Source organism: Coffea arabica, chromosome 3c (assembly GCF_036785885.1).
Source record: "Coffea arabica cultivar ET-39 chromosome 3c, Coffea Arabica ET-39 HiFi, whole genome shotgun sequence".
In the NCBI taxonomy this organism is placed as follows: Eukaryota; Viridiplantae; Streptophyta; class Magnoliopsida; order Gentianales; family Rubiaceae; genus Coffea; species Coffea arabica.
In genome coordinates, this window is record NC_092314.1 from 12,135,814 (window position 1) to 12,207,707 (window position 71,894).

The following is a 71,894-nucleotide window of genomic DNA, read 5'->3' on the forward strand; positions in this document are numbered from 1 at the left end:
CAGCTCTCATCTTGTCTGTGTCAGGAGCCAGAGGCAAAAAGCCTTTGAAGTAGCCTGAATATTTCTCTGTTAGCCTTAGCAGTAAACTGTTGAATGCCTTCGTATTGTACCCATCAAGGCATTAACCGAAGAGTCAATGTCCATTTGTGCCAAAAATTAAATAAAGGGTCAGTGTTTATTGGACATTCATTAAAAGATATATTTTATGTATTAAATTTTTAAAAAATGTAAGACTAATTGAGAAAAATGTGTAAATATAAGGGAGATTAATAATTTTTTGTATGCTTGTATACACTAGTTCGGATGGAATTTAGGCGAGTTGCATGTTGATTAGAAAAACCCTTAAATAAATACACATTGAGTCAAGATTAAACGACTAAGAAAAAAAAGAAAAGAAAAAGAAAGGAGGGGCAAAGCACAATACTTGCGATCCTCGATGACATGTTTTCTATGTCAATTCAATGACACCTATAACATTGTATTAAGAATCCTGTTATCATTTACACTTTAATTTTTTAATAATTCAACTTGATTTAATTTAAAACAAATTTTCTCTGCCTCTAAAACTTTGAATCAAAATTAACTAATCGGTCTAATTCATATACCAATAGCTTTTGCGTGGCAGATTATTAAGCACAAAGCATTCACACTAAAGTGACTTCACGGTCGACAGCAGTCTATTTTTCTCTGGAAGTAGTGGGAATCAGGTGGCCTTTGTTCTACCTCAAAAACTTTAGTGTTTGCTAGCTAGTGAACTCTTTTCAACTGCCAATTTCCAACGTCCAACAATTTCTCACACACTCACACACATAACGCGCATTCACACACACAATGGCCGGCACAAGTTCTTCCGCATTTATCACGTCCAAGCTAGAATTTCCAGTTCCCTATTTTCACGGACTTACAAAGAGACTTCCACCTTTGACCCCTTTTAATAACAGAAGCCATGACTGCTTTTGCAATCATAATAAGTTCTTGATTTCTCCCATAACTTCAGAATTTAGAATTTCAAAATCTAGTGGGCTGGTTTTATGTTCACTTGTGGATGTGGACTCGTCAATAGATGACGCAGCTAAAGCGATTACTCCTCAAGTTGAAGTTAAGACCAGGTAACTTTTATATAATCTACAGATTCTGCTCTTCTACTTCTTGAGACTTAATTGTTTCTTATTAAAAGAAGCTTAAAATATTGTTGGATGTTCATATGATTTTTTTGGTACCTCTAAACATCTATCAGCTTTTGGCATGGTGAAGATTTTGCAATGTCCAGGGCTGGACTGCTGCTAGTTGTACCTTATCCAAGAGCACATTGGCTAGTTTCAATCTTTAATCATCTTGCAAAAATAGTGCAACAAATAATGGGATAAACGACATTGGCTATTGGATAAGGGTATTTGTGCTGCAGAAAAGTAAAAGGAATTTTAATTTGATGAGAAAGCAAAAAAGTTGAAGGTGATTGGCTGCTAGACTGTATGTGAAACATGACAGCTGATGCAACTTTAGGTAATGAAGTTATATAAAAATCTGCTGGTTGTGGTACATATTCTTGCCTTGCAATTAACTGTTTATAATAATTTTGCAAAACCAAATACTATGACCCATTCTATTTAGGAGAATAGACAAATTTTTAGGCAAAGCTGAGAATGAAGTAGAACATTCAGTTTAAGGCAAGGAATACTTGTTAAGTATGTTATTTGTGTTATTTTGAAAGCTATGACCTGTTATGTTAATTGGAGTAAATCTATCGTTTTGTGGATTCTGTTTGTTTGATACTTTTGCTCTTGCCTTGTAGTATATGGAACTGGAGAGGTTATTCTATTCGCTACCAATATGCTGGAAGCAGTGGACCGGCACTTGTTTTAGTTCATGGTTTTGGAGCAAACAGGTCTACATCGATCAAATTTTTGCTTCTCGTCAACTATTTGATATAGGTATTAACTGCAAAAACAGGTCTACATCGATCACATTTTTCCTTCCCATCAACTATTTGATATAGGTTTTAACTGCAAAACTGCATATCAACCAGGACAATTTCTGCATTTTCCCTGGGTTTGTTTATCGAAATTTATAGTATACTCTATTAACTCTTTAGAGGTTTTAGGATATAGGTCTCTTTTTGCCATTAACTTGAGGAAATCTTTAATCGATGCAAAGCTGCACCTATACATGAAGTTTAGAAAAGATATTGGAGTGATCCTGTGGTTCTTTTATTCACTTTTTGGTTTAAGGTGAGAAATCTGGGTAAATAACTTAAGGGGCAAAAAGAAAGGAACTTCTTGATTTTCAGCATAATGCAAGATATATTAATGGACCAAGTAATTGATTACCATGGGAATTTTGTCCAGAAACTGAAGTCTGAGTTTTAGCTAAGAGTAACTTGGATATACTGAACTGGCAGAATGGTTCTTCTAGATTTTCTTTTAGAAACTGTTATGGAAATTTTCAACATACTGTTTGGAGTTGAAAACCAGTGCACAAGGCTCCTATTGCTGGAGGGGGTGGAAAGGTCCAGGTGCATGCATATTTAGTCTTACAACCAAAGGGCTTTCTTTTTGTGTATTAGATCTTTGACCTTCTCAAGCACTTTTAAGAAGGCTAATGTGGTCGGCGTTTTAGAAGGGGCCAGTAAAATGTAAAAAACTTTGGAACAAAGTGCTTGTAATACCAGTAAAAAGTGCTTGTAACTACTAGGGGGCAATATATTCTCAAAGATCTACTATAGAATCAAAATGCTGTTACCAAGCAACCAGGAATAACAGAACATACCAGAAAATATAATAAGAGGAAAAGTGAAAACAGAAAAATCTTATGTTCATTTAAGATAAGTCACATCAAAATCTTTTACAAAATGCACCGATTTGAAAACTGCAGTCTTCTTCTCTAATGTACTGATGTCTCCTCCTTATCTCACCAATGAGATTACAAAAATTAAAATTTGTTCTCCGGTAAAAGCAATCTGGTACCGCCATCTTCATCAGGGAAATTTTTGTAAAACAGTCCATTTCATTGACCGTATAAAGAGAACTACAGCTCATTTTCTTCTACATGACACTTGTTATGTCTTATGGAGATAAAGTATCCAATGCCTTGTGGCTATTACTTTGCACCAGTAGAGATAATCTGTTCCTGTTGTCTTTAAGGTTTTTTAATAACACTTGCAGACAATTTGGAACAGCCTGAGTTTTAAGAATAAAATTGGGAACTAATTGCAGCTTAACTTTAAAGTTTAATCCACCTTCAATTCTTTCATTTTGTCTAAACTCTTTGTCGATCATTGAAAAATTACCACCTGATCTGGGTACTGTACCACCATTTTTCCTTAACAGTGACCATTGGAGGAAAAATTTGCCAGTTCTTGCACAGTCACACAGGGTATTTTCTGTTGATCTCATTGGTTATGGTTATTCAGACAAACCAAACCCATGTGAACTTCAGGAGCATAATTTTTATACATTCGAGACTTGGGGGAGCCAGCTAAATGACTTCTGTATTGATGTTGTCAAGGATGAAGCGTTCTTCATCTGCAATTCAATTGGAGGTGATACTTCAACAAGTTATTTTCTTTCAAAAGTTAATGCCTGCATGTTTTCATTGCTACAAAATGTGAATCCACTATCTATTACTGCAATACAGAGAAGCTGTAATATTCTGAAGATGTTCAGCTTTAGGCAGTGTGCTGTAACATCTTCATTGCTTTGTTCTTTAAGTGAACTCTATCTTTAGTACAGTAGTAGTTTCTAAAGCCAAATTGCATTTATAGTAGTGCAGAAAACATATGATTATCTAAATATAGCACCAATATTAATCTGTTGGTTGCCAGTAATTGTCAAATGTAAATTTTGAGAAGAGGCATTTTTAAACATATAAAGTTGTCAGCTCACTGACTTTTGAACTCCAATGTTTGAATCTTCTTCTTGTGCAATAGTAGTCATAGTAGTATATCTCACCTAGGAATTTGTAGTTATGATAAAATGGTTTGAAGTCTTTAAGCCCTGCAATGACCTATAAGGTATTGCAGGATATTTGATTTACACCCATGAAAAAATGAACTATTGAACGATATCATATTAAAGCTTTATTTTGTAAAGAAGGCTCTCTTACAGTGATATGGGTAGGAACTTCTCGGCCTAGTTCTTATACTTCCTTCTAAACAGATAGCAAAACAGTCTGAATGTTATAGCTGCTCAACTTCTTAAGTAGAAAGTGAGATGATGACATTTCTGTTCTTCTAATAGACAAGAAATTCTGGCATCTCTCCATAAAATTCATGCTGGGGTAGAGGGTCCAAGAATTAAAAGAACATATCTTAGGTGGTCATAATATGGTCTTAGACACGCAAACAATTTTGTTTGATAATATTATGGTTGAGTAATTCAACTTGTCTTATTCAAGAATGTTTAAACTGAAATTTCTGGCCATTGATGATCCTGCTCCTGTACTTTCGAGCAGAACTGATGTGCCTTTCTAAAATTAATGTTCCATTGTGGGGAGCCCTGGACTCTTTTAAGTCAGTTATGTTGAAAGTGATCTGATGCATTTATTGTGTAGGAGTTGTTGGACTTCAGGCTGCAGTTACTCAGCCACAACTCTGCAGAGGGATTGTTCTTTTAAACATATCACTCAGGATGCTTCACATAAAGAAGCAGCCTTGGTATGGAAAGCCTCTAATCAAGTCATTTCAGAATTTGCTGAGGTAACCTCTATGAACTTATCTTGTAAACTTTTCCTTTATCGGTTCTACATATTTATTTTGACATTTAACTATTACAATTGTTCATTCGTCATTTTCAGAAACACTGCTCTTGGAAAGTTCTTTTTCAAATCTGTTGCCACATCTGAGGCAGTGAAAAGTATACTTTGCCAGGTAAATAAGTTAAAGATGCATCCTGTTCATCATCATCTATTGGTCTATAGGAGCTGGAAGAAAAAGAAGAAAAATCTACACAAAGCAAAAAGCCCATTGAATGAAATTTATAATAGTTTTCATCTTTAGTTTATGAGAGTGGCTGATGTTTGCGGGAAACCTCATGGTAAATTCCAAGGGACCATTACAATATTGGATGAAATTATCCAAACTTTCTAGGATTAGATGTATTGGTTGAAATTGATTCTCTGTACTCTATAACCAAGAAAACCTGCAGGCTGTAGGTCCTCATTCCAGTTCTTATTGCAACTGTGAGTTTTAGAAATTTTATAATTATATGAGAGACAGAAGCCAATATTTTCAACATTGCTTGGCTTATTTGATGCTTAACACTACAGCAACTGGTTTAATGATTTTAGAACTTAATCAGTTGCTGATCTATGTAAGTAGAAATGAAAAAGTTCCATAAATCGCATCAAAATACTATTTTGACATATAATGTACATGGAATTCTTGGAATCTGGTTTTGCACGTCTGCTAATCCATGACTCATGCACATAAATATAATGTCAAACTGTTAATTGTAGTATTTGCAATGATGCAGTTATTAAACGTGTTGACAAAACTTGAGGAGGATATATTGTTAATGTTGGTTATCTTTGCACTTTGCATGGCTCAGAGGCATCAACAAATTAAGGCTTCAGATGGGTTGAAATATTATTTATTTGCATCTTCTTTTCCATTTGACTGAGATAGATCATTGGTTCAAGGAAAATTGCATAGGTCATTACATATCATATAGTCAGTGTACTTGGACAACTGTGTCCTTATTACTAATTCTGCATTTTATGAATTACGAGTTATGCTCTTTTTCTTTCTCCTTCTTGTATGAAGAGAAGTTCTCATGATGACATAAGGATCTCTCAATTCCACAAATTTGTTTGTTTGGTGTAGTTTTAATTTGTCTCACTTGTCATGACAAGTTGGAAAAGGATTTCTGATCTTTATGTGCTTCGAGCCATTGATTCTAATGGGAAGCCATGTTTTCATCTGTTCTATGTACTTTCACATGTCAGCCTGTCTCTGTAGTTAAAGAGAAAAAAGGCGACAAGGATCCCCAAAGTTATACTTTTTATATTTAGATGAATGATTGGCAGTGAAATTCAAACTTTGACATCAAAACATAAAATGTTTGAAGTGTACTTTGAAAAGTGTAGGGATTCAAACCATTATTGAGGAAAGCTCTACAGAAATGGCTGCAGTTGTAAAATTTTCACCTTCTGAAAATTTCTTAGGGAATTAGCAGGTTCCTTCTAGTTGCTTCGAGTCATCAGTGTTTGAAGCTAAAGTTTCATGTTCTTTCAATTTTCAGCTGTATTTGATATATAAAGGGCTAATAACTTAATTCTAATACCTTACTATGGTTATGAGCTCATAAGAAATTATTTGACATGATTAAGTCAAGAATCACATCATTATACAGTGCAACTAATGTTCTTTGTATCAGTGTTATCATGATACATCACAGGTAACAGATGAATTAGTAGACATCATCCTTCGCCCAGGGCTTGAACCAGGTGCTGCTGATGTGTTTCTCGAGTTCATTTGTTATTCTGGAGGGCCACTTCCTGAGGAACTACTCCCCCAAGTGAAGGTAAAGACAATGAATTCTTTACCAATCAATTTTTGCTATTTGTTTGCTTCTGTTTACTGACATCCAATGCTCCGCATGGCTTCCTTATAGTGTCCTGTATTGGTAGCATGGGGTGACAAGGATCCATGGGAACCACTTGAGCTTGGACGAGCCTATGAAAAATTTGACTCTGTGGAAGATTTTGTTGTTCTGCCTGATGTTGGCCACTGTCCTCAAGATGAGGCTCCCCACCTTGTCAACCCCCTCATTGAGTCGTTTGTTGCTCGTCATTCAGTGCCTAAAGGTAACATTTCCCTTGAGGCTTCCTGATGTACTGGAAGGTCTATTCTCAAAACCTTGGTGCCACTAAAGGTTCTGCTGATGCTCCAAGCCATTTTCCATTCAATATATTATGCCATGAACATTCTTTGAATTAATTCATGTGAGATTCTTTCAACAATTAGTGGTGAAATCTAGATATTTACTTGCAAACAAAAACCAAAAAATTCACCACCAGTCTGTTACAGATTAACAGTAGCTTAATGAAACTAAGCAAAACTTGTAAAAAACTTTTCCTTGATTACCATCAAAGATTGCATTGTAATTCATCTGAAACAAAAAGATTAGCTTTAAAGAGGAATTGACCAGAGGGAGATGTTTTGGTCCTGATGTTTCCAAAGTTTGTGATTTTAAGCAGATTAAAACAATTATAAAAAATGGAACAATGACTAATATAGTCAATGTCAAATTGCAGTTAGTCAACAAGTTTGACTTTGCGCTTTTGGTCTCTAATATTTTGATTTTGAATCATTATATTTTTTAACTTTTAAATAATGATATTAAGAGTTTTAGCATGAATTGAGAAATAAATTAGAATGAAATAGTATTAAATGGGTAATAAGAACTCTAATTAAACATCTTTTTCTTCTTTTCTTTTATTTTTATTGCATTTATTTATGCTAATAATATATCATATGTGTCTTTCTTTTGCATAGTTAGTCTCATATTTAATATGGTATACATATGTTATTGTTTCTCATTATTAGTTAAAACACTTTATATTGGCACAACATGATCATAGCCTAAATATCATACCTAAATATCATATCTTTGCAAGATGAGTTATAATTGGATAATAATATACCAATAATAAATAAAACATAGACTAGTACAAGAAAAGGGGAATTCTAGTTTTATAATCTAAATTTATTATAGTTACTACAAAAATTGTTGCACATCTTGTGTATGAAAGTTTCAAATTCTTGTAGTTAGCCATTGTACTTATAAAAACTAGTGAATGGAAGTATCAATTTGAAGTAATTGTAGGAATTCTTAAAAGAAAAACTATCTTTTACTTTTTGTTATCTTTCCTACCAATTGAAAATTAACGTTCCAATATTATAGTCTTAAAACATTTATTTTAATATCTGTGTGCCTTTATAATCATTTAATGGTTCATATGATGTGTATGAAATGCCAACTTCATTTCAAATACAATTTATAACCTATTAAAATGCCAAAGAATGATCAACTTAATTTACAAAAAGTATATATATTCCTTATATTTTAAAGGGATATTAATTAAGTTTTTTAATTATCATTAAAAATAAAAATAGTAAAAATCATTGTCAATTAATTATTTGAGACTAACTATGCAAAAGAAAAGAAACATATGATATATTATTAGCATGAATAAATGAAATAAAAATAAAAAGAGAAAAAGAAGTTTAATTATAATTATTACTATTCATTTAATACTATTTCATTCTAATTTACCTCTTAATTCACGCTAAAATCCTTAATATCACTATTTAAAAATTAGAAAAATATAATGATTCAAAATCAAAGCATTGGGAACTAAAAATACAAAGCCAAAATTGTTGACTAACGGCAATTTGATGTTGACTATTAGTCATTGTTCCATTTTTGTTAATTGTCCTAAATCTGCTTAAACTTTGGAGACTAGATTTATTTTGGCCAAAATATTGGGGACCAATCACAAACTTTGGGGACTAGTTTATTTTAATTGAAATATTGGAGACCAATTTAGCACACAGACCAAATATTAGCTATTCAAACTACAATTTCTCCCATTAACTCGATGAACAAGTTGCAAATACAGTCGCATCACACTCTCACCCAGAGGAATTTGGTCGGTTAAAACCAGTCTGTCAGTCCCTGGTCCTCAGGAACTGCTTCTTTACAAAGAAAAGTAGCGTGCTTTTCTCTTCTTCCCATTGTTCTTATAGACAAAAGTAGGATTCATCATGTAGAATACACAGATAAGCTAACAGCTCTACGACACAAGACAATAAGTCACCACCATCTCTTCAATATATATACACACGGAAGAACTAGGGTTCCTGAGAGAAGTCTAACAGCGCAAACTTTACATGCAAACCAATTTTACCACCTTCAGTCACCAGCTTAGCAGCTGTCACCAACCAATGCCCTGGAAAATCATAAGGGCCCCGTGCAACCTCCGACGTGTCTACAAATTTGAGCAACTTTGTAGAGCGGACGGGCACAGGAGGACCATCAGGATATACACCTGAGTTCAGAACAGCTGGAAGCTGTTTTGGTGCATCGTTCGCCGCCCGCTGTGTAAATGTAAAAGTCGTGCTCAGATTTGTGAGAAAATTCGACTTTCGAGAAGCTTCTGGTGCAACTGCCCACTCTGTCTTTCGGATAAAGCAGTTCGGTATGTGAGTGTAAAGCAAGCGAAGGTGAAGAACAGTTCTTGGCCAATTTCCTTTGCTGATAAGTTGTGCACCTGTTACTATAAAAACACCACTTGATTCTCCATTTATCCATCCTGGATCATGCTTTACAACAGAGGAGCACACATTTGAAAACCTCTTCCATCTGACTGGTTCTAAGAATTGCAGACTAGATTCATAGTCATCCGAACCTCGCCACTGACAAGGCTTGGTTATGCTAGCGTCAGCTGAAGCAGATGCCATAATGTTGGGGAGACTTGAAAGATGCTGCACATGTATTGCCAATCGGTTGCATTGTTTACCTTCTAGATAAAGCCGCAAGCCAATAACTGGTTTTTTACTGCTGGAAACCTGGAGATCCAAAGGAGCAAAACATCAGTGACTTCACTTTACGAAGTCCAAAGAGGTATGCTTAGCACAATAAGATGGCTAAATGTTGTATACATGTAATCAAAATTGCAAGACATAACTGATTCAAATGACAGCAAAGCTTCACTTAATTAGATAAATTCTGGTGACGTCCTTACATGTTCTTTGTGACCCACAAGAAAAGCTGGAAACTGGTAAGACCTGAGTTCTTGTTAAGAAAATGACAAATACTGTGCAGCTAACTGCAAATTCTTGAGACTATTTAGTTGTCTCTCTAAAGGTAAAATACTCCTCCAACCTCATTTATGCTAAATAAGGGTTTTAACAGTCTGCTAATCGTCACAGACAAAATATTATCTGGGCATTAAACTTTTAAACCGTGGACCAATAAATTCCTAGAGTTCACTTCTTCTTTGATCCCCATTGTCAAGCATGTATGTCCTCAAATTTCTCTGAAATGCAAACAATAATCAGATCAACAAACACTGCACCTCAAAATAAGCTAATAGCTAAGAAAAGCTTAAGCTAAACTTCTAGACATTAGCAGTGTGAAGGCTGATAATCGATAAAGAACCTCACTCGTATAGGGCATGGGCATCACCTTTGCACTTTATCCATGATCATCAATATTTGTAACACTTTTCTACAACATAGAAGTGACCTAGTGATACTCATGCTTTAGTTGGTCATAAAGGCCTCCCTTCCAGTACTAATGTATACTGTGTCAGTAATCCAACAGGCAACATGAAATGAATGTTCAAACAATTCCTTGGCCCATCACAGTAAAAAATCGACCAAACATATCAAACTTCAAACCGCAAACTTGAAGTTCTGGACAGTAAAGAACCGCGAGCTACCAGAATTCAAACAAAAAAATTGACATAAACCTTCTTTATGAAGATAGCCTGTGTACTTTGTCCAAATTCAACATTATACAATCTGTATCTCCCTCAGGAGTAGGTTTGATGGCTTTTTGGTTATGAGTCTCAGGCCCTCTCATGCTAAGTAATCCAACCTCATGTTGACATCGACCCTGATTACAGAGTCTAGCACTTTAAGACCTGTAATGCTTTAACTGTGTATTTGCCATCTCTTCAAGTGACAATGATTTTATTCTCAATTTTTTTTTTCATTTTCTTTTGGACCTAGAACAAAAGGGTTGCTGGGGTGTTTTGGATGTATAGCCAATCAAGAGAGTACTAGCAGGATCAGGGCCATAAGTAAAACTCTTATTAGTAAGTTTATAGTAATGTATTATTCCCCCACTCCCTAGAGATTTAAATATGTCAAAGACAACTTCTCCACTGACTCATCCTGAGATGGGTTGACAATCCATTTCTTCTACCAACTTCTTTTCTCCCATTGCAAGTATATTTAGTTTGATCATATCCTTCTAATTGACATGGGTTGCAATAGCACAGCGCAAAAAAATCCAAAAATTAAACCCTAAATTGAGATTTAAATCATAAAAATCAGACGCCTTCAATTTTAGTTAACAAGTACACCAGACAGAGACCTTTGGACATTAGATGATGGTTCTGACCTACTTGCCACGTTATGCACTAACAAGAAAACAAGCTCTTATACATCATTAGCTAGTAGCTACTGAAAAAATCCTCTTGTAACATGAAATAAGATTCATTTTGCTCTTTCCTATTGTGGCTACTCTTAACTATGAGAGAGAGAGAGAGAGAGAGCTGGTACCTGACTGGAGCTAACATGAAGCTTCGGACCTAAGAAACTAAACTGCAATTTTGGGCAAGAAGCTTTTCGTATCTGATGTCTCAAAGGAAGCTCACAGTAAAGAGGTGACCACTGCCTGGGAACTTGAAATTCCAAGAAGTATTGTAGATCGTCCAAAGCAGGCTTGTCTGGAATGTGAAATTTCCAGTTTGAAACTTCAAGAAACAGTCAAATTTATCACCAAAAACCAAGAAGTAAATCAAACCACAGACACTTACATCGTAGATACAAATTTATCGCATGACTAAGATAGCCACTTCCTGGAATTCCAGTAAGTAAAGAAGTAATAGGCACAAGTTTGAAAAGTGTGGCCTCTGGGTTGATGGCCACCGTCTGAAGCCACTTGGAGTGGCTTTGGGCAAACACATCTCCTCCCCTTTTTGACCATATAAGTGTGAGCCCCTGTTCAACACTACTATGTGAAAATCAGAGTGACAGAAATGATTGAGAATTACATTTTCATGTAGCTTACATCCTTGCTTGACGCTTCGGTAATGCTTGTAAATTGCATGGTATGTGACTGCAACATGCGGTTAAATACCTCAGGGATCTGCAAAACCAACAAGGTGGGTCAAATTGCAATGTTAACTCAATGTCAGAAGACAAATCAAGGGATGGATTTACAAACTTACCTTCTTTTTCCCATCCTTTGTCTTCCGCTCCTGTAGAGGATTCATTCCATCAGAAAACAGTATATCTCCGAGATCCTCCAAACACCCTTTAAGTTCAGAAGGAGGAATGGTTGAGGATGGTTTCTGCTTTACACAAATTACATCCTGGCCTCCAACAGCCATCCCTACCACTATATGCGTTCCATAAGTTTGAATGAACCTGCCTAAGGAAACATCATTAGAATCTCCAAGTAATATTAACATTACATCACAATGTAGAAACAAGTCCATATTTTGATATGAACAGCAAGAAGTATTCCATAAACAGAGAAGAAGTTAAAAAAAAAAGGAGAGAGAGAGAGACAGGGAGAGACAGAAAAAACCAAAGCCCAAAAACAAACAAGAAAGGGAAGACTCCACATCTCACTAACAACCTAAATTTCCGCAAGCCAGCTGAACGAACACAGTTTCTATATATCAAAAAAGACATCAAACACTGAAGGAATAAATTTTACCCATCAAATAAAGCATCTGAAACCAACAAAACAATAGGATGACCAAAGCGCATAGCCTCTTTTGTCAACCTGCTTTAATCTTGCATTAATGAACATGTACAGAGACTTCCAGAGGAGAATGCGTAATATCATACTAGTTCATCGAACAAGATTTGGGATATGGGCTTTCTTGATTATATGCTTTTTAATCTTATAACACAGAAAGGCAACATAATGAGTTAAAAATATACCTAGAGAGTTTGGCAGGATCCCAATGAGATGGCACAGCTTTTTTTACTTTCTCCTGGAGCACCAATGGAGATGCTGTGAGGTGAAGATAGTACAATGAGATGAAATAACCATCAAAAGCAAGATGTTTAACATCTGCAGCATCATTCATCCATGCTCCACTTAAATCAAATAATGCATTCAAATATCCTGATGGAACTTTCCCCTGTACGGATGACTTCTGATTCAGCAACTCCGACATCTGCAACAATAATAGCAATTACACCATGCTAAGCTAGTGATTCCCAAACTCACATAATTTTTTAGGATTAATATTTCATCGGCATAATTTGTTAGGATTAATATTCTTATTCTGTCAGGAACATTGTCTTATACCAACAGGTCTAGTACACGCTACATATGCAAAAGAAAAAATAAAATAAAATAAAATTTGAATAGAGTTTATGTATCATTATTTTACACTCTAGGAAACATTAATCCGATCAATTAACACAAGTATTACAAAATTAACAACCGAATTTCCTATTATACTGTCAATATAATTACAAAATTTCTTATATCATGAGTAACATTTTCTTATGGTTACTGAATTTGTAATTAATAACGGAATTACAAAATTTCTTGTAACGTCAGTGCCATTTTCTTTTACTAGCAGATCTGAATACAAAAATTCTTATGTATCTTTAACTGAATTACAAAATTTCTTATATAGTTAGTAATATTTCCTTACATTAGTAGGTTTTGATACAGGTGAAAAATAAAATAAAACTTCAATACAGTTTCCGTATCATTAACTAAATTGCAAAATTACTTATACTGCCAGTAACATTTTCTTATATTAGCAGGTTTGGATGCACAAGAAAAAAAAAATTAAAATTTGTTAATCCTATAGTTACAAAACTAATATCTGAATTTAATATTTCACCTGATTAAATTCGAGGACGTCGGACTTAAATCGAGTATGCTCTCCTTTATCACATCTTATACTCTCGGACACATTCGGAACCACCACGCCGGCGCCGTTACTTCCGCTGCCGCCGCCGCCACTGACCGGAATTACCATATCCCGTTTATTCTTCTCATCCAGAACAACCAATCTACTATCAGGACACCTTTTCACATACTTGAGTCTGGAATCACTGGCGAAATCGAACCCGCAACCTAAGGCTTCAATGGCTCTTATTTCAATAGGCTTCCACTCGTAGTCTCCGCTGACCTCGAACATTCTTGCTGAAGTTCCGGCAGGCACTACGACGCCGTTTTCAATGCCAAAACGACGTAGTTTTCCCGGGTATGAACTGACGGCTAAATCCTGACAAGGTATGACTGAAATAGTGAAATGGGAAGGGAATCGAAAAGGAATTAGTACTAATAATGAAGGACGGTTGACTTTTGACCCGTACTGACTTGTCAATCAAACCACCCAGCTTGGTCAGATAGATCATAGGCGTGTTTTTTTGAGTTGAAAATTTCGAACCTTGTAATCTTTTTTTCAACCTTAAAATTAGAGCAAATTGTCCGGATTGCCTCTAAACTCTTGAAATCATTGAGTTTTGATCACGGAACTATTAAAAATTTGATTTTGGCCAATAAACTATTTAAATTTTAGATTTCGGATCATTCTATTAGATTCAATAGTAAATTATGCCAAATCTGAGTACCTATGCGATTTACGAGACAAAAGAAATGGATAGTTTAGGAAGTTCAGAAGAGTGTTTGTACCACTTCTTTCTTCTCGTATGTATCAATTTCTTCGTCTTTTCTAAAGCAAAACACTTTCTTCGTAAACCCAAACATCAAACGTCTGACAAATCAAGAAAAATGAAACAACGAAATGTATGGAGGGATTGAGCATCAGCAAAAGCTTGTAATGAACAGGATTTTGAATGGAAGGATTTTTGCAAATTTCAGCTTCAAGTGACTTCATTTTGGCCTCCAATTTTGTAACTTTTGCCTTCCACTTTCTTGTAGATTTTTCTAATTCAACCATCCATTCAGTTTATCCTTCTTAAAAGACTCGGTATAATCAGAACAGATTGAGCGCACATCTCATCATCTAGCCAACCCTAATGTCCACATCCATCCTTCAAAAACAAACAATTTCATTATGTTCCTTACATAATAACAATTTAAATATCTAGGAAGATGGTACAAACCTCCCCTAATATGCATTTGGCAAACCTTCTTATCGAATTTTTGTGCAGTCCATGATGTTATTATTGTTGTCTTTATAATACAAACACAAGTAAGTAGATGAGACATGGATGTAGGCAGCATGGATCTTGTTGGCACTGCTCTTGGTGGTGTTGATCTTGTTCGTACTTCCTTCAACCCAAACTGGGTTTCTTCTATTCCTTCTCCTTCTTTCTAGTAGCAAATTTTGGATTTCTTCCACCAAGATGGCGTTAAATCTTACTACCTTTTGGGTTTAAAGAATAAGAATAAGAAGATGCATATGAACTTCCTAAATTGCCCCTTTATTTTATTTCATGAATCGTGTGCAGGCACTCAAATCTAGCATAGTTAACAATTAAATATGACAGAATAGCTCGAAATCTAAACTTTAAATAGTTCAATAGCCAAAATCAGATTTTTAATAGTTTAGTAGCCAAGGTCAACGATTTCAAAAGTTTAGTGGCTATTCGAATACTCATATGAATCAATATATGATACTCATATGAACTTGTTTTCAAATGAAAATTATGATTTATGAACTGTTAATTCTTACGATTACTTCCTCCATCTGTCCATTAAAAGTGTCATACTTTTTATTTTGAAATATTCCAAACCACTTTTAGTCTTTCTTTCCAATATTGTCACTCATTTTAATCATGTGCATATTACTATTCAAATTCAAATTTTAAATTTGTGAAGGTAAGATTGGAAAGAGAAATACAAACATTATAATCAAACTACTATTTTTAAAAAGTTTAGATTCCTAAAACATAACAAAATAATTAGGATTAAGGAGTATTATTTTTTAGTTTTTATATTTGAAATTCACAATTATTGACAGTTTAAAACGGATATAAATCATTTCATTTTGTCTTATTGGGATAATTTTAGAAACTTCTCTCATGATTTTTTATAGTTTCACTGTCCTCCCATGAGGTTACAAAAGTATTATTAATTTCCCTTAAAACCAATTTTCTTGTAATAATTCAGCCCAATTAAAAAAAAGTAACAATAAAAAAATAATTTTGGGTGTGAGAAGATTTATATATGCCAAAAGTGCCCCTGAACTCTTATACTAGTTAAATTAAATATTTGATCTAACTTGTTAATTTACTTATAAAGCCATTACTACATATGGTCAACAAAAAATTTCCATCATCCATAACAAAAATTAACAACTTTCAAAATGTAACATAATAATTTTTTTCCCATACCTTAAGATTCTTGCTATCACCACAATTATAAGAAAAAATAACACAATTGAAATCTCTTTATATTTGATTCCTTTTATTTATCAAGTACATAAACTGAAAAAGGGATGCATGGTATTGGATCCCTTTTTAGATGCCAAATTAGATTTTTTTTAGTTTCCAATTATGATTAGTTTAGTTTGTAAATGCTTAATTATTTCTCATATCTAAATCCTTTAATTAATCAACTACATTAGGTCTAATTTCTTTTATTTGTCAAGTATATAAAAATTAAAAAAGATCCACTTGATATTGGCTTTATTTTTAGATGGCAAATTAATTAACTTTTTACAATTCAAATTATAGTTAATATAGTTAGCAAATGTGTAACTCTTTTCCTTCGCATATGTGTTTAATTATCCTAATAAGGGTTACAAAGTCATTTAGCCATTAGTGATGTAAGCATTGGGTCCAAAATGACTAACAAGGGAGGTAAGTAAAATTTTGAAAACCTCAGGAGAGGACAATGAAATTGTTAGAAACCTCCCGTCTTATTTATATAAATATGTCAATTGAAAAGTTTTAGGGTTAATTACTATTTGCACCCCTCGACAATTTGTTTATCAAACATTATACCCCAAACTTTCAATTTTAGCAATCTAGTACTTTCAACTTTTAATTTTTAGCACGATTAATAAATCAAGCTAAACCTAATCATGATAAGGATGATTGTACTACTTTACCCGTGATTTCCTACAAAACATCCAAAAAATGCCCATTTCATTTTCATCTTAATGAAGTCAAATAAATCCCTAGGAGAACCTTTTAACACCCAAAAAATAAGAAATCAAAGCACAACCCATGTCCATATTTCACCACTATCAGCTCGTGAACTACCACCATAACCTCTTCACATACCACCGTAATCTCTTCACCAATTTCGTACCGCTATCTCCATCTTATCGTATCAAATAGATAAATACCAAAAAAAAAAAAATTGGACAAGGAAAAAATAACTTTCTTGTCAAACCAAACAAATTAACACCAAAAAAAGTCAAAGAAAAAAAGTAAGAAAAAATTCTATATCCAAATCTCATCATCGTAAACATTTGCATCACCATCACCATTACCATCAACGCCACCATAACCTCTCAACTTTACCACTATCATAACCTCTTATAACTTGCACGATGAATTAATCCTAAAAAATCATTAGACCAAAAGGAAAACCAACAGCAAAATATCTCATATCCAAATCTTGCCATAACAGGCACACCTCCACCAGCACTATTACCATAACCTCTTGAATCTAGCAGTATGGTCATCTTCTTTTGATCAAAAGCCAAACTTTTTTTTTAACCTTTTTGACCAACACCCTTTTTTCAATTCCAATCCTTCAATAGCAGATGATTTTAACTCCTTTAAGCTCGAAAAAAATGCATGCCACCCTTGTTTTGCTCCTTGTCAGTAAGATGGACAGCATTAAGCCCTTCCCTAGGACAAGAGACTGGAAGTGTAAGGGGGTGGAGATGGAAGAGGCAGCAGTGTTGCTGCTTCTTCTCTGGAATTGGGACGAACGAGTAGGGGGCAGCAGGTGGAGGTTTTGGGTATGTCTTTTGAGATAATTCTTAGGATGGTTTTTGTGGGACTCTGGTGATTGAATTCGGAAGGTAGATTATTTTTTTTCATTTGAAATCATTTATTTATTAGCTAATTACTTGTGCAAAATTTCTGTAACTGTTAGTATATGCATAGAAAAGGGTAATTTTGGAACAAAGGATGATAATGGTCTTTTTAATTGCCAAATTTTAGTGGATTGTAGTGGATTGCAAAAAATTAAAAGTTGAAAGTAGTTGATTGCTAAAATTAAAAATTTAAGGCATCAAGTTCAATTGCTGAATAGTTTAGGGTGCAAACGGCAATTAACCCAAATTTTTATTTGTAAATTTTTCAAAATTTTAAACTTATGATTTAAAACTCACCATAAGAGATGGCCAAATCTGAGTTGTAAATTATCTTATATTTGGTTCCATCCACCTAAACTCGTGCAGACTGTTGCTGGGAAGGTCGGCCGGGAATTAGTAGTACATTTAATGATGATAGCGATACTTAACAATTTTTGATGATACAAATAGGCTGGATTTTTTTTTCTTTTGTGTCTTAAGTTTGGTTTTCTGAGTTTTTCGCTAGGTAGAATTCCTTATCATCTCATTTTGGATTGCAAGTTTTTGAAGTTTTTAAAAAATATATTATAATGATGTGATATATGTAAGGTAAAAAGATGCTGAGTGAATATTTCAAAATTTTTCTGAAAAAAATCACAATACCGTTTGGATTGCATTTTTTTATCATTTTTTGTGGAAAAATTACTGTAGCGATTTGATGCATGTGAGGGAAAAATGTAATAAGAAAATGTGATCATAGAAAACGACGCAATTTTCTGGCAGAAAATAGCAATCCAAACAGGGCCGCTTTTCAATTTTTTCATATAACAGAGATTTTGTTAATAGTCTGCAGGCTTTTTGTTCAAGTATAATATAGTCCTTGCAATAATATGTTGGCCAATTTAGTCATCTGGCCAAAGTTTCATGACAAAATATATTTCGTTTTTCCAAACACGAACGAAAGAACAGTTTTAGAAAGCATCATATTCCATATTTTCAGCTATTTGTTAAACCCATATGTTTACACATGCATATATTGATGTGAACATCAGTAGTAAAAATGTGCACATATACAAATTGAAATGTAAACCAGGCCAACGAAAAGTACACAAATTTTTCAATATTAAGGTGTACATCTAGTTTTTCCACTATTATAAGTTGCACAAATACTCAATGGGGTGTGAACGCGTACACATAACTAATCGAGATACAATAGAGGGAAGTCGCGTGGGAATTGATGCCTATGATGTGATTAAATAACTTGGCTGTGTTGGATAATTTGATATCAAGTGGAACACATTTACATGTTACTTAATTTTTGTTGTCATAATCAGCATCATACTTTTCTGGTGCTTGGCTGGAACTAGAGGTGGTAAATCAATCCACTTAACTAAATTTATCCTTCCATGAATAGATGGGTATGGGTATTTTAAATTTTTGTATATGGGTATAAATGGGTTACCCAATAATACCAATTTATTAAATGGGTATTATTGGGTAACCCATCAAACCCAATTAACCCATTTAGAATTCTCTTCCCCCCAAGTCTCTTTTTTTCCCCCACCTTTTTTTTTCAAATTTTTCATTTTGTCATGATGTTAACTACTTTTGTTTTATTATTATTATTATTATTATTTGTTGGTTTTATCTTATTATTTTATTTTCTCTTAGTTTGTTAACTTGCTCATTTTTTAGCATTACCAATTTATGATAAATTTTAGCCTATTTTCTTATCTTTATAAAATGAAATTTTAAATTTATATATGAAAAAAATGTTAGGGGTTCAAAAATTTTAGATTAAGTTTTTATATTAATTTTTATAGTACTTAGTTCAAATTTTTATATTCTTATTATTCAATTATTAAATAATAGGTAATTTTGTGACATAAAGTATAAATGAAAAAAAATTGGTAATTAAGTTTATTGAACATTATAAGTAAATATTTAAAACTAATGATGGGTACAAAGAGTGATATAAATTGATAACTTAGTTTGCAAAAATGAATTTAAATGAGTTTGCAAAAAGTTAAAATAAATGGGTTATAAATGGGTAATTGGGTTATCCAATTCATTTTTTGACTTATCCATTTATACCCATCTAGTTAAATGGGTATAAATGAGTTGACTCACTTATACCCATTACCCATTTTACCCAACCCAAACCCGTCCAAATCACCCATTTTGACACCTCTAATCATATGTGTCATTTTCCCGTACATTTAATCTTTCAAATAGAGTGGGGTTGTTCAATTAGGAACACTCACCATTGTTCTGTTCAATAATTTCAACAGAACGAACATGCATTCTCTATGCTTTATACTTATTTTCGTTATTTCTATCATGCTTTATCTTTTTCTTTTGTTGATAACAATGTATATCGTTTTTTTGCCTTTTGATTTCGAAGTTACTTCTTAACATTAAGATTTATCAATATTGTTTGTTTGATCCTTCTTACATGTCAACCCATAGGCCCTAAATCTAAACATAGAAAATTTAGATATACCATTTGTTTGCTTAACTACTACACCTAAAAGCCATTATTTTGATCAATACATGCATCTACAAATAATTAGAGAGGAAATTAATATTCCTCATTACAACACTAACTTGCATTAAACAATTATTAGGCCTACAAAATTCAATACAAAAATAACAGAGCATGTAAATATAGCACTTATCTATTCAAATAGCAATTTCTATCTACACACAACATCTCAGTCACTCACGTAACTATTGAACAAAAAAATTGTATAATTGCAATATAATTTTCAAAGTGGTACAATCATTCACACACTTGTTCATTCGAGCACACTATTCAAGTGGATCAAGGACAATTGTAATCATATTTAATCAACAAATGACATGCATCAAGTGGAAATATAGAGTTACCCTATACCTTTAATAAGAAAGTGCAATATAAGAGCAAAATCTATCCATACTTCACCCCCTGCAATAGCAAGCACAAAGGCTTATTGACGATTTTGATTGTCGAATGGAAGCTCAGAAAGCAATAGCAAAATTGAGCTTACCTCTACAAACCCAACTCTGATACTATGCAACAAAACCATCTGAATCCACAATGTTGTATCTTAACAAAAGCCTTTATTATAACCTACTTTACAAACTGATGAGTAAATGTTGAAGAAGATGGGAGGTCCTACAGTTACTACAGTTATTGCAAATGATTATTCACCTCTCTCTCTTTAATGACCTCATCAACTTGTTGCAATTACTTATTCAAATAAGTGCCATTTGTTGCAAGAGCTGAATTAATGGTTCTTGAGCTTTAAGGATGAAGAAGACAGAACTTCTGCAGTTACAATTCAAGCATTCATCTTTAGCTTTAGTGCACTAATATTGACTTAAATGCATTTCATTTGCGTAATCAATTCAGCTGAACATACTTGAGGGGAGTTCATTTTGCTTTTCTACCCACTTTGCTAAATCAATGACAAAGTAGCCAAATTATTAGCCCTCAAAGGGCACAATAGGTAAACCATGCAAATTTAGGAAGCGGAAACTTGTGCATTTTGTTTAATCAATGCTATTACAATTTTACTATTTCCAAACTGCCCCTCCAAATATCAGATGAAAATCACCCAAGAATCATACAACTCCTATATATATATATAGGATTCAGATGTGTGTAAGGTTAAAATGTTAAATAATACAAAATTTTGAATTTTTATTTTCAGTAGAGAAAGGGTGAGACTTAAGAAGTAAAAAGGGATGGAGGGAATACAAAATTCCTATTTTCATCATACTACACATAATTATTTCTTAATTATTTTTTTGTATGTGTATCCTGTAAATAGAGGTGTAAACGATCATAATCAAGTTGAACACCTCCTTGTTCAATTATGTTTGATTATTTTAATGAGCATGAAATTTCATTCAAGTTTGACTTATTTATCTGTCAAACCAAGTTTCAACAAGCCATTTATTGAACTTGAATGTTATTAAGACATTGGTTAAGTTTGATTTGATTAGTTAGCGAATCAAACTTGAACTAATCCTTATCAAACCGAACTTGATTCATTTTTCAACTCTATGTATGTAAATCCGTTTGTGTAAAAAAATCTTCACATTATTAGTATAGGAAAAGTTAATTATTTGTACAAGGGGTATACCATTTGCGAACTGTCGTGTATTTATTATTTAGCTTTATACACTTCTATTAATTAATGAAAGATATAGAACTTACGGAAATGAAAAATCTCATGGGAGGTAACTGCAATTAACCGTAATCTAAACCCCAAAAGACAAATTAAAGTCCCTCCAATTCCCGCACAGCCACTCCTCTGCCAGACTGCCACCCCAAATTCCAAACATCACAACCCATCTTTCCTTCGCTTCCCCATTTTCGCCGGCCACCGCCGTCGGACAACGTTTCCAGCAACTCGGAGCTCAAGTAGACTGGCCCTTTATTTCTGGGTAACCTCTCTTTCATCATTCGAAGAAAATTTTCGTTTCTTTAATATATTTGGTAAATGGTTTTATGGACTATAAGAATTATTTGTCTGTCCCTTTTTTGTTCCCTCTTTGGAATTCTTTTGTTTTGATAATGGGATGTGATTTTGGGATTTAAATCCAAGGTTTAATTGGGATTTCATCTTCCATTTCGGTATCTAATTTTCAAAGTAACTAGGGCTCTTTTTTGAAATTAGGGTTTAGGGTTTATTGGATCCGCCTTCAATTTTAGGCTTAAAAATTGATTTTTCATGCACCCTTTTGGTTGGAATTGTTTTCGAGTGAAGAACTTTCAAATTTTTTGACTTAGCTTACTGAATAGTTTATTAACAAAGGTTACAGGTAACATTTTTTGTTCTTTCAGTTGAGAAATTTGATGCAATGTCATTGGCTTTGTAATTTAAATATATGTGGCTTTCATACAACTGGAAGTTTCCTTTTGTGTATTTCAATTTTAGTTTGTTTTTGGCGATTAGGTAATTTTTCTGTGGCTTGATTTAGTCTTGCTTCAGGTGGTTGAGAGCTGATGGATCGGCAAGGGCATGACTATGCAGCTGCTATGGCATATGCCCAACAGCAGCAAGCTACTAACATCCCGCAGCAGCAGCAGCAGCCGTATGGTTTTCATCCACAGCACCAACAGTTTCCTCCACCTGCTCATGGCCCTCCTTTTATTCCTCCACATCCTTCTCTCCAACAGTTCCCTTACCCTCGTCCTATGCAGCAACCGCAATATCCACACCCTCCTCCCCATGCTCACCTACTTCACATGCAGCAGCAACAACGTCCACCTGCTTTTCCACCACATATGCCCCCTCACGCAATTGCCCCACCTTTCCATGGCCCTTATGATTCTGCACCACCCCCTTCTCCTCCTCCATCTGATCCGGAACTCCAGAAGCGTATTGACAAGCTGGTTGAGTATTCTGCCAAGAATGGCCCAGAGTTTGAAGCTATGATCCGTGAAAAACAGCAAGAGAATCCTGAATACGGTTTTCTATTTGGTGGTGAAGGCCATAATTACTACCGATATAAACTTTGGATGGCTACGCGGCCTCCAGGAGGCCCCCTCAATCCTTCCTTCCCCCCCTCTTCTATGCCTATGATGCATCCTCCAAATCCTATGATGAGCCCATCACCTTTAAATGCTCCACCAATGAGTGGCCCAAATACTGCTGTGGGTTCTGCTGCAATGATGGGAGCTCCTTACTTGCACCAGCCTCCTTTTCCACCATTCTATGAACAGCAACACCCTCAGCATTCTCCATCTTTCCTTGGTCAAACACGACCAGATTATGATCAGTCTTACAGGTCTTTTAGGGGTTTGTCTAGACCACTTCCTGCTGATGTTGAAATGGAGCTCAATAATGTTCTCAACAATCTTAACGGCACCAAAGAGTCTATCAAAGGTGCTAAGAATTGGTTCATCCAGAGGTCTCCATTTATACCTGCTCTGGCAGAGGCGCTTAGAGATAGAATGTTTTCCTTGGATGATTCTGAGAGGCAACTGCACATAATTTTTCTTGCTAATGACATCCTATTCGAAAGGTATACTTTTTTTTTTTTGGGTTTTTTGGTGCTTTTTTCTGTTCCTAGAATGTGAATTTGAGTGCAAAATGGTTTTGTTGATGTGCATCGTTTTGAAATGATTTTGCAGCTTTCTGCATTGAGGTTCTTTTATACCTTATATGATTGCTAATTGATCCTGATTATTTGATTAGTGTATACCTTCTTTGGTCAGAAATTCCTTTGCTGGTAACTGGGATATTTTAATTTTATGCATTTTATTATTTACATATAGTTCAGATTGATGAAGATGTTGATATCGGAAACAATTGCATAAAACGAGGGCTGTTTGGGGTGCCAAAGTTTTGGTTTCTTAATTTTGAATGTTTTTGTTACTGTATAGTATTCCTTTAGGACTTCTATTGTGGTCTTTTCATTGTTGGTAACTTTCCTTCAAGCATGCTTCTTTACCATTTGCTGTAGATATTTCTAATGATTTAAAGGTATTCCAGTCCATGATGCTGAAACTACTTTATTGAAGTTAGTCTGTTACAGCTGTGAGCTAACTGGAGATAAAAACTATTCTTAGACTGTGAATACATATGCACGTGTTTCACTCAAGAACATATCTGTTTTGGTCCAGGCTGATGCCTAAAAGGCAAAAGCTATTTAAATTAACAATCAGAAATCTTGGTTTTAAAAATTGAATGGTGGTCTGATGTAGCATAGACGCTAGCATTTGGAATAAGAATTTAAGAAGGCATTTTTTTATTAATCATCAAAACAGGGAAAACAGTACAAATTTGGCAGTAAGACTATAGAATTCTAACCACAGTTCCAATCCGGTCAGAATCCTTATTTTCATAGTAATAAAGAACAGGGACTCTAAATTACACTACAATCTTTAGTGTTAAAATTCAAAAATTACTAAACTACACTACTGTTACGGTGAATGAGATAAGTACATAGAAGTAGTGTTGTGTTCTTCCTGCATCAGTGTGAGATTTCTTGGGGAATGTTCTCCTTGAAACCCTTGTTAATATTAGTAATAGAGCTTTTTAGTAGTTTTGTTTCTTTAGATCATTCGCATTTACATTTTATGAACAAAATTTCTTTTATCACTACTTCTTTCTTTGGGGTACTATTCTCCATGTCACTAGCTAATCTTTACTCAGTATTGTTTTCACCCTTCAATTTTGGTTGCAAAGATTTAGATGACCGGGAAAAAAAAACCTTCTTTGTTGTAGTCCAAGAAATAATTTTAGGTGGAGATGCTCATGGTGGATTTGTTCATGTTGGTTGGAAAACGGTGTGTTTGTAGTTGCGCCTTCTTTGTCTCTATCTAGCACTATTATTGCATTTTCTGTTTCTTCCTTATTTGTTGTCTCTTATGCATGGTAAACTGCTAGTATTGAAGTAGTATGGTTAGAAATGTATATTCTCTCTATTATTTTTTAATATTAATATTATGTCTGGTGACTAATATTAGAAATTTAGTCAAGTACTTCTTCTGGAGAAGAATCTGAATGCCTTCTTACTTGCTGAGCAAGCTACTGAGGGTGGCTCATTTAAGTTTTATTTTGACTCGTTTTGTATTTCTTTCTTGAGGAATCTTTATCTGCTTTAATATCTCATTAAGTATGAATTTTTTTAAAAATAATTCCCTTGTGTCTCTAATTTTAAGGATCCAAGGCTTTATACTATTATCATCCCCGCTTGGGATCCTCTGTCTAATATAATTGTCCAACTTCCCCCGTATAATACAAAATGGCGGCGTTTCAATCTAGAAAATGATGATGTGGCTTTCCTTCTCTTCCCTGTCTTTTGGCTTCCCCTTTTTTCCATATTTCAAGTTTGACTTTCGTGACCAAAAAAGAACTTATCATTCTTTCTGAAAAAAATGCAAATCTGAAGCTTCAAAGAGTGTTGCAAACATAGAGTCCATAATTTGATGGCAAATCATGAGTACTCTTAACAGACATTGTATCAAATAGTTGGTGGGCAACTTTTACATGGCTTGAAGAAAGTCAGAGACCAAAACGCCCAACTACCTATTTTTGCACCAAAATCATCCCATCTGTAAGACTCTTGATTTAAATTTACAGTATGATTGAAGCTAAAACAGTGCACCAAACCAGAAAAGTTTAGTGGAGAAAAGCAAGCCAGAATTTTGATATATGTATACCCCTTAAGAAGTGTTTAGTTGATCAATTTTTTGTTTCAAAGTGGGATTCCCCTGCTACTCCCGATTTGCGTTTTCCATAACATTTGGAGTAAAGAATTGGAAGAATTTTTTCAATTTCTCCATTGGCACAATGCCCTGTAAAATTTGCACTACCCAAAAAGAGTTCTACCAGAAGGGGGAGACGTTGGGAAGGGTGGCAATCAGTGTAATCAATATTTTAACTGCAATGTCGTCGTTTTGTATGGGACATGGAAATTGGACAGAGATTTTAGACAGAGGATCCTGAGCTGAAGAACTGGTTTCTGTACAGATGTTTGAAATTGTTTGGTGTAATTGCTTGTTTCTTGTTGCTAAAGTCTCTTACCAAAATTAGTAGTGTAATTTTGTTTTCGTACTGAAGTATATGATCAATATCTAAAAGCTTGTTCTGGGAAGTGACAGGCGCTTCATTCCTGCAATGTAATGAGAGAAGTTTATATATCAAGTCAATATCTCTTTCTTTGTTTTTTCCCCAGTGGGGCACATATTTATGTGTTTGATCAACTCAAATGTGCAGCTTCCAGATGCGGCAAAGTCCTCACGAACTTGATAATGAGGCACTAGCGTTTAGGCCTTTCTTGGGCTCCATGCTCGCAAGGATTTACCACAATCCTCAGAACAAGGAAGAAAATCAGGAACGCCTTCAAAAAATATTGCAGTTTTGGGCATCCAAGGAAGTTTATGATCAGGATACAATTCATGGACTTGAAAATGAAATGATTCGTGTCCTGCCAATGAATTCTTTTCCAGGTCCTAGGGATTTGCGCACTGTTTCACCGGATCCATCTACTGCAACGGGTATCCTTCCGAATTCACTCTTCTAGCTGTCATGTGTAGTTGATTGTTGAGGAGAATGACTGTTAAATGATGTAGAAAATTGGGTCTTTTCTTCAGCATGCCAAAACTGAAATTCATCATTGAGGTTTATGGATTCTAGTTGGTTATCCATTTTTGCAGGTGTACCACACTATCCGGCAAACCAGAATGCCTGGCAGCCAGATAAACAAACTTCATTTTCTAATTTGCCAGATCAAGAATACCGTGACAAACTGGTCCCTCCAGTGCAACCATCATTGCCGCCCCAACAATTTCATTCTGCTTCAGTTCCTCCTAGCGGATTTGCAGTGTCAGCAGCTACTCCACTTTCCGCACAACCAGCAAGCCAATTGCCTGCATCAGCAACCAGTGCTGGCGAAAAGCTGCCTCCATATCCCTTATTTCCGCCTGGTCTTATTCCTGGAATGGTAAGAAAAATGCAGATTGGTAGTGGGGTGCCTTACTGTCCCATGAGCCCTTTGGATATACCGACTGTCATACCTCCTCCAAATGCATCACCCTCTGAAATTCTTGAAAGAGTATCAAAGTTCTTTAGAGAAATTGGAGAAGTTAACCCCTCAGAAGGGCCCATGAAATCATCTGGATCGAGAGATGATTATGATGACTATGAGAGGGAGTCTCCTGTCCGCAAGGGAGGAGCTTGCATTCCTCCTCCTCCTGACCTACATTTGGACCCGGAGTCTGGGACTTATCCAGATGGAAGCGTGGAGCAGAAACCTGGAGCCAGTGACTCTGGAAGATTGGGGCTTGGAGCTACAGCCAACCCTAATGAGGTAAGCCAATATGATGACGTGTATGCATCTTATAGGAAACAGAGAAGCACCACCTACCATTCATCGATGAGCGCAAGAGCTGCTGCAAGGTGAGAAGAGTTGCATGTGCCGTGATTCGTGATCATAGATATCAAAAGTTTTCATTTGTCTGCAGTTTCCTGTTGATGCTCATGTAAAAGTTTCAGTTAGACGCATTTTTAATTTAATATAAAAAATGAGCTCTCTGTCTTTATTCATTACAAAATGGTTTCACTGGGCGGGATGGGATGCTTGGACTTTTGACCTCGGTGCTTGAAAAAATTCGTAAAGAAGTTTGGTCCTTGAGACAGTAATTTGGACAATTGTGGAAAAGTTACTCCTGGTTAATCACCAAAACTGGGACTCTAAAGGACTATTGACATCACTTGAATAATGTTTCTAGTTTTATAGATAGACAATGAAGTGTACAGACTGCGATTTTCTTGATCAGCAATTTAACATTGGTTTTCCCGCCCCTGCCCTTTTGGGTTACTGCAGCAAGAAAGGGAGGCCAAAATGTTGGCCATTTTATGGAAAATTAACAGCATTATTGATACGTTTGGTAAGATGGAAAATATTTTCATTCCGTTCAAATTATTTTTGAGGAAAAGATTTGCATTTACATAATTTTCAGGTGTTTGGTTGCAATTTGAAACTTTGCTTCATCATTAAAATGTCAATGACCAATCGCCACCACTGTTGTTCTCTGTCCATCGTTACTGTACTTCACCACCAGTTGACAGGTCCTAATCGATGAATCCATCCATGAAATAACATTTTTTTTTAGGATAAAAAACAAAAAAGCCTCTTGTGATAAGTCTAATACACAGAAAAGCTCCTTATGGTTTCAAAATATATAATATGACACCTCATGCTTTGAACTAAATTGTAAAAGTAATTGAATCCATTAAACTTAATGTAAATGACTTATTGGAACCTTAAAAAAATTTTTTATATCTAATTTTTATCAAATATACATATTTTTCCCCTTAATCCCCAATTCTCTCTATTTAGAGAATAAAATAAATGATTTTTTTGAGCTGTCTTTTGCTTAATTATATCAGAATATTTTGGTCATTTCATTCATTTATGTTAAGTTTAACGGATTCTGTTACCTATACAATTTAGTTCAAAATATGAAGGATCGTGTTGTATATTTTGAAACCATGCGGGGCTTTTCTGTGTATTAGGTTTACCATAGGGGTTTTTTTGTTTTTTAACTTTTTTTTTTTATGTATTAGTAATATTTACAAACTCTAAATTCAATTTTCATAATCAGATAGTATAAACTTCCAAGGATAAAGATCAAGGGCAATTTGACAAAAAAGATTGGGGTTTCAAAAGAAAACAGAAAAAAAAAAAAAGAATTTGCATGGAGAAGGAAAAATCAAGTTATTGAAAAGGAGAAAATTCCATCTGCGTTGAAAGTTTGTCGGTAATGGAATCATTGATGAGTTTGTCGCGAGTGAAGATTTAGCAAACTGTTTGACACGCTTGTGGAGTCTTTTGTGTTCGTTGGATTGAATGTTTTTCTATCAACAAATGACAAGAGTTTCAACTTTGCCGGTGGATGCGTTGTTTTGGAAAACAGCTTCAATTCCTCCTGTTTTGTATTGAAATGGGGAAAATGATTTCTTGCGTAAAATATTTTCACTAATCCTAAGGCAACCAAACATCGGAAATTGTGAAAACATTTTTCGGAAAATATTTTCGGTCCACGGTCCCTATATCCAATCCAATGATTTTCTTCTGTCGTAGCGTGCAAACTTGTCAATGGTCCTTCACTTCACTGGGCCAACTTAGACGGCCAAAATTCTAAAAATGTTTATCTCCAAACATGAGAGAAACTTAGCATTTCGGTCTGGCTCTTCTTTCTGATCCATTCTCCATCGTATCAAACGTTCTGAAGATCTTACTGGGGACAGTGGGAAAGACCCTTTGTAGGTCAGTAGTTGCGTACTCGGATTCGGGCCTCTTGATTTACCAGAAGAACACGAGGAACCGTCAAAATATAAACTCTTTTTTTTTTTTTTTTTTTTTTTTAACTTTAACAATGTAAGAGTTTTAACTGTGTACATTAATTTTCTTAATGAAAGAGTAATCAGTACAATGTCTACAGTAGTACAGTGCAAGATGAATTCCTCTATGGTGCAAGATTCAGTGAATAAAAAGAAGCATGGTTGTCGCAAGAGTAAAACTATTTCTGTCTACGGTTTCTAATATCTAGTGATAGAGAGTTTCTTGTCATTTATTTTTTATAATCGTGTACAAGAGGTCAGGTTTAGTCTCCTTTGTAGTTTTTATTCTCTATTCGTTTTAATAAAATAAAAATATTTATCTTAAAAAATAGCAAAATGTCTAAGGCGAGTGACAAAACGTAAAATCAACGAACTAATTTGACCATTTTAATACGTGTTTAGGGTTGAAAGCATTGAACCCCCAGAACTTTACCTTTAGTTGCATTTTACCTCCTCAATTCAATAAATAGACATTTTGTCCCTTATTTTATGTTTTAGAACAAATGGTTAATAGTGCTTTGCCCTCCTGAACTATAGAGGTAGCCGTATTTTGCCCCACTGAACAAATAAAGGGTTAATTAGAAATACTCCTCCTAAGGTGTAGCCACTTTTGTATTTTATCCCTTAACGTTATTTTTTTCTCACTTTATTTGCTAAACCGTTAGTCAATTCTAACATTGTGTGATGGTGATGTCAAAAGGATATTTATACCCTTAAGAGCTGACTACAGTAAATCTCCTTCAAGTATAGCTTGTTTTACACTTTATCCCTTAACATTATTTTTTTATCAATTTATTTATTTATTTCTAAAATCATTAATGAACTCCAATATTTGATAACACCCAAAACAATTAATATCTAAAAAATCAATATTCCTAACATAATAATAAAAAATTATAATTTATATATATATATATGGTCCTAGTTAAATTTCATTCCTTAATTGCACCTTTTTTAGATTGAGGAGAATATCTTGCTAATTTGATTCGGTTGTGGGAAAAAAATAGAAATTATTATTAAAAAATTAAAATGCAAAAAATATTTTGAAAGTCTAAAAATGACGATATTGTCAATTTCTCTCTAGAAATGTGCATATGGCTAAACTTTTCTTTTAATAGCTAGATTTTTTTTTTATATGGAAGCATACATTTTGTCATTTATAATCCTAAAAAAGAGAAACATGGTTCATTTGGAGTTCAAATTTTTTAGAGTTGTTCTTTTAATATACCATGCTTAGATGCTAAAAAAATTTTATTTGAATTGCTAAATTTTTCTAAATTTTTTTTCATTGCATCTAAAAAATTTATGTTGAGTGGTACAAAATATTAGAGTTGACTAATAGTTTTAGGAATGAATAATAAATTAAGAGAAAAATGATATCAGCGAATAAAGTACAAACTAGCTATATTTTATGGGAATTTACTATAATTAGTATTTAGGGGTATCATGTCTTTGTGACATTTCCGTTACGCAATGTTAGAGTTAACTAACAGTTTAAGGGGTAAAGTTAAAAAAAATAACATAAGGGGATAAAGTTCAAACTGGTTAAACTTTAGGAGGGTTTTTTTTTTTTTATAATTAACCCAAAAAAAAAAAAAACTTTGCCTCTCAACCCTAGTACATGTCATGCCCTCAAAACATGTGAAAATTTTGCTCCCAACTTTGCCTTTAGTATTATTCACACTTTGCTCCCTTTAGTGAACAAAAATACAAAATGTACACTTTGTTTTAATAATTAACAACTCTATATATTATATATTGAACTGATTAGAAAGTTATAATATAATTATAATGCTTAAAACTAACATACCTTACACCAAAACATTATTGATGAAAAAGGCCACACACACAATCATTTTACCGTGAATATTTCCTTACAATGTATTTTTGTAAGTTTTCTTCAAGATAGACTTATTCAAAAATGTACTATAAATAATCTCTTGTGCCATAATATCTTTTGAAATGTGTAAAATTAACTTTTAAATCTTTAATGTCACAAAATAAAAGAATGAGGTGTGTGAAAATTTATTAAATTTATCAACAAAATGCATATACCCTTTCTTACTCTTGGAGCAAATATTGTAATTTAAAAGCATATTTATATCTTTTAGTTTAATTAAGTAAAAGCATGTAATTTTTATTTTTTATTTAAACTTATATTGAACATTATCTTTTGATGCTTAGTCTTTGACAAGTGCTTTTAAATTTTTTGTTGATAGTGTTTTGCCAACATGCTTTGTTAATATCAAATTTATTAAATTATTACAAAATTCATTTTTTAGTCTTTGAGGTTAATTTTAAATAGTTCAAAAGATATCATGGCATGCAAAATTATTTATATCCCATTTTTAAATATAAATGTTTTTAATTATATCTTAAAAAACTTACAAACTTACATGGTAAAGAAATGTTATACTAAATGTTTATTTTGAAGAACTACATGCGTGATATTTTGTTCAATATTTGTTTTGGCAAAAGTATGTTAATGTTAAATATTAAAACTTTGTTATAACTTTCTTATTTGTCCAATATATTATATATAGAGTTTCTAACTATTAAAGCAAAATGTATTTTTTTTAAAACTTGAAGTGAGAAACAAAGTGTGAATAATATTGAGGGCAAAGTGAGAAGAAAATTTTTCACATGTTTTGAGGGATCAACATCTACTAGGGTAGGGAGGCAAAGTGTATTTTTTTTTCAGGGGGCAAAGTGTGACTACCCCTATAGTTCAGGGGGCAAAGTGTTATTAACCCTTGAACTTTAGTGTTAAAAGCATCATATCGACAAGCGTTAAGCCCATAGTTATTAAACCTGGCCCGGAGAGAAACCCGGTGAAAGAGGTGGGTCAACGGGTTACTGGTTCAACCAGTGGGTGAGTGGTTCAACCGGTGGGTTACTACATATATTTAAATATTATGTTTTATAATTTTTGATATGATTAAAACTATAATAAACTATGTTATAGTAAATGCTCAGTTAATCCAATTTATTATAGAATCATTAATTCTTATAAGAATTAACAAAACCTAAATTTAATTAGTAATCCACCAAACTTCAAGTATAAAATTTTATCTAAGTGTAATTATCTAGTTTATTTTTGAATTTTAAGCACAAAAGGTTATTAAGAATAATATTTGTTTTTAAAATGAATTGTGTAATATGTTATTTTTTAAATCCATTTCATAATTTATAGAACTTAGAGAATAATAAAATTTTATTAAAAGATTCCAAACAAATATTGTTTTGAAGAAATAAAATAAGAATAAAAATCTAATATATAATATAGAAGGAGTGAATAAGCACCAAGTGAGCTGCTAGGCTTGTGGTGAGTGCGTGAGCTGCTAGGCGAAAGGTGAGTGCATCTTTGAATGAAGTTAGTTATAATCCACTTAGCACCTCTCTTTCTGTTCTTGGTCCAGATGATGGATTGTTCCTGCATGTGTCTGCTTCCAAGATATCTAAATCTTTTCCATATACTTAGCTTTGGTGTTAAGATCCTTTTTGTTTAGCTCTTTTCCGACTTATTGGTACTTCTTACTATAGAACACGATGCCTTTCAACAATTGTTAGGTAATTCATGTTCTATTATTCAGTTTTCCTCCCTCTTTTATTTTCAAGCTTAGACAGATGGGAGGCCAAGAATAAATCATGGAAGGGAAGCAACTATCAATGAATTCAATGGTCTGTTGCTTCAATATTTTGCTTAAGAAAAAAATTACTTGGTTTATATCTTATGTTTTCCTTACGTGTTGCTGTTTTATCTCAGCCATTGCATTATTGTTGTTGCAGTGACTTCATGGAGACCTGGTAGGGGTGGATGATGCAGCAGAAGGGCATTGTGCCCTTGGAAACATAGAGACGTGCCCCAAAATCGTTTTGCCTAACCGCTACCATGCTACAGTGTATCAATTGCTATCGTGATTAGTTATATTTGTCTTAAAAATTAGTAACTCCATACTGGATGTAATCTATTTATCATTCATAGCAAATTAAAGACCAACAATATCCTTCTTGGCAAGAACATGTGAGAGAAAGGCTTCGGATGTTGGTCTATCAAAACTTCCATTAAATGGAGCTTCTGGCACGTCAAATATGCGACTCTTCCATCGGCCCATCCCTGTTGTAGCATATTAACGAAAATTGGGCACCCTCACGCAACGTGTGAGGCTGCAATTTAACTAGTTAGAAGTTAAAATAGTACTGACAGCATTAATGGTGCTCTCCAAATTCTGAGCTGCTCCTTAGGCCAAAAAGATCAACAGGAAGGCCCAGCTGAGGTTATGAACATCGCTTTTGTAATTGATGATGATGGGATTCTTTTGAGTTGATGAGTTGACATGATCAACCACCAGTGGTATCTCCTTATCCATGGCCATTAAGCTTCTTGATAGAGACCAACAAAAAAGCCCATACACAATTTTAATCAAAATCAAGTCAACCAGAATTCACACAAACCAATCGCAAACTTTTTTGGCTTATAAACATGTAATGTGCGTTTTGGTACAGTACAAACCAGGGGTGTATGTGTATTGTGCAGAATATAACAACTACTATGACTAAGGGGCAAAAATTCTTTTATATAAAAACATATAGTGCTGGCGGAGCTAATGGGAAGAAGGCGACATGAGAAAGGATTGGATTGAGGCCAAGGAAGAATCTGCAAATTGAAACAGCCAAAGCTGTTTAGGCGGCCAAAGCGGTAATCATCAATTATCATACTCTCAACTGCATATTCTAGTTCTATAATCTATGGTACGACGTACAAGTAATTCTATACTAGAATACTAGATGTACTGCAGCTACAAATAGTTTTCAATCAAATTCAGCCTTGTACCTGGTCCTAGCTCTTTTCTTCTGCTTTTCTTGCGAGCAAAAGGGTGGTAGAAGAAGGGCTGGAGAAGGAGAAGGTCGGTGGCAGGCGGTGGAGATTGATGGAAGAAGGAGACAATCTAAAGTTACCAAAATGCCCCTGCTTAGTTGTTAAATTAGGAGTCAAATTACTTTCAGGTGATGGATCGCTGCAGAAGGTTTTAATTGGATCCAAAATTTAAGTTCACGTATTAAATTGGCCGAGAATAAATGTTAGGAACCGAATTGACATTAGCAAAAAATGTTCAGGGACTAATTTGGTCATTTTCCCAATGTCAACTAGGCTTTGACATTTGAGTAAGCAAATGTGCAACGAAAATACCTGCAGATGCTTCATGGCGCTAAAGAAAGCTATTGCAGCTTAGACCACTTGCTCACATGTGGATCAGAGTATCCATTGGAGAAGGTAGTGATCCTTTTTTCTGGTATGATAGTTGGCACACTGAGGGTCCTCTCTACTTTAAGTATCCTGAGTTTCTGCTTAAGAACTTAGGACTTTACTTGTACTAGAAAGTTGCTGCAGAATGGAACCTCGAATTGGCCAACAGCTAGAAGATTTAATGTTCTGCTGCAAGATTTTAAAGAAATCACGCCAGCAAGTTTGCTGGATTAGTTACGTAGGTCAGATCATGTTAAATGGTCTGTCTCTTCTTCCAGTGAGTTCAATGGTTTAAACTGGTATGGGATGAAGGGAGTGTACAGAAATATGCTTTTATTATGTGACTAATGTTGAAAAGGAAATCATTAACTAAGGATAGGCTGCTGAAATGTGGTATGACTAATGTCTCATCCAAGTGTGTCCTATGTGGCATAGCAGGGAATTTTCTGGATCATTTGTTTTTTGATTGTGGCTTTTTAAGATGTGTGGGATCAAGGGTACGAACGGTTATCAGTAACAATTGTTCTAAACGATGTAACATTTTTTGAATTAGATGTAACTATAATTGAATTACATGTAAAATTTAATAACATATACAATTATTACATATGAAATCTACATAAATAGTAATAAAATATCACACCTCTGTTGTAAGGATGTATAAAAAAGTTTACATAAAATTATAAAACGTTGAAAAAATATTACAGCCCGGCACTTGTGTTAGATGTAGAGAAGTCCCTAACCTTGAAGTCAAGAAAGGGAGCTGTGGCGTAAGCATTCTTATGGGAAATCTTTTGGTGCAAAACTAAGAAGACTGGTGCTTGCAGTAACTAACTGTATGGCATCTGTGACAGGAAAGACACAGGAGTCTTTCAGCTTCTTGAGGCAACCACTTGCAAAATTCTCTTTGACATTGCCAAGGTTATTCGACTATCTGTTATATCTTTCCAACAATAGAGAGAGGAAAAAATTTTAAACGTAATCCTCAATCCAACTCAAAAGGCAATTGCTAACTATCTGTTATATCTTGGCCAAGAGTTCCACGAACTCAGGAAAATTGGTAGCTGATGTTGGAGAGGGGATTACATCCGGATTGCTCGTGCGGTTGAGTAGCTATACAGAAATTCTTTTTGTATTGAAGCTGTAGTAGGGGAAGAATCCCTTTATAAAGCTGATTTTCTCATGATTAATAAGAGGATAAATGTTGCCCAATTTTTTTTTATCAAATGTGTAACGAAAATATTGGCCATGATCAGCAACACCTCCTTAATCATAAAAGTTTCTTGAATTTCTTCGTCCAATTTGTTTAAGTAAATTGATTTTTGTATTATAGATACTTACTACTATTACTTCATACCTAGCTGATGTTTTAATCCAGAACAAATCAGGGCCACGGGCCACCTTCCACATAGCGAAAGCAGAAAAGCTAGAGGAGGACAAATAAAACTACATAACTGCTTTTTTGTACTCAGTGGCTCAACTGATTTTTCACTCGATAATTCATCCAATTTTCATTGACAGGCCCTAAGAGGCCCTTGGCTTCACGTTCTGGGCCTGTGAAAAATTGGATGTAAATTTCGAACCGGCGATACTTTTCAAAAAGAGTTTTCAAATAATGAAGGTTCTAAAACAAGGCATTCACCGAATGCGTGAATGTGTCTTTTAAACAACGCATTTAGTAAATACGTTTTTAAGGAAAAATGCCTATACAAATAAAATAATGAATTCTGTGAATGTGTCTTTTGAGGAAACAACGCATTTACTAAGTACGTTTTTTGCGCTCTTTGGGAAGAAGTTCAAAAAACACCACCATTTGAAAGGTAATTTTAGAAAATCCCACTTTTTGAGAATTTACCCAAGCTTGTACTTGACAAAATGTGTTGGGAAAATTGTGACGTCAGGTGAACTGTAAAACTGTTCTGCCATCGTAATGTATGTTTTGCACTAGATTGAGTAAGAATTATATCAAAACAGTCGGCCACAATATAGGAATGTGAAAACTTTGTGTTAGGTGAGTTGTAATATTTTTGTATCATCTAACGTATGTTTGCAAACGATTGAGAATATAATATATGGAAACAACAGGTCACAATGTTGAAATGTCAAACCTCAAGTTTCGAACCAAATACTTATTAAACTCCTTCATATCGCTAACGAATTTTGATTCTGAAGTAATAATAGTTTTATTTAATTATTTGCCTTATTTGGAACAATATTAAAATGTAGCCATACATTTAAATTCCAAAATTGTCGAATACTTGAGGAATTCTAGAAATGGCACTGAGAGTCAAAGTTCACCTTATTCAAAAGTCACCGGCCATCTCAGAGTGCATGTTTCTATTGAGTTTCAGGTTCAATGTACTTTTGGCTGATCAACCTTATTCAAAAGTCACCGGCCATCTCAGAATAAAATAATTTGCTTGCCGTTTTTAAAAAAGGATTCATTACTTTTTTTTTTCTTTGAGCATCAGTATCTCCACCCTCAAAGATACTAATCTGGATTCAATATGAGGAGTGTTCGTAGAGACTGACTCTTACTCGGGAACGAAAACTTGACCCAGAGCTTTTCAAGGCATCATCACATGTAGGAGTCAAGCTTACGAACTCCGTGCATAGATGATTTAGCTCCAGTCTGTGGAATGTCTTGATGTTAGGTGAGTAGTAATATTTTGGGATCATCCAATGAAATTTTTAAAAGATTGGGAAATAATATAGAGCAAAACACCAATTTATTCCCTAAATTATTTTGCTAAAATCAAAATAGTCCGTAAATTTATTATGAGTCAGTTTAGTCCCCCAACTATTTTTACAAAGCTGAAATAGTCCTTAAACTTTATTATGAGCCAATTTAGTCTCTCAACTATTTTGTTTAAGTGAAATAGTACCTCACCTTTATTTATTTGGCCAGTTTGGTCCTTGTTTGACTCATCCACCCAATTTATCAACCTTGTGCACTAACAATCAGGGGCAAAATAAGAAATTTAGTCAATGCCCTTACTAAAATGATAGAAGAATTAGATATCTGGCAAAATTAAAAACAAAATTGAATCATATAGAGAACAAAAAATATAGTGTTTCTTATGGAGGAAAAAAATGGAGCTGATGCCTAAAATCTCACATGGATCCAACTCAGTCCATTGAATGGAGAAAAGGGAAAACAACACAACAAGAATATGCTAAAAGTTGGAAAAATGTGCTATAATTATGATTACTTCTTTAAGAAATAAAGCTGAAAGAAGCTCAATTTCTTTTTGTTTTCCATATTATTCAATTTCGTTGTCAATTTTTTGATAGATGCATGTTTTTTTTATTGTTTTAATAAGGGCTATGATTGGATTTCCTATTATGCCATTGGCTGTCGATGCTAAACTTGATAAATTAGATGGATCATCCAAATAAAGACAAAATTGGCTATGTAAACATTGGTGAGGGACTATTTCAGCTTAAGAAAAATAGTTGAGGGACTAAATTGGCTTATAATAAAATTAGGGACTATTTCAGCTTTGTAAAAATAGTTGAGAGACTAAATTGACTCATAAAAAGTTTAGGGACTATTTTGACATTAAGGAAATAGTTTTGGGACTATAAACATTAGGTCACAATGTTGAAATATCAAAGCCCATGTTTTGGACCAAAACTCATAGAACTTCTTCACGTCGCTAACGAAATTTGATTCTGAAGTAATGCTAATTTTATTTATTATTTGTTTCCTTGCCGGTCTTCTGTCTTTTTGGTTACAATATTAAAATGTATCCATAATTTTCAATTCCAAAATTGTTGAATATTTAAACGAATTCTAGAAAGGGCACTCAGAGTACATATTTTTTTATTATCAGGTTCAATACGTATCTATTGCAATTTTTGAATGATCAGCCATGACTAAGAGAATAAAATAGTTCACCTTATTCAAAGTAAACTACCTTCCACCTCAGTTGTCGACTTTCCTGTCGATTGCGTATATATTACAATCTCTTACCATGACTTTAGAGGACAGCTAAATTTGCTTGCTATTAAATAATATTTTCGGTAGTCTATAAGTACTCTCGTTCCTCATTGCTCCTTGCACCACATAATTATATCAAGAACCACCAAAACCTTCTTGAAATCCCTCCTCTTTTTTTCCTTTTAGTCCATTTCCAAGAAACAAATTGAACCATCATGGCCCCTGTCACTTCCAGTTATGAGGTCACCTGCTCAATCCCTCCTGCAAGGTTGTTCAAGGCCACCATCCTTGAAGAGAAGCATCTTCACAAGATCTTGCCACAGGGCGTTAAGAGTGTCGAAATCCTTGAAGGAGATGGTGGAGTTGGCACAATTAAGTTGACCACATTTGTTGAAGGTAAGATATCAATACAAAGTGATTATGTTCACAAATTTGAAGTCTTCAAATTGCTCACTATTTTTTTTCTTTTATTTGGGAAAAGCTAATGACTTTTTTTTTTTTTTTTGGTTGGGTTAAATATTTAGGTGGCGAGCTTAAGACTGCCAAACAGAAAGTTGATGGAATTGACAAAGAAAAATTTACATACAGTTATACTGTACTTGAAGCTGATGGATTTAACGATGTAATCGAGAAAATCTGTTGTGTCATCAAATTTGAACCCTCTGCTGATGGAGGTTCAATCTGCAAAACCACTAACACATACTACCCCAAGGGTGGTGCACAGATCAGTGAGGAACACGTCAAGGGAGGAAAAGAGAAGGGTTTGGGAATGGTTAAGGCTGTTGAGGCTTACCTCCACGCAAATCCTACTGCCTACAACTAATTATAATGAATGCTACTGAAGGACTCTTCCACATATTTTCTTCAAGATTGAAGTATAAACTGAGGGTGTCTGTTTCCTTTTTTGCTTGGTTTGCTTTAAGCTGTTTGGTTAAGTTATTTGCAGCAAGAGAATAAAATAATTCATTTGCTGTTTTTAGATATGAATTCATGACTGTCAGTAGTCTATAAATACACTTATTCCTCACCACTCTTTGCACCGCAAAATCTTTTCAAGATCCATCAAACCCTCCTGTTCTTGATCTTTCTCCATTTGTGAAAAAACAAATTAAAGCATCATGGCCCCTATCACTTGTAGTGCTGAGATGACCTCCCCCAATCCCTCCTGCAAGGTTGTTCAAGGCCGCCATCCTTGATGACCACCTTGTTCCCGAGATCAAGCCACAGGCTATTAAGAGTGTGGAAATCCTTGAAGGAGATGGTGGGTTTGAACCATTAAGTTGAGCACATTTGGTGAAGGTTAGATGTTATATTAAATGTAGAACCCAAATTTTAAGGATCTAATAATAATCAATGCGTGCAGGGTTACAGAATTGGAGGGATAAAACAAATACTCAAATAAATGTGGAAGAAAAGAAAATAATAAATTCAACTCACAAAATTATTGAAATTTCAAACAATGAAAAAAATCATACCTTAATAAATTCAGTTGGTTTTAATAATAATCAAAGCATACAAGGTTAAAGAATTAAAAGGATAAAACAAACACTCAAAATATATGTGGGAGAGAAGAAAATAATAAATTGAACACACAATATTATTGAAATCTCAAACAATGAAAAAAGTCACACCATAATAGAAAATCTTGCAAATTCTTCTAGATTCTTTCTCTTGAGAAACCAACCTAAATAATGTTCTATTTATAATCTACCAAACTTGTTAGGAAAGAAACCACTTGCATAAGAAATTACCAAATAAAACAGAAATTCCTAAATCACACAACTACTAAAAACATAACTCAAATAAAACTAAAAAATAAATAAATATTTCTTGGCTTAGTTTAATTTGTTAACATTGCCTCCCTTAAACCAAACTATCCATTGACATATGTTCAACACCATCTCGAGTAACAATTTCTATGCAAATCTATGTTGTAGTATACTTGACATGAAACTCTAACTTGTTACCAGTTATTAATTTCATCTTTACACGTAACAGTGGACGTACTATGTATTTTGTAAAAAATTTCTCAACAATTTCTTCTTGATCAAAGTACTCACTTATACATACCCATTCATCACCAGAATCATCATATTTACCACCAATGTAAGTTCCTAAAAATACAAAATCATTGCTTGCTTTCTCGCTAAAATTATCATAACCAAATAATTCAAAATAGCCACTACTACAATCATCCAAAATTTTCATACTGTCAGTCAACTCTTTTGGAGTAAAATATTTTTCAACTCTAATGACATCCATATCTATCAAATCAAACATTCTCCCACTTTGAAGAAAGTCTGAACCAACGAATTTTTCAACAACAATTTCATGATCTCTTCTCTTATCAAGTCAAAATTTTCTTCTTCTTTTGTCAAATTACCATATTATTGTTTCAACAAATTCATTACTTCTAATTTCTCCAAACAAGGTACGCAAATCAAAACTATCAATTGATTCAAAATTTTCGATATCACCCATATTATCAACAAATCTATCATTTTTAAAATCCACAAACCAATACCAACAACTAGACTTCGGTTTGAAAGCATAATTTCTCTCAATCGTGTGCAAAACAAAGTAAATATCCTTCCAAAATCTCTAAAGTATTTTAGTATGACCAATAAAGGTTTTATAAATACTTTCTGCCATTATTTTACACATCACTTGAAAGAATAATTGTGCTTTTTTCTTAAAAACATGTTTTGCCAACTTACTTGCATCAACCCAACAGAGAATATCATCCAAATTACATTGTTTGAGATATTTTTCCACTGTTAAAATTCAACCAAAATATGTATGTCTATTTGTGTTTATAGGAGTCAATATGGAAAATTTTTCATCATCAATCAGATCTTTATAATATTCCATTATTTAACAATTTATATACTTGAATAAATTTTTTTCCTCCATCTTGTCATGTTTTCTTGGCCTCCTTGGTTGACTGACCAAATTATTGTTGTATATATACCCATGCTTGTCAAACCTCATTCGTGTACACTCGTAAGGAGTGGTTTTGAGCTTACTGTGAATGCTCAATACCAAGAAGTAGAAGAGAGAATGCATAAGAGAGAATTAACTTGGCTAAAGAATTGGGAAGCAATTTAGGATTTTTTAAGAAATTAATTCTCCAACCGCCACTTTTGGAAAATTCTATCAACAACTAGTTACCAAAACACTAGGACAGCGATCCGTCTCTATTTTACTCTTCAAGTCTTCGCCGGGGAAGCAACCCGGCCTTGCGAGACTATAATGAATAGGCACTTGCCTTCTGTTTTTACTCTTTCTTTGTTCAAAGACTATAATGCCCTTATTATTTGACCGCGCATCTTGCAAGATAATGCTTTTCGTCAAAATTAACTGTTAGGTTTGACAGAAGCGCCACGAATATTCTATTTTATTAGATCGAAAGTCAAAATTTTACCGTTAATTGTTGGAGGGTTAAAACTTTATCTGGAAAGGAGTTGGAGGGCCATTGGAACTCTTTTCCCAAAAAAAAAAAGTCACTTTTGTCATTTGTCCAAGAACAGTTCTGGGGCCATCTCGACAGTATATATTTTTCTTACATGCCAAGACAATTAATGAAAATTGACCAATAACACACGCGCACACACACACACACACACACACACACACACACTCTCTCTCTCTCTCTCTCTCTCTCTCTCTCTCTCTCTCTCTCTCTCTCTCTCTCGGTTGCTGCCAAGTCTTTCCATTGAAAAGGAAAATTCATATTGTTTACATAGATAAATTACCTCCAGTCCGTGGAATGTCTTGATGTTAGGTGAGTTCTAATATTTTGGTATCATCTAGAGGTGGCAAATCAACCCACTTAACTAAATTTATCCATACCCGCCCATGAATAGATGGGTATGGATATCTTACATTTTTGTATATGGGTATAAATGGGTTACCCAATAATACCCATTTAAATGGGTATTAGTGGGTAACCCATCAAACCCAATTAACCCATTTAGAATTCTCTTCCCCTCAAGTCTCTTCTTTTCCCCCACCTTTTTTTTTTCAAATTTTTCATTTTGTCATGATGTTAACTACTTTTGTTTTATTATTATTATTTGTTGGTTTTATCTTATTATTTTATTTTCTCTTAGTTTGTTAACTTACTCATTTTTTACCATTACCAATTTATGATAAATTTTAGCCTATTTTCTTATCTTTATAAAATGAAATTTTAATTTTATATATGAAAAAAATGTTAGGGGTTCAAAAATTTTGGATTAAGTTTTTATATTAATTATTATAGTACTTAGTTCAAAATTTTATATTCTTATTATTCAATTATTAAATAATAGGTAATTTTGTGACATAGAGTATAAATGAAAAAAAATTGGTAATTAAGTTTATTGAACATTATAAGTAAATATTTAAAACTAATGACGGATATAAAGAGTGATATAAATTGATAACTTAGTTTGCAAAAATGAATTTAAATGAGTTTGCAAAAAGTTAAAATAAATTGGTTATAAATGGGTAATTGGGTTACCCAATTCATTTTTTGACTTGCCCATTTATACCCATCTAATTAAATGGGTATAAATGAGTTGACTCACTTATACCCATTACCCATTTTACCCAACTCAAACCCGCCCAAGTCACCCATTTTGACACCTTTAGTATCATCTAATGTTCATTTGTGAAAGATTGAGAAATGATAAAGAGCAAAACACCAATTTATTCCATAAATTATTTTGCTAAAATCAAAATAGTCCATAAATTTTCTTTTGGCCAAATCTTTGTCATGAACTTTCAGAAACGGTTGCTTCCTGCAACCATTCATGAGGGATTTCATCCGGATTGCTTGTGCAGTTGAGTAACTATACAGAAATTCCTTTTGGGATGCTGAGTATCTTAGGATGGGTACAATGATCGCTTAGATCAGTAGAGATGATTGTTGATGTAGTAGGGGAAGATTCCCTTTATAAAGCTGATTTTCTCATGATTAATAAGAATATAAATGTTACCAAATTTTCTTTTCAAATGTGTAACGAAAATATTGGCCATGATCAGCAAGACCTCCTTAATTATAAAAGTTTCTTGAATGTCATCATCCAATTTGTTTAAGCGAGGATTTTTAAATGCTATTTTTAAGCAAATTGATTTTTGTATTATAGATACTGACTACTATTACTTCATATGTTTTAATCCAGAACAAATCAGGCCCACGGGCCACCTTGCACATAGCGAGAGTGGAAAAATAAAACTACACAACTGCTTTTTTGTAGCCAGTCACTCAACTGATTTTTCGCTCCATAATTCATCCGATTTTCATTGAAAGGGCCCTAAGAGGCCATTGGCTTCACGTTTTGGGCCTGTGAAAAGTTGGATGATTTGGTGTGTCCAATGCATGTGTAAGCACAAATTTTGTTGTCTAAACTAAAAGATAAGAAAACTTACACAAATATCAAATTTATTAAATCAAATAACAAGAGGGTTACAATATTTGAAAATTCTTGAATCAAAGAAATTAATCTCCTGATTTTTCTCTTCAAAAGACTTTAACCGAAAGGCCAAAAAGGATTGTTCTCCGATCAAGAGGGTGTTTTCTATGATTTCTATGTAAAAAACGGCTGATTTGATGATGATGTTAAATATTTGAATCTTTAAATTTGCAACGCTGATGGAAAGAGGATTTATTTAACTTAATTTGGATTTGGATTTGAATTTGAGGGAAAAAACTCTCGAGAGAATTTGACAAAGTTTCTTTGAAATTTAGGAATTTTAATGTATTTTTACCTTGAGGGAAGACCTTTATTTAGAGTCAACATGTGCAAGCTATGTCTTCAAGAGAATCCTTCAAAACCATCTTGCATTTGGATAACTTGTACCTTAAGAAACCCATTTAATTTGGAGTTAAATAGTGGGCCGACCCAAATAGCCAATTGTGAATTAACAAATCAATTAAATCACTTTAATTTAAATGGGCATCACATTTTTTATTTGATTTAATAGCTCATATAACATTGGCTCAATTTGTCAATTCAAAACATAATGAACTTCTATAATTTAATTTAATTTAATGAAGATCAATTTAATTTACTTAATCTTACCTAAAAATAAATTAAATAAATTTTCGTTGTCTATGTCCCCACTTCAAACCTTGGCGGGGCATTGCATGTTAATTGCTGGAGGCAAGACTTGAAGTAGAGGTGTCAAGATGGGTGACTTGGGCGGGTTGGGGTTGGGTAAAATGGGTAATGGGTATAAGTGAGTCAACTCATTTATACCCATTTAATTAGATGGGTATAAATGGGTAAGTCAAAAAATGAATTGGGTAACCCAATTACCCATTTATAACTCATTTATTTTAACTTTTTTGCAAACTCATTTAAATTCATTTTTGCAAACTAAGTTATCAATTTATACCACTCTTTGTACCCATCATTAGTTTTAAATATTTACTTATAATGTTCAATAAACTTAATTACCAATTTTTTTCATTTATACTCTATGTCACAAAATTACCTATTATTTAATAATTGAATAATACGAATATAAAAATTTGAATTAAGTACTATACAAATTAATATAAAACTTAATCCAAAAATTTTGAACCCCTAACATTTTTTCATATATAAATTTAAAATTTCATTTTATAAAGATAAGAAAATAGGCTAAAATTTATCATAAATTGGTAATGCTAAAAAATGAGCAAGTTAACAAACTAAGAAAAATAAAATAATAAGATAAAACCAACAAATAATAATAATAATAATAATAATGTTAACATCATGACAAAATGAAAAATTTGAAAAAAAAAGGTAGGGGAAAAGAAGAGACTTGGGGGGAAGAGAATTTTAAATGGGTTAATTGGGTTTGATGGGTTACCCAATAACACCCATTTAATAAATGGGTATTATTGGGTAACCCATTTATACCCATATACAAAAATTTAAGATACCCATACCCATCTATTCATGGACGGGTATGGATAAATCTAGTTAAGTGGGTTGATTTGCCACCTCTAACTTGAAGTATTAATTTTACTGCTGACTTAAAGTCAAACTAAATTAAAGACTTCAAGCGTTCGGCATACGGGTGATCCACTTTTTTTTTTTTTTTTTTTTTTTTTCCCTTTTTCTTTGGGAAGAGAATGGTCCACATCAATTGAAGAATTGCACCTCAAAGTCCAATTGAATAGGCAACGGTCACGGGTCTTCACTTTCACCTACTACTTGAATAAAGCCTTGAAGCTCTTGAATTTTCCAACTCTTAATTTAGTCGTCAATGGAAGTGCAGCCCCACAATATTAGACCACAACTTTGACCAGTAGAAATTAGAAACTCCCATTTGATTAAGCGATGTGGGCTCCTGCGCAGAAACTCCCATATGCTGAAATTTGGAGTTTGCTCTTACGTTTCTGACCACCAAATCTTGTTTTGGCACTTGGCAATATGGAATTTGCTGAGTTTCAACACTTCCTAAACGGAACTTAATGTATTTCCAAAACCTAAGGGTGTGTTTGGATCCCTTGTTTTTGGGACTGTTTTTGAAAAACTATTTTTCACATTCCAAATGCTACAGTAAATGTGGATTAGTTATTTTTGGGGTTATTTTTTAAAAATTATATGAAAAACTTTTACTGTAGATGTTTTTTGGGTTATTTTTAGAGGTATTTTTAAAACATATTTTTGAGTATTTTTATAATTTATAATTTTTATACATTTATGCATTTATAATACATTTATAAATATTCATAAATAAATATATTTATATAAAATATATAAATTTATTATAAATGTATTATATTATATATAATGCATAATATAAATATATTATCCCATGTATAAATGTATATTATTATAAATGTATAAATTATAAATGAATATTATATAAATGTATAAATTATAATTTTTAATTTTTATATAAATATACATTTATGCATTTATAATACATTTATAAATATTTATAAATAAATATATTTATATATTTATATAAAAATATATAAATGTACTATAAATGTATTATATTATATATAATACATAATATAAATATATTTATAAATGTATAAGTGTATATTATTATAAATGTATAAATTATAAATGAATATTATATAAATGTATAAATTAATATATTATAAATATATATTAATATTATGCATAAATGTATTCATATTATGTATAAATGTATTAATATTATGTATATTAATATAAATGTATAAATGTATGATATTATATATAATGCATAATATAAATGTATATTATAAATATAAATTAATATGTATATTATGTATAAATGTAAATTTATATAAATTTATAATATATATAATATATGTTATATATTATATTATATATAATTTATACTATTTATGTAAATATATTATAAATATATAAAAATATTTTTTAATAAAATAAAATATTTATAATATGTATAAATAAATATATAAATATTTAATATATAATATACATTAATATTACTTATAAATATTATAATATTGTAAATATGGTGTTTATATAATATTTCAATTTGTAATATTTATTGTATATTTCATTATATAAATATTTATATAATATATAATATATAAATATATAATATATAATTTTCAATTTGTATAATATACATAATATTGTATATATATAATATACATAATATAATACATTTATACAATATTACATATTATGTATATTATATATTATACATAACATTATTATACATTATTATCCAATACACATTATGTGAAAAATTGGAGGATCTGGTGTATCCAATGCATGTACATGTAAATTTCAAACTGGTGATACTTTTCACAAAGAGTTTTCAAATAGTAAAAGTTCTGAAACAACGCATTCACTGAATGTGCGAATCTGTCTTTTAAACAACGTATTAATAAATATATCTTTTAAAATAAAATGTCTACACAAATAAAAGAATGAATTCCGTGAATGTGTCTTTTGAGGAAACAACACATTTACTAAGTATGTTTTTTCACTTTTTGGGAAGAAGTTTAAAAAAATCACCCTTTGAAAGGTAATTTTTAGAAAATCCCACTTTTTGACAATTTACTCAAGCTTGTACTCGACAAAATGTGTTGGGAAATTTGTGACGTCAGGTGAATTGTAAAACTGTCGTGCCATCGTAATGTATGTTTTGCACTAGATTGAGTAAGAATTATATCAAAACAGTCGGCCACAACAATGTGAAAACTAGATTGAGTTGTAATATTTTTGTATCATGTAAGGTATATTTGCAATCGATTGAGAATATAATATATGGAAACAATAGGTCACAATGTTGAAATGTCAAACCTCATGTTTCAAAACAAAAACTTATTAAACTCCTTCATATCGCCAACGAATTTTGATTCTGAAGTAATAATAGTTTTATTTAATTATTTGCCTTTTTTTTGGAACAATATTAAAATGTAGCCATAAATTTAAATTCCAAAATTGTTGAATACTTGGGGAATTCTAGAAATGGCACTGGGAGTCAAAGTTCACCCTATTCAAACGTCACCAGCCATCTCAGAGTAGGGCTGCAAACGAGCCGAGTCAAGTCGAGATTTAAGCTAATCGAGCCGAGCCTCGACTCAATTTTACCAAACTCGAGCTCGAGCTCGAAAAAAAATAAAAAATAAATATTTTATTTAAAAAAAATAAATAAAATAATATTTTTTTCTTAATAAATAATAAAATATTAAGGACATATACGTAATTTTACTATGAAAATAAAAAATAAAAAATAAAAATATAATATACGTAATTTTATTATTAAATAAAAATAAAAATAAAAAAAATATATATATACCCAAGCAGCTTAATATTCTGAGCTCGAGTTTGACTCGAGTTGGCTCGAGCTCGACTCGAGTTCGATTAACATCGAGCTCGACTCGAGATTGACTCGAGCCGCTCGCGAGCGGCTCGATTCGTTTGCAGCCCTATCTCAGAGTGCATGTTTCTATTGAGTTTCTGGATCAAGGTGCATCCATTGCCATTTTTGGCTGATCAACCATGACTAAGAGAATTAATTGATTTGCTTGCCGTTTTTGCAAAAGGATTCATTACTTTCAGTAGTCTATAAATACTCTTATTTCTCACCACTAAACCTCTTCAAGAACAACCAAAACCTTCCTGGATTAAATCCCTCTTGTTCTTAAAGTATCATGGCCCCTATCACTTATAGTTCTGAGATGACCTCCCCAATCCCTCCAGCTAGGTTGTTTAAGGCCGCCATTCTTGATGACACCCTTCTTCCCAAAATCCTGCCACAGGCCATTAAGAGTGTCGAAATCCTTGAAGGAGATGGTGGAGCTGGAACAATAAAGTTGAGCAAATTTGGTGAAGGTTAGATATTAAATTCAACATGATTATTTTCATAACAGTTGAATTCATTCAAGGGATTTCTTTAATGTTGTAGTGACTTATCTTTGGTAAAATGTAAAAGCTAACAACTTCTTTATACTTCGATATTCAGCTAACAAATTCAAGAGTGCCAAACACAGAGTTGATGAACTTGACAAAGAAAACTTCGTTTACAGCTATAGCGTAATTGAGAGTGATGCATTGAAAGAAGGAATTGAGAAATTCACCGATGAGATCAAATTTGAAGCCTCCCCTAATGGAGGGTCAATTTGCAAAACTAACAGCAGCATCTACACCAAGGGTGATGTCCAGATCACTGAGGAAGAAATTAAGGGAGCAACAGAAAGGGCTTTGGGAATGTTCAAGGCTGTTGAGGCTTACCTCCTTGCCAATCCTGATGCCTACAACTAATTAATCAAGCTATTGCAAGACTCTTCCACACATATTTACTTACTGTTGTTTTTTAACGAAAGCTTCAATTGCCTTAAGCTGTATGGTTGAATTATTTTGGAGCTCTGATCATAATATGTGATCAAGGTGTGCTTTGCTTGTATTTTTGCTTGATCACAGAGTGTGATCTTGTTTGATGCTTTTTCTTCGTTCTTGTGCTGCAACAAACTGTTTTGAATTCAATTTCATATCTCTCATCTTGAAGTCCCAAGATTCAATGGGATTGGGAATTCTTACCAATCAGCAGCATATATTGGAGAATCGATATGGAGACACGAATTACTATCATTTACGTGCTTGCAAATACATATGCTTAGTGCGATAATGAAGATTAATAAGTCTCAGAAATGCCAACACAAATGAGTCGCAGGGATCTTCTTGTTTAGAGTTAATTCTAAAATTCCAATGCTACTTTACAGATATATATACGTGTCAATGTAAAAAAAAAAAAACGACCTTTTGTCAAAAGAAAAGAGAAAAGGGCCAACTCTACTTTACACGCCTAATATTTTCTTTAATTTTTTAAATCATAATTGATTGTTATTTTCGACATTTTGCACCCTAAATTATCAAAATTTCCGGACATTCTAATTGCTCTTAATATTGAAGAAGTGATAGATATACAGATGCAGGTTTTCAAATTTTTCCCCTTTCTGGATTCGCAAGAGGCAGTGTCTAACTTTTATTATTGTTAAGTAGCAAGAATTGCAGTGTACAAGCACACATCACTTATATTCTTTTTAATTAAATTATGTAAGAGAGTATGGTGATCGAAATTAATTTATAAGCCCAAAATAAAAGCTGGAGATGTATTGTAACCATTGGTAACTTAGGCCACAAATGATCAAAATATATCTTGAAGGTGTAATATGAGATTATGGATTCAAAGTATGAGATTATGAGAAACTTATTTAGAGTCATTTTTGTCTTCCTCAAAAAACAAAAAAAAAAAAAAGTCACTTTTGTCATTGTCCAAGAACAGTTCTGGCTCCATCTCGACAGTATATATTTTTCTTACATGCAAGACTATTAATGAAAATTGACCAATAACACACACACACACACATTCTCTCTCTCTCTCTCTCTCTCCCTCTCTCTCTCTCTTACGGTTGCTGCCAAGTCTTTCCATTGAAAAGGAAAATTCATATTATGTTTACATAGATAAATTACCTCCGGTCCATGGAATGTTAGTGAGTTGTAATATTTTGGTATCATCTAATGTTCATTTGTGAAAGATTGAGAAATGATATAGAGCAAAACACCAATTTATTCCATAAATTATTTTGCTAAAATCAAAATAGTCCGTAAATTTTCTTTTGATCAAATCTTGGCCATGAACCTTCCGGAACAGTTGCTCGAGGAGGGATTACATCCGGATTGCTTGTGCGGTGGAGTAACTATGCAGAAATTCTTTTTGGGGTGCTAAGTATCTTAGGATGGGTACAATGATCGCTTAGATCATTAGAGATGATTGTTAATGTAGTAGGCAAAAATTCCCTTCCTAAAGCTGATTTTCTCAGGGCCACGGCCCACCTTCCACATAGCGAGAGTAGAAAAGCTAGAGGAAAAATAAAACGACACAACTGCATTCTTATAATCAGTGACTCAACTGATTTTTCACTGGATTATTCATCCGATTTTCATTGAAAGGGCCCTATGAGGCCCTTGGCTTCACGTTCTGGGCCTGTGAAAAATTGGATGATTTGGTGCGTCGAATGCACGTGTAAGCATAAATTTTATTGCCTAAAATAAAAGATAATAAAACTTGTGTAAATATTAAATTTATTAAATTAAATAATAAAAGAGTTACAATTTTTGAAAATTCTTGAATCAAAAAAATTAATCTCCTAATTCTTTTCTTTAAAAGATTTCAATCGAACGGCTGAAGAGGTTTGTTCTCGGATCAAGAGGGTGTTTCCTGTGATTTTGGTGTAGAAAATAGCTGATTTGATGATGTTAAATACTTGAATCTTTAAATCTTCAATGCCGATGGAAGGAGGATTTATTTAATTTGATTTGGATTTGGATTTGAATTTGAGGGAAAAAGCTCTCGAAAGAATTTGACAGAGTTTCTGTGAAATTACGAATTTCAATGTATTTTTGCCTTGAGAGAAGACCTTTATTTATTGTCAAAATATGTAGGTTATGTCTTCAAGAAAATCCTCCAGAACCGTCCTGTGTTTGGGTAAATTGTACCTCAAGAAACCCATTTAACTTGGACTTAAATAGTGGGTCGATCTAAATAGTCAACTGTGAATTAATAAATCAATTAATCCATTTTAATTTAAATGGGTATCACAAATTTGATTTGATTTAATAGCCGATATAACATTTGCCCAATTTGTCAATCCAAAACATAATAAACTTTTATAATTTAATTTAATTTAATTAAGATTAATTTAATTAATTTAATTTTAACTAAATAAATTAAATAAATTTTCGTTGTCTACGGACGTCCCCACTTCAAAACTTGGGGAGGCATTGCATGACAATTTCTGAAGGCAAGACTTGAAGTATTAATTTTACGGCTGACTTAAAGTCAAACTAAATTAAAGACTTCAAGCGTTAGGCATACGGGTGATCCACTTTTTTTTTTTTTGGGAAGAGAATGGTCCATATCAATTGAAGAATTGCACCTCAAAGTCCAATTGAATAGGCAACGGTCGCGAGGCTTCATTCAAGTCTTGACTCAACTGCTACTTGAATGAAGCCTCGCTGCTCTTGAATTTTCCAACTCTTAATTTAGTAGTCAATGGAAGTGCAGCCCCACAATATTAGACCACGACTTTGACCCGTCTAAATTAGAAACTCTCATTTGATTATGCGATGTGGGCTCCTGCGCAGAAACTCCCATATGCTGAAATTTGGAAGTTCGCTCTGAAGTTGCAGACCACCAAATCTTGTTTTGGCACTTGGCAATATGGAATTTGCTGAGTTTCAACCCTTCCTAAACGGAACCTAATGTATTTCCAAAACCAATGTTTGCAACTTCTGAATAAGAATATGCCAAATTTCAAGAGCTTCCTAAATTGACTTCCTGCCATTGAAATTATTCTTGGGAACCAAATTCAAGTGATTTCCAAAAAGTTAAATGATAATCACTGAATTTAGGGTCTATTTGGAAGTTGAGTTTTTACTCAAGTTTGTATTATACTAGTTTTTTACCAACTTTCGCTACAGTAATCTAAAAAAACTTCTCAAAATTTTTTATCTACACACTTCAAAATACCTAAAACAAAAAAAGAATTCCCTTCCCCTTTTCTTCTTTTTCCTCCCCCAACCCAACCTACCACCACTTCCGTTGCCCGCCATCACTCTACCGTCGGTTCTGGCACCGAGCACCTCTTCCGATGCCGGTCTTCTTTTTTTTTTTTTTTTTTTTCCTTTCTCCCTCTCCCTTATTCCTCCCCCACCACCTTTCTCCTTCCCCTCTGGCTGATCTGGTCGCAAGACCAGATCGCACCGAGGGAGGATGAGGGTGGCGGGGGAAGGGGAGGAGATGGGGAGAAGGAAAATTGCAAAAAAAAAAAAAAAATTTGGCAGTTGCTACTTCATCTGCTAGCAAGAGAAGGAGAGGAGAGGGAAAATTGAAAAAAAAAGTTTCTGTTGTTGCAGTAATTAGGTGCCGGCAAATTTTGAAGCGGCGGCGAGGGAAGGGGGAGGGCGAAGGGGAGAGGGGAGGAGAGGGGTGGCGGGGGAGGGGAGGAGAGGGAGAGAGGGAGAGGGAGAGGGAGAAGAGGGGTGGCAGGGGAGGGAGAGGGAGGGGTGGCGGGTAGGAGAGGGGGAGACAAAAAAAGCAAAAAAAAAAAAAAAGAAAGAAAGTTGCTGCTTCATTGGCTTCGGGAGAGGGAACAGGGGAGGAAAGGGGAAGGAGGAAGGGGAGAAGAAGCAGGAAGGGAGGAAGGAAAAGAAAAAAGAAAAAAAGGAAAAAAAGAAAAAAGAAAAGGAAAGAAAGAAAGAAAATGAAAAGGAAAAAAAAGTTTTTTCATCTCACAAAAGTTTTTTTACAACTTCTATAGTGATCTACAGTAAAGTTTTATACAAACACCCAAAAAACTCACCTTTCAACCGGGGCCTTAGTAGCTGCCCAAAACTTAAAACTTCTCAATACGGTTCATCTAAGCACCTTTATATATATATATATATATATATATATATATATATATTTATTTATTTATTTATAGAGGTACACAAGACATGTCTTTGTCTTGAATGTGACAAACAGGGCACTTAAGACAAGGGCGTGTGAAGACTACCGTACTATTTGAGGGAAAAAAAAACCTGTTTTACATGCACATCTTGAAGGTAATCATCTTTATTTTCTTTTGACAATTTCATGTTGGTCGAGTATTAGATGTTCACCTTGTGAGTCCCCTTAGATTACTCTTCTTTGGGTCGTTTAACCGCTAACTCCCTGAGTATTTCTAATCTAATTGGGTGTGTGTGTTTCTGACTCTCGACAGAAAAAAAAAGTATCAAATGTTCACCAAATTTTGTTGAAATCTGTCAAAACTTGATTTGTTTCCAACTTGGAGAAAAAAAGATTTTTTTTCTTCGTTTTTGCAATTTTCCAATTCACTCTTTCCTATCAACATGTTATGATTCAGAATTTGAGACAAATCTTGTACATAGGAATCCTTTTTAACAGCTGATGGTTTGAATTTAGCAGACACCTTGAAGTCAAAGAAGGCAACTAGCATTCCAATAGCATTATTTGGTTGCATGCCATATCCAAGATTTTCACTAGTAAGCCACCATTTTCTTGCTTTTGATTGTTATTCATTCTCTATTGCGCAATTTTATTTTCGCACAATCCATTTTTTTCTTTGAATTTTCTCTTTTACAAAATAGCAACCACTAAGAAAAGACAGAAAGAATTTTATTTTTTTTAGGTTGCACCTTGTGTTGGCACCCCTTATTTGAAGCAAGTCAGGGATTTCAGGGCCATAGCTCTTAGAACTCAAAACACTAAAGTAATTTCCACACTCCATGACATTTACTTCTTGTCAATGCCAAACTCTCCTCTTTTTTTTTTTTTTGTGACATGAAAGGAAGATCTCTCATTGCAACATATATGGTGGACACTCAATTTGAAAGAAGATGCAATCACCAACTCCTACGAGAGCCATATCATGGTTTGAGGAGTATAATGAAGATAATGCAACCAAAAATTTGAATAAGATGCAACCGCAAACTCCCATGAGAGTCATATCATGGCTATCATGGCTTGAGAAGTACAATGAAGATAGTGCAATCAAAAATTTGAAAAAGGTGCAACCACAAACTCTCACGAGAGCCTATCATGGATTGAGGAGTACAACGAAGAAAGTGCCATCAAAAAGTTGAAAAATATGCAATTGCAAACTCCCACAAGAGCCTATCATGGTTCGAGGAGTACAACGAAGAAGGTGCAACTACCCACTTCAATGAGAGCTTACCAAAACTCGAGAAGCGCTTTCATTTAACTTCACGTTGACAATTTATTACTTCTCTCACTGTCTTCGATCACACCATTGTAATCAAATTTTTTTCTCTTGCTTTTATTGCAAGTTGGTCCTAACGAAATGGTGATGGTCAAGGAAGTTACATCTTCAAACAAAAGGTACCTCCTTATCACTAATAGCCATGATGACTCTGCTGACAAAGGAATGAAATTATTGGTGCATCCCTCTATACAAGAAACTTACTCTGGTGATTGGTTTTCTCACAAATATTCCGAATTAAAGGATTGGTCACTAAAATTTTCTCAAGATGATGGTACAAAAGTTCACTCCTTGAAATTCCTTATCATAATAAGGAGCCAAGGACAATTGGCAGGCGAATCATAGATGAAGACACACACTGGGGTGCTTCCTTGAGATTTAGTGATGAATTTGGTTATATCGAGAATTATTAGGAGCGGTTGGAAGATATTTTTGGAAAAAACAAACAAGTGTTTCGTGAAAATTACTTGTTCGATGTCTTATATGCTTCGCTTCTCATATATAACAAAAATTCTCATGTGTTTAGAGCATTTTGCGAGACATGGTGCCTAAACACTAATACCTTGCATATGTCAATTGGAGAATTATCTCTCTCACTTTGGGATCTGTGTAAATTAGAAGGACTTCCAATCATCGGATACATCTATGAAGAGGCGATCCCATGTGTAGAGGAACTAACTGGAGTTAATGAAAAGAAATTGAGGCATATTCCACAAAACTGTGAGTATTTGTTCGCGGCTCTGCACTATCTTCAACATGGAAAATCCTACAATTAACTTTTGGTTTAAAGGCAAAGTGAGGTATTCAAAACCAAAACAGAAAAGGATAAAGAGAGCATCTCGTGCTCAAGTGACCCAAAATCCAGATGGAGAGATTGGACAACCATGTAAATTTTTAATTCAAGACAATGACATATATGATACCATTAGAGTCAAGTCTCACTTACGAGAAGAGATGTATCTTGGAGCATTTATATCTTGTTGACTCTACATCTTTGCTCTACTAGATAAGGACCTCCATTATATTAAACTATCTACTTTCAAAATTACTAGTATGATGGCCGCCGGATGTAAAACTTGCCTTGTTGTTCCTGTCTTTCCGAGTATCTATTGCAAATTCAATAAAAGTTCAAATTCATCTACCCCAAAGTGTACGCGTGCATCTTTTTCAGTGCACTACGTGTATGCTTAACTAGCGAGTTATTTCTCTATCCATTATTCAACTCCGAATATCATGCCTGGACCAACAATTGTCAATTATTCTGGAAAGGGTGTGCACAATATTTTGATGAAAACAGTGCTTGTGACCTCATTCATCAAGGAGACAAAGTAACTTGGGGGACAACTTCTCTTGTGAAGAATTATGTGGCGTTGTTATGTGGTGTTGACTCAAATAACAAGTCTTCACTAGTGAATCCGATATTTGTGATATCCATATCTTCATTACCAGTAGGTACGTGAGTTATTTCACAAGGAAATTTGCGAGTATCATCCTTTGTTCTTCAATATCATCAACTTGCGTTGTGTGACATGAGACCACATCAATATCAAAGAAATTTTTAGACATGAATTCTTTTAAAATGATAGAAACTCGCGGCTTTTGGTTGAATACTTGATTTTCTTGAAGATTATGATTATTATTATTTTTCTCTATGTTCTTCTCTTTTCTTTTCCAGACCATTATGCTTCTTGTTAAGGCCTTGTTTGCCTTATTAGATGGACGAGAGTTTCGTCTTCTTCTTCGCATGATCAGAGTCTATCCTTCGTCATCTACTTCTGATTGTAATGACTTATTATCTTCATATTCATATTTTTGAAGAGTTGAAAGGGCGATTTTTTGTTCAACTTCTATAGGATCAAATGATCCAAATTGATTGGTTGGCAATATAGTTATCGTAAACTTTTCGACTTCCATGGACTGCAGTGAAGCAACGGAGGTTTGATTCATACTTGCTTTGTTTTTTTCAAGAAATTTTTTTTCTTGTCTTGCCAAATCCATCATCTCATCTTTAAAGACAAAGCATTTTTGAATGGAATGTCCAACCAAGCGATGATACTTGCAATAATTTGGATTATCAGTATTCCTAATCTTGTCAGGTCAGTTCATCTTAGAAAGCATGATCAAGTTCATGCTTAACAAATTATCAAATACACCAGGAACATTAGAATCAAGGAAATGGTACTCCTTGTCTTGCATCTCCTTGAGAGTTGGTTTTCTCTTTCCTTACTCTTGATGCGTACTAGTTTTCTTGTCTTCTCTCTTAGCAGTTCTGAGAATAATCTTGAAAGGTATTATACTTGCATTTGTGGCCTCTTTCTCACTTTTGATTGGGGGCTTGCCTCCTTTCCTCACTTGTTTCTCCTTAACCTTGCGAGGATCAGGAACTAGCGACTCTTGTCCATCAAGGTTAATTTCTACCTTATGAGTTTTTATGGATAATTCATCAAATATTTCTGGTTGTACACCTTGCAAGATGTATCTGAATCCCCAATGCATGTCTTGAATACACATCTCAATAGCGTAAGACTCGAAAATTCGATCCTTACAATTTAGGCTCAGATTTTTCGAGTGATCGATGAAGTTAATAACATGTTCATTCTTTCACTGGCACGTATTTTAGAGTTCAATCATGCTGACAGTCCTCTTTGTGCTATAGGATTAAGGAATTCTTACTCTAATTGTTCCCAACTGTCAATGGTGCTAGGTTCTAAATCTGTATACCAATCAAAGGTGTTACACTTCAATGAGTGAACAAATTGCTTAACTAGCAAGTCACCATCAGCGCAACATTGTTACAAGTTTTGACAAAGTGCGCAATATGTTGTTTAGGGTTACCCTTGCCATCAAATTATTGAAACTTTGGTAATTGATATCCCACGGACATCTTCAAACTTTCACTCTTGTGGTGTAAGGTTTGGTATAATTGTTGTATGACTTGGTATTTCCACCAATCTTATCCTTGATCGTACCTTTGATAAATTCTTTTAAATTATCAACATGAATAGTACTATCAAGAGAGATTGAAAACTCCTTCATTGTTTGTGACTTGATATCCTCTTTCTCTTTCTCCCTTGATGATGAGTTACTTTCATATTTTTTACCATGGCCATTAGTTAGGCTATTTTGGCATCTTGACTTTGCACATGCCCTGCTAGCCCTTCGACAATTTGGCAAGATTTGAAATTTGATCTTTCACGGTTGTGGTGTTAGTCATCATAATGGGCATTACCATAGAAGTAGCTGTATTGCTTGAGCTATCAGCAGATTCATCATGGACTTCCTTCTTGTTGGAAAAAATCTCAAAATTTTATCTTTCAGCCACAGCATTCGCCTTAACCCTCTCTATTAATTTCTTAGCCTTGCTCCTCCTCATAGGTGCAATATACTGCATCTCCTGAGTTGTTGGAATGCCAGCAGCTGAGCCTTCAAGAGCAAAACTCACCTTCTTGGACTCCATTAATTCTTGAAATAGGCAAGTTATTGGAAGAAAAGAGATGAGAGATAGAGATGGTTCCAACGGACGTGTCATAAAATTTATAAGCATAAATTTTATTGCCTAAAATAAAGACAAGAAAATTTGCATAAATATCAAATTTATTAAATCAAATAATAAGAGGGTTATAATTTTTGAAAATTCCGGAATTAAAGAAATTAATCTTCTGATTCTTTTCTTCAAAAAACTTCAATTGAAGGGCCGAAAAGACTTGTTTACCGATCAAGAGGGTGTTTCCTACGATTTTGACATAGAAAACCGCTGATTTGATGATGACGCTAAATACTTGATGTTGGATTTGGGTTTTATTCAACCAACCGTTCATTTTGACAAAATGAACGGTTGGTGGGATATAACTCAAATACAATAAAATGAACGGTTAATGGGATAAAATTCAAATCCTACACTTGTATCTTTAAATCTTCAACATCGACAGAAGAAGGATTTATTTAACTTGGTTTGGATTTGAATTTAAGGGAAAAAGCTCTCGAGAGAGAATTTGACAGAATTTTTTCGAAATTTAGAAATTTCAATGTATTTTTGCATTGAGGGAAGACCTTTATTTATAGGTAAAATATATAGACTATGTTTTCAAGAAAATTCTCCTGAACCTTCTTGCGTTTGGATAACTTGTAACTCAAGAAATCCATTTAACTTAGGTTTAAATAGTAGATCTATCCAAATAATTCATTGTGAATTAATAAATCAATTAATCCACTTTAATTTAAATGGGTATCACAAATTTGATTTGATTTAATAGCCCATCTATCATTGGTCTAATTTGTCAATCCAAAACATAATAGACTTCTATAATTTAATTTAATGTAATCAAGATCAATTTAATTTATTTAATCTTGACTAAATAAATTAAATAAATTTTTGTTGCCTACAGCATGTACGTCTAAATTTCCAAATAATGATACTTTTCAAAAAGAGTTTTCAAATAGTGAAAGTTCTAAAACAACGCATTCACCGAATGCGTGAATGTGTCTTTTAAACAACGCATTTAGTAAATACGTTTTTAAGGAAAAATGCCTATACAAATAAAAGAATGAATTCTGTGAATGTGTCTTTTGAGGAAACAACACATTTACTAAGTATGTTTTTTCACTTTTTGGGAAGAAGTTTAAAAAACATCACCCCTTTGAAAGGTACTTTTAGAAAATCCCACTTTTTGAGAATTTACTCAAGCTTGTACTTGACAAAATGTGTTGGGAAAATTGTGACGTCATGTGAATTGTAAAACTGTTGTGCCATCGTAATGTATGTTTTGCACTAGATTGAGTAAGAATTATATCAAAACAGTCGCCCACAATATAGGAATGTGAAAACTTTATGTTGGGTGAGTTGTAATATTTATGTATCATCTAACGTATATTTGCAAACGATTGAGAATATAATATATGGAAACAATAGGTCACAATGTTGAAATGTCATACCCCACGTTTCAAAACAAGTACTTATTAAACTCCTCATATCGCCAACGAATTTTGATTCTGAAGTAATAATAGTTTTATTTAATTATTTGCCTTTTTTTTTGGAACAATATTAAAATGTAGCCATAAATTTAAATTCCAAAATTGTTGAATACTTGTGGAATTCTAGAAATGGCACTGGGAGTCAAAGTTCACCTTATTCAAAAGTCAGCAGCCATCTCGGAGTGTGCACGTTTCTATTGAGTTTCAGGTTCAATATGTATCCATTGCCATTTTTGGCTGATCAACCATGACTAAGAGAATTAATTGATTTGCTTGCCGTTTTTAAAAAAGGATTCTGTACTTTTTTTTTTTCTCTTTGAGCATCCGTATCTCCACCCTCAATGAAACTAATCTAGATTCAATATGAGGAGTGCCCGTAGATGCTGACTCTTACTCGGAAGTGAAGACTTGACCCAGAACTTTTCAAGGCGTCATCACATGTAGGAGTCAAACTTACAAACTCCGTGAATAGATAATTTAGCTCCAGTCTGTGGAATGTCTTGATGTTGGGTGAGTTGTAATATTTTGGTATCATCTAATGAAATTTTTGAAAGATTGAGAAATAAATAGAGCAAAACACCAATTTATTCCCTAAATTATTTTGCTAAAATCAAAATAGTCCGTAAAATTTATTATGAGTCAGTTTAGTCCCCCAACTATTTTTACAAAGCTGAAATAGTCCTTAAACTTTATTATGAGCCAATTTAGTCTCTCTTTTTTTTTTTTAAAAAAAAAAAAACAATTCCATCTTTTTTATTCAGAAAAACGTAACATCACAACCTTTTACGTCGCTTACAGGGCAATGCCCATGTTTTTCACACCAAATCCCTAGTTCCCTTTATTCTTCTAATGGAAGGTACTCCTAATCTGTTAAGCCTAATTTCCCCCCTGGCCAGCAACGGAATAGTGTACCAACTGTCATAAATCCTAACCTCTTCTAGCGGGTGAGAAACCCCCTCATTGGACAAGATGTCAGCAACCTTGTTCGATTCCCTATAACAGTGCATGAAAATAGGACGTTCCCCCGCCAGGCTCAATATTTGCTCCACCTCTCTCTTAATGTGCCAGGGGCAATGTAGCCGCCCTTGTAATATCCCAATCAACAGTAATGAATCAGCTTGTATAGCCAGACGTTCAACTCCCTTCGCACGACATAACCGGCTGCCAACCAAGGCAGCCAATGCCTCTGCTCGTAGACTCGTGCCCTCTCCAAGGAACGCCGAGAACGCAAACACAGCATGCCCATTCGAATCCCTGACCACCCCCTCCTCCACACACACCCGGATTCCCCTTAGAGCATCCATCGGTATTGAGTGTCAGCACCCCTTGGCCTCCCCCCTTCTATCGGACAACTCTGATATTGTAAACATAGGATGGGTAAGAGATCTTCTCATAAAATTGGGGGAAAGTCAGCATACCCAACTCCTTCTGAAACCGAATCTCAAACGCAGCTTTGACATCGTGAGCAATCATATTACAAATACCTTGGTCTTGCGGCTGGATACCATCAAAGACCGCTCTATTCCTGGCCTTCCAAATATTCCAGCAAATGAGACTAGGGAGCACATCCAACACAAACCTCTGCTGCCGAGACAACGCCGGGGAAAGCCACCACGTAATCAAACGTGCATGTACTTCGGAGCCCTGGACGACTACACCGCACATGTTTTGGAAGTAACTCCAGACCTGGGAGGCCAGTTGTCCCGTGGAAAATACATGCTCGAGTTCCTCTCCTGTGGCAGGCACACAGCAGAAACATTTGGACGGTAACTGAAACCCCATCCGTCCCAGAATGTCATCTAGGGGCAATCTTCTCAGTAGCATTCGGTGCATGAAAAAGGAGATTTTCAATGGAATGCTAGATTGCCAGATTCTGGAGAAAGCCATTGAGTTATTCCGAACCTGGCGAACCTCTTGGTAGGCCGATGCTAAAGAAAATTTCCCTGACGTCGTAGGCATCCAGACAGCTTCGTCAGGGAACCCCCTGCGAGGCACCGGGAGCCGTACCACATTAGCAACACACTCCGGCGGTAATATTTGTGTCAGCCGATAGATATTCCAGCTCCCATTGCACACCAATTCCGCAAAAGACACATGCGGCGTATCTGCCACTCTAAGGAACAGTGCCCCACTCCCCAACCAATTATCGTACCAGAAACTGCACTCCCCCTCATTCACCAGCCATAATATAGATAATTCTACATGCCGGCTCACATTTACCATACGGCGCCACGTTGCCGACGCAAACGGAGCGATGGTTGCTTGACAGGGGTGGATCCCATTACAATATTTTGCCCGCATGAACTGAGACCACAAAGATGATCATGTGCGCAAACACCACCATAACTTACACGAGAATGCGTTGTACACCTCCCTCACTTGCCGAAACCCCACCCCCCCTCTTCCACCGGATAACATAGATTGGACCACCGGATCCAGTGGTGCTTCACTTGCTCGTGCGATGAGCCCCATAAGAAATTGGAACACAGCTTCTCAATGCTTTTAAATATTACACCAGGGACCACTGCAGCAGATAAGAGATGAATGGGCATGGATGTTAGGACGTGCTTGATCAACACCAGCCTCCCTCCTGGGGATAATAGTTTCGACTTCCATGATATAATTCGGGCGGCAATCTTATGACACATCTCCCCATAATAGGCCGATTTGCACCTTCCCAGATATAGAGGGAAACCTAGATATCGAACGGGGAACTGCTGGCGGGAGAATCCCGTTATCCTCTCTATTACCCTCCGGCGCGAAGGTGACATAGATGGGTGAACTAAGTAACTACACTTCTGGACATTCACCAGCTGGCCAGAAGCTTGCTGGTACTGCTCTAAAATCTGCATGACTTTCTTCAAGGATGTAGCCGAGCCATTCGCAAAGACCAGAACGTCGTCGGCAAACGCCAGGTGTGTCACAGGGGGACATCCCCTGGGTACTGTGTAACCCAAAAAGCCAGATTGAGCTGTGAGACTGTTCAGCCCCCTTGACAATACCTCCGCTCCAATAACGAATAAAGCCGGAGACAAAGGGTCTCCCTGACGGATACCTCGACTAGATTTAAAAAACCCATGTGATGCCCCATTAATAATCACTGAAAACCACACGTTTGAAACCAACCTCCAGACCATGTCAATGAATCGTTCCCCAAACCCAAATTTGCGCAAGACACCGACAGTGAAACCCCACGAGACTCTGTCATACGCTTTAGCCATGTCTAACTTGAAAATTACATTTCCCCCTCTAGCCCGGTGTCTAAATCCCGACATCAATTCCTGGGCCAGTAGATAGTTCTCAGTTATATTCCTACCCTTGACAAAACCCGTCTGTTGCGGTGACACCAGTTTTGGCAATATCCCCACAAGCCTATCCGCCAAAATTCTAGATAACACTTTATTAATAAAATTGCAAAGGCTAATAGGCCGATATTTCGAAAAGTCCTGAGGATTTGGTACCTTCGGGATTAGAACAATAGATGTAGAAGTAATAAATCTAGGCAGCTCCGCCCCACAGAAAAAACTCAGCACTGCTTGATAGACATCATGTGCAATAATCTCCCATGCAAAAGTGAAAAACTTACCTGTAAAGCCGTCTGGGCCTGCCGAACTGTCCCCATCTATAGCAAAGATCACTCTTTTCACCTCCTCAAGGGACGGACATGTTTCAAGTGTCTCATTATCATCCCCCGTGACAACACGCGGAATCAGGTGCAATAAGTCCCCTGATGCCCCTCCTGGCTCCGAGAACGGCTCCGAGAAATACCGGACTGCCATGGAGGCAATCCCCTCATCGTCCTCAACCCATGCCCCACTCTCATCCTGCATCCTATGAATCGCCCCTTGCACCCTTCGTTGCTGTACGGTAGCATGAAAATACTTAGAGTTCCTATCCCCGTGCCGGAGCCATTTGACGCGAGTCTTTTGACTCCAAAATCGCTCTTCGTTGGACAACGCCAGCCGCAATTTTGCTTGAGCCTTTTGCAGCTCAATTTGAGCGTCCCCCGATTCATCCTCCTCCACTCGATTTTCCGCTGCTAACAAGTCCGATTCTGCCCTTTGAACAGCAATAAAAATATTTCCAAAAGCCTCCTTATTCCACTCCTGTATCACCCGTCGGGCCTTTACTAATTTGGAACATAACTTCCGTAGGGGGGAGCCCGTACACTCTAACTGCCATGCATTTCGAATAACCTCCAGCAGATCCTTTCTGTCTGTCCAGAGATTCAAAAAGCGGAACGGCCTAGGCTTATTATCCATGCGTGATGCCAAACCAATCCTCAGCGGGGCATGATCTGACGGATGTCTAGCCAGATGGACTACTGACACAGATGAAACGGCATCTGAGAAGATTCCATTAATTAGTAGCCTGTCTAGACGCTTCCAAATTCGTTCGCGGCCTCTCCGATTATTACACCACGTGTAGCTGGATCCAGAGAAACCCGCGTCAAAGACCTCCGCCTCCTCCATGAATGACAGTAGCTCCATACCCTCTGCTCTAGCAAATGGTCTCCTCCCTCGCTTCTCGTGAGGGTCTATGATCACATTAAAGTCACCACAGACACACCACGGAAGTGAGGTGGGTTTGTCAGTCAACAGGTCTTGCCATAAAATTCGCCGCTCCTCCATCGTGCACCGGGCATGCACAAACGAGAAGCACAGCGACCTTGGTAGCCACGGGTGATGCACCAGTAACATAATGTGCTGTGAAGAATTACCTATTATAGTACATGTAATCGGAGCACTAAACAGCACCCATATGTCTGCAGACAAGTTACCCACTACAGAATCAAATGGTAACCGCATTTTAATAGAATCTATTTGGGACATTGCTAGCTTCGGTTCACAAATAGCAACAAATTTCAAGTTATGCAAACGAACTAGCTTAATCAGACGACGCAGGTTGGGGGGTTTGGAGACCCCTCTAATATTCCAAAATAGCCCACTAATCATGGGATAAAGGTTGGAAAGAGTTTTGAGATAATGTTACCGATGACCGCAGCTGCCTATCTGATAGGAACTGAGCCCGAGCGCCTTTTTTCCTTGTTCGCCTATCCCGTTGGACCAGTACGTCGGCTTGATCGATGTTGAGCTCCACCATTATGGCGGATACCGGATGTGCACCGCCGATTAAGTCCTCCTCCTCAGCTGCACTTAAAGACCCTTGTTCAGCTAGCACCATAGCCCCATCCCCTATATCTTGCTCCTGCCATTGCTGCTCATTTGGGATATCATCACAGGCAGTACCCGCAACTGCTTCGTTCAAGCCCTTTGAAGCAGAGTTGCTGCTAGTGCCGCTGGTGTCCATCGCCCTCTTCTCTCCAAGTTCCGCTGCCTGCTCTCTTCCCCCATTTGGAGCCAGCTCCACCACTGCCAAATTAGCAGCTGCAACATCCACCGTCCCCACCGTTGCTCGATCCTCACTTGCTCCAGTTGCGGCAACAGATTCTGTCAACCCAGATGCTGGAGCGGTGACTGATGCCCCAGGTGCGGCAACAGCCTCTGCTGCCTTTTGGACTCCTAACGTCTGCCCACAGTTAGGATCATCATCTGCCATCGCTGTCTGCATTGTTGCAGCAAAAATATCTGCTGCACGTTGGGTCCCCAACACCTGCCCACCGTCTCTTGCATCAGCAACCATCACGTGCTGCCGCACCTCCGCACCCAGACATTGCGCCTAACCTTTAGTCTCTCAACTATTTTGTTTAAGTGAAATAGCACCTAACCTTTATTTATTTGGCCAGTTTCGTCCTTGTTTGACTTATCTACCCAATTTATCAACCTTGTGCACTAACAATCAGGGGCAAAATAAGAAATTTAGTCAATGCCCTTACAAAAATGATAGAAGAAATAGATATTTGACAAAAAATTAAAAACAAAATTGAATCATGTAGAGAACAAAAAACATAATGTTTCTTACGGAGAAAAAAATGGAGCTGATGCCTAAAATCTCACATGGATCCAACTCAGTCCATTGAATGGAGAAAAGGGAAAATAACACAACAAGAATATGCTAAAAGTTGGAAAAATGTGCTATAATTATGATTACTCCTTTAAGAAATAAAGCTGAAAGAAGCTCAATTTCTTTTTGTTTTCCATATTATTCAATTTCGTTGTCGATTTTTTGATAGATGTATGTTTTTTTATTGTTTTAATAAGGGCTGTGATTGGATTTCCTATTATGACATTGGCTGTCGATACTAAACTTGATAAATTAGATGGATCATCCAAATAAAGATAAAATTGGCTATGTAAACATTGGTGAGGGACTATTTCAGCTTAAGAAAAATAGTTGAGGGACTAAATTGGCTTATAATAAAATTAGGGACTATTTCAGCTTTGTAAAAATAGTTGAGAGACTAAATTGACTCGTAAAAAGTTTAGGGACTATTTTGACATTAACGAAATAGTTTTGGGACTATAAACATTAGGTCGCAATGTTGAAATATCAAAACCCGTGTTTTGGACCAAAACTCATAGAACTTCTTCACGTCGCTAACGAAATTTGATTCTGAAGTAATGCTAATTTTAGTTATTATTTGTTTCCTTGTTGGACTTCTGTCTTTTTGGTTACAATATTAAAATGTATCCATAATTTTCAATTCCAAAATTGTTGAATATTTAAACGAATTCTAGAAAGGGCACTGAGAGCCAAAGTCTTATTCAAACAGCCAGCCATCTGAGAGTACGTATTTTTTTATTATCAGGTTCAATATGTATCTATTGCTATTTTTGAATGATCAGCCATGACTAAGAGAATGAAATAATTCACTTGTTGTTTTTAGATATGAATTCATTACTGTCAGTAGTCTATAAATACACTTATTGCTCACCATTCTTTGCACCGCAAAATCTTTTCAAGATCCATCAAACCCTCCTGTTCTTGATCTTGTCCATTTGTGAAAACACAAATTAAAGCATCATGGCCCCTATCACTTGTAGTGCTGAGATGACCTCCCCAATCCCTCCTGCAAGGTTGTTCAAGGCCGCCATCCTTGATGACCACCCTTAATGCCACAGGCTATTAAGAGTGTGGAAATCCTTGAAGGAGATGGTGGAGTTTGAACCATTAAGTTGAGCACATTTGGTGAAGGTTAGATGTCATATTAATGTAGAACCCAAATTTTAAGGATCTAATAATAATCAATGCGTGCAGGGTTACAGAATTGGTGGGATAAAACAAATACTCAAAATATACGTGGAAGAAAAGAAAATAATAAATTCAACTCACAATATTATTGAAATTTCAAACAATGAAGAAAATCATACCACAATAAATTCAGCTGGTTCTAATAATAATCAAAGCATACAAGGTTACAGAATTAAAAGGATAAAACAAACACTCAAAATATATGTGGGAGAGAAGAAAATAACAAATTCAACACACAATATTATTGAAATCTCAAACAATGAAAAAAGTCATACCATAATAGAAAACCTTGCTAATTCTTCTAGATTCTTTCTCTTGAGAAACCAACCTAAATAATGTCCTATTTATAATCTACCAAACTTGTTAGGAAAGAAACCACTTGCATAAGAAATTACCAAATAAAACAGAAATTCCTAAATCACACAACTACTAAAAACATAACTCAAATAAAACTAAAAATAAATAAATATTTCTAGGCTTAGTTTAATTTGTCAACATTGCCTCCCTTAAACCAAACTATCCATTGAGATAGGTTCAACACCTTCTTGAGCAATAATTTCTATGTTGTAGTACACTTGACATGAAACTCTAACTTGTTACCAGTTATTAATTTCATTTTTACATGTAACAGTGGACGCACTATGTATTTTGTAAAAAATTTCTCAGTAATTTCTTCTTGATCAAAGTACTCACTTATACAAACCCATTCATCACCAGAATCACCATATTTGCCACCAATGAAAGTGCCTAAAAATACAAAATCATAGATTGCTTTTTGGCTAAAATTATCATCACCAAATAATTCAAAATAACCACTACTACAATCATCCAAAATTTTCATACTGTCAGTCAACTCTTTTGGAGTAAAATATTTTTCAATTCCGATGACATCCATATCTATAAAATCAAACATTCTCCCATCACTTTGAAGAGAGTCCGCAACCAACGAATTTTTCAACAACAATTTCATGTTCTCTTCTCTTATCAAATCAAAATTTTCTTCTTCTTTTGTCAAATTACCATATTATTTTTTTCAACAAATTCATTACTTCTAATTTCTCCAAACAAGGTACGCAAATCAAAACTATCAATTGATTCAAAATTTTTGATATCACCCATATTATCAACAAATCTATCATTTTTAAAATCCACAAACTAATTCCAACAACTAGATTTCGGTTTGAAAGCATAATTTCTCTCAATCGTGTGCAAAACATAGTAAATATCCTTCCAAAATCTCTAAAGTATTTTAGTATGACCAATAAAGGCTTTATAAATACTTTCTGCCATTATTTTACGCATCACTTGAAAGAATAATTGTGCCTTTTTCTTAAAAACATGTTTTGCCAACATACTTGCATCAACCCAACAAAGAATATCATCCAAATTACATTGTTTGACATATTTTTCCACTGTTAAAATCCAACCAAATATGTATGTCTATTTGTGCTTATAGGAGTCAATATGAAAAATTTTTCACCGTCAATCAGATCTTTATAATATTCTATTATTTAACAATTTGTATACCTGAATAAATTTTTTTCCTCCATCCTGTCATGTTTTCTTGGCCGTTCTGGTTGACTAAACAAATTATTGTTGTATGTATACCTATGCTCGTCAAACCTCATTCGTGTACACTCGTAAGGAGTGGTTCTGAGCTTATTGTGAATGCTCAGTACCAAGAAGTAGAAGAGAGAATGCATAAGAGAGAATTAACTTGGCTAAAGAATTAGGAAACAAATGAGGGATTTTTTAAGAAATTAATTCTCCAACTGCCACTTTTGGAAATTTTCTATCAACAACTAGCTACCAAAACACTAGCACATAGTAAGAAATTGGGATAATTTCAGAAACCTCGCTTGAGGCTTTTAATAATCTCAAGAAGCTCCCCTCAAAATTTTAAAATTACACGTACCATTCCTATTGGTGCAAAAGTACTCTACTACCCCTAATAGGATACTCAAAAGACTTTTTTATGGGAAAAAAGAAGGCCAGAAATCCAAGCGAAAACAAAAAAAAATCAATTTCTTTTCTCTTTTAGCCTTTTACGCTTGTGCCTTCTACCTTTGCTCACTTTCCCATGCCAATCTTCCTATAACCACTTTCCTAATCCCTTTTCCCCAACTTTTCTTCTCTACTTCAAGACCAATTTTTGTCCATCAACCTTGGCTTGTGCTTTGTTCCATTCCCTTCCCTTCTCCTTCTTTGATTTCCCTTACATCTCCCTTTCTCTTTGCAAAAGTGACTAGGCTCATCTCTCTCCTTTTTTTCCCCATATTTTAAGTGTAGTGGGTTTGATTATTTTGCCTCTATTTTATTTGATTTTGGTGGATTATGGGTGATAAAACTTGGTGATGTCACATATTAAAAGTTTGATAGATGGATATTGGGCTTTAGACAATGATTTGCTGAAAAAAAATGGCCGCAATGAGAGGAAGAGGCAAGGGGATTTGAGTGTGGGGGTTGATTGTTGATGAATTGTTGTTTTGGACAAAATTTGAGGTTGAGTTTTATCAAATTTGGTAGCAAGTGGCGAGATTTGTTTAGGTTGCGGGAAATAAATTGGATTGTGGTTTCTTGGGCATCCACAGTCGTTGGAATTGGTTTTGATTCAAATTAGGGTGGTTACTTGATTTTCCTAATAGTGTTGCTTAAAAGCACACGATCATCAAAATTCCTTATTTTTATCTTTTATTTTTTTTGTGGAAAAGATTTCATGACTTTCGTGATAGTCTAATTTGGAAGAAGGCAATCAAGGGATGCAATCAACATTTAGCAAAAGCTTTTGTTGTTTTCTTTGTAATTTTTAGGGTAAAAAGGGTAGTTTAGGTTATTTGAAGGAAATGATAGTCTATTGGATCTATTTTGAAGCATAAATAGTGAACATAAGGGAGGTTGGTGTTATTTCTAAAATCTAAGGGGAATTGTCTGAAATTGTCCGAGACCTCGGAGGAGGTTTTCAAAATTATCCGTAAGAAATCAAATGCGAAACTTGATTAGTACACGCACACACGACACCGCACCACGCCACGCGTGTGTTGAGGACTGATGTCCGTAACCAACGACAAGCAGGTTTTCAATTTTTTTTTCCTTTCCTAGATTCAAAGATGGTGTCAGCTTCTATTATTGGTGAGCAGGAGGAAATCCACAATATACATTACACATCACCCATATTCTTTTTAATTGAACAATGTATGAAATTATGGTGATTCGAAATTAAATTATATGTTTATTGGGCAACGAATCCAAAATAAGAGTTGGAAATGTATTGTGACAACAATTGTTAACTTTGGCCACAAATGATCAAAATAAATATTTAAGGTTTAATATGACATTATGGGTTCAAAATATAGTTACTTGTTATGAAACAACTAAAAGTGCGGATGCCCATTTGTATTCTCAAAAGGATCAATTCACAATTCATTGCTCCCAAGAGGATTAATTCATAATTCATTGCTATATTATGTAAAGGAATTACATTGGATGAACGGTTTCAATCCATAAGAGCTATTCATGTATTGGATGAACCATTTCATATGGCTATTTATATTCTTGTAGTAATGAGTGTTTAATAGAATTGTTGTACCTCTAATTTTGTAGTACCTATATATAGAGGTACCTTAGCACCTCTTGGGTGTACTTTTTGATTAGTTGGAATAATAAGAAAATCATTCTCTATTTTTGTACTTCTTTCTCTAATATTTCAATTCCTATTATAGTAGTTCATTTTTTTTTTAGTTTTACAACACGTTATCAGTACAAGTCTCTACTTTTGAACAAAAAGGTGAAAACGGAGTCTCTACCTTAAAAAAAAGTGAAACACGAGATTCTGCCGAAATTCTGCCCGTATTTTTCCAGTAACTTCTGTCTACTTATTGAGAAACGGATGCCAAATATTTGGGATTAAATAATGGTGATGATGACATTTGTCTCATTGATAGTGCTACTACGCACACTATATTGAAAAATAAGAAAATTTTCTTGTATGAAAATGAGAGAGACAAATGTTAATACCATAAGTGGTAGTGCAAAATTGATTGAAAGATTCGAAAGAGCCACTCTATTTCTTACTGAAGGGACTAAAATTGTCGTAAATAATGCACTACTGTCTCCCAAGTCTCGGAGAAATTTATTGAGTTTTAAAGATATCCACGAAAACAGATATCATATCGGGACAATAACTGAGACAAATAAAGAATTTTTATTAATCAAAAGTATCATTTCTAGGCAGAAATACGTAGTAGAAAAATTACCTTCTTTTTCTTTTGGCTTATATTATGCACAAATTAGTGCAATTGAAATTTATCACCTAGTAGACCAGAAGTCTACTCATCCCAATAATTTTATCATTTGACATGATCATTTCAGAAATCTTGAATCTATAATGATGAGACGAATAATCGAGAATTCACATGGTCACTCATTGAAAAATCAAAAGATATTAAAAGCAAATGAATTTTCCTGTGTTGCTTGTTCCCACGGAAAATTAATTAGACCATCACCCGCTAAAGTTGGGACTGAATCCCCTACATTTCTAGAACGAATTTATGGTGATATATGTGGATCATTTCGATAATTTATGGTGCTAATTGATGTATCAACTGGATGGTCACATGTATGTTTATTATCTACTCCCAACCTAGTGTTTGCGAGATTGCTTGCTCAAATAATTAAATTGCGAGCACAATTTTCAGACTATCCAATAAAGAAAATTCATCTAGATAATGCTGGTGAATATTCATCACATACTTTTGACGATTATTGCATGCCCATTGG

At 34.6% G+C, this 71,894-nt stretch overlaps 7 protein-coding genes across 8 annotated transcripts; 4 read left to right on the top strand and 3 right to left on the bottom strand.

Annotated features, from left to right (window-relative positions):
* Positions 1 to 675: 675 nt before the first annotated feature.
* Positions 676 to 6,957, top strand: LOC113734604 (uncharacterized). Its single transcript, XM_027261205.2, has 7 exons — positions 676 to 1,109; positions 1,793 to 1,885; positions 3,327 to 3,538; positions 4,549 to 4,693; positions 4,792 to 4,864; positions 6,372 to 6,518; positions 6,609 to 6,957. The coding sequence occupies exons 1-7, from the start codon at positions 832 to 834 to the stop codon at positions 6,825 to 6,827; spliced, it is 1,167 nt and encodes a 388-aa protein (XP_027117006.1). The 5' UTR covers positions 676 to 831; the 3' UTR covers positions 6,828 to 6,957.
* A 1,605-nt stretch (positions 6,958 to 8,562) lies between these two features.
* LOC113734605 (MACPF domain-containing protein At1g14780) lies at positions 8,563 to 14,091 on the bottom strand. The gene is made up of 7 exons (XM_027261206.2): positions 13,609 to 14,091; positions 12,686 to 12,924; positions 11,962 to 12,160; positions 11,802 to 11,879; positions 11,548 to 11,731; positions 11,291 to 11,457; positions 8,563 to 9,568 (listed from the first exon to the last, which is right to left on the bottom strand). The coding sequence occupies exons 1-7, from the start codon at positions 13,906 to 13,908 to the stop codon at positions 8,852 to 8,854; spliced, it is 1,884 nt and encodes a 627-aa protein (XP_027117007.1). The 5' UTR covers positions 13,909 to 14,091; the 3' UTR covers positions 8,563 to 8,851.
* Positions 14,092 to 21,981: 7,890 nt separating this feature from the next.
* Positions 21,982 to 27,766, top strand: LOC113734606 (uncharacterized). Of its 2 annotated transcripts, none has more exons than XM_027261208.2 (4): positions 21,982 to 22,146; positions 22,684 to 23,730; positions 26,430 to 26,710; positions 26,870 to 27,766. In XM_027261208.2, exons 2-4 carry the CDS (start codon positions 22,709 to 22,711, stop codon positions 27,613 to 27,615), a joined length of 2,049 nt encoding a protein of 682 aa, XP_027117009.1. In that variant the 5' UTR covers positions 21,982 to 22,146; positions 22,684 to 22,708; the 3' UTR covers positions 27,616 to 27,766. The 2 variants fall into 2 exon arrangements, with proteins under 2 accessions (XP_027117009.1, XP_027117010.1); XM_027261209.2 differs by having other exon boundaries at positions 21,983 to 22,146; positions 22,695 to 23,730.
* Positions 27,767 to 38,873: 11,107 nt separating this feature from the next.
* LOC113734607 (major allergen Pru ar 1-like) lies at positions 38,874 to 39,736 on the top strand. The gene is made up of 2 exons (XM_027261210.2): positions 38,874 to 39,145; positions 39,274 to 39,736. The coding sequence occupies exons 1-2, from the start codon at positions 38,965 to 38,967 to the stop codon at positions 39,570 to 39,572; spliced, it is 480 nt and encodes a 159-aa protein (XP_027117011.1). The 5' UTR covers positions 38,874 to 38,964; the 3' UTR covers positions 39,573 to 39,736.
* A 9,084-nt stretch (positions 39,737 to 48,820) lies between these two features.
* On the top strand, positions 48,821 to 49,752 carry LOC113734608 (major allergen Pru ar 1). Its single transcript, XM_027261211.2, has 2 exons — positions 48,821 to 49,044; positions 49,175 to 49,752. The coding sequence occupies exons 1-2, from the start codon at positions 48,864 to 48,866 to the stop codon at positions 49,471 to 49,473; spliced, it is 480 nt and encodes a 159-aa protein (XP_027117012.1). The 5' UTR covers positions 48,821 to 48,863; the 3' UTR covers positions 49,474 to 49,752.
* Positions 49,753 to 60,781: 11,029 nt separating this feature from the next.
* Positions 60,782 to 61,270, bottom strand: LOC140037811 (uncharacterized). Its single transcript, XM_072082946.1, has one exon. It carries the CDS (start codon positions 61,268 to 61,270, stop codon positions 60,782 to 60,784), a length of 489 nt encoding a protein of 162 aa, XP_071939047.1.
* Positions 61,271 to 61,307: 37 nt separating this feature from the next.
* On the bottom strand, positions 61,308 to 62,189 carry LOC140037812 (uncharacterized). Its single transcript, XM_072082947.1, has one exon. It carries the CDS (start codon positions 62,187 to 62,189, stop codon positions 61,308 to 61,310), a length of 882 nt encoding a protein of 293 aa, XP_071939048.1.
* Positions 62,190 to 71,894: the final 9,705 nt, after the last annotated feature.

Excerpts from the sequence above, each read along its gene's own strand:
- LOC113734604 (XM_027261205.2), top strand. The coding sequence starts at position 832 with ATGGCCGGCACAAGTTCTTCCGCATTTATCACGTCCAAGCTAGAATTT. Across the intron at positions 1,110-1,792 it reads CAAGTTGAAGTTAAGACCAG|TATATGGAACTGGAGAGGTT; the intron begins GTAACTTTTATA and ends CTTGCCTTGTAG. Across the intron at positions 4,694-4,791 it reads TCATTTCAGAATTTGCTGAG|AAACACTGCTCTTGGAAAGT; the intron begins GTAACCTCTATG and ends CGTCATTTTCAG.
- LOC113734605 (XM_027261206.2), bottom strand. The coding sequence starts at position 13,908 with ATGTTCGAGGTCAGCGGAGACTACGAGTGGAAGCCTATTGAAATAAGA. Across the intron at positions 11,732-11,801 it reads CCGAAGCGTCAAGCAAGGAT|GGGCTCACACTTATATGGTC; the intron begins GTAAGCTACATG and ends AGTGTTGAACAG. Across the intron at positions 11,458-11,547 it reads GATAAATTTGTATCTACGAT|ACAAGCCTGCTTTGGACGAT; the intron begins GTAAGTGTCTGT and ends TTCACATTCCAG.
- LOC113734606 (XM_027261208.2), top strand. The coding sequence starts at position 22,709 with ATGGATCGGCAAGGGCATGACTATGCAGCTGCTATGGCATATGCCCAA. Across the intron at positions 23,731-26,429 it reads AATGACATCCTATTCGAAAG|CTTCCAGATGCGGCAAAGTC; the intron begins GTATACTTTTTT and ends TCAAATGTGCAG. Across the intron at positions 26,711-26,869 it reads GGATCCATCTACTGCAACGG|GTGTACCACACTATCCGGCA; the intron begins GTATCCTTCCGA and ends CCATTTTTGCAG.
- LOC113734607 (XM_027261210.2), top strand. The coding sequence starts at position 38,965 with ATGGCCCCTGTCACTTCCAGTTATGAGGTCACCTGCTCAATCCCTCCT. Across the intron at positions 39,146-39,273 it reads GTTGACCACATTTGTTGAAG|GTGGCGAGCTTAAGACTGCC; the intron begins GTAAGATATCAA and ends TTAAATATTTAG.
- LOC113734608 (XM_027261211.2), top strand. The coding sequence starts at position 48,864 with ATGGCCCCTATCACTTATAGTTCTGAGATGACCTCCCCAATCCCTCCA. Across the intron at positions 49,045-49,174 it reads GTTGAGCAAATTTGGTGAAG|CTAACAAATTCAAGAGTGCC; the intron begins GTTAGATATTAA and ends TTCGATATTCAG.
- LOC140037811 (XM_072082946.1), bottom strand. The coding sequence starts at position 61,270 with ATGGATGCTCTAAGGGGAATCCGGGTGTGTGTGGAGGAGGGGGTGGTC.
- LOC140037812 (XM_072082947.1), bottom strand. The coding sequence starts at position 62,189 with ATGGTAAATGTGAGCCGGCATGTAGAATTATCTATATTATGGCTGGTG.